This window comes from Elaeis guineensis, chromosome 13, assembly GCF_000442705.2.
Source record: "Elaeis guineensis isolate ETL-2024a chromosome 13, EG11, whole genome shotgun sequence".
Taxonomy (NCBI): domain Eukaryota; kingdom Viridiplantae; phylum Streptophyta; class Magnoliopsida; order Arecales; family Arecaceae; genus Elaeis; species Elaeis guineensis.
The window spans coordinates 72067278-72137846 of NC_026005.2; the positions used below are offsets into that span (position 1 = coordinate 72067278).

At 37.4% G+C, this 70569-nt stretch overlaps 4 protein-coding genes across 5 annotated transcripts; 1 reads left to right on the plus strand and 3 right to left on the minus strand.

Annotated features, from left to right (window-relative positions):
* Positions 1-9495: 9495 nt before the first annotated feature.
* Positions 9496-19875, minus strand: LOC105056089 (nuclear transport factor 2). Of its 2 annotated transcripts, none has more exons than XM_073247430.1 (10): positions 19717-19875; positions 16174-16223; positions 15953-16090; positions 15424-15730; positions 15108-15343; positions 14674-14848; positions 14454-14575; positions 14318-14383; positions 12108-12171; positions 9496-10708 (listed from the first exon to the last, which is right to left on the minus strand). In XM_073247430.1, the coding sequence occupies exons 2-10, from the start codon at positions 16219-16221 to the stop codon at positions 10425-10427; spliced, it is 1440 nt and encodes a 479-aa protein (XP_073103531.1). In that variant the 5' UTR covers positions 16222-16223; positions 19717-19875; the 3' UTR covers positions 9496-10424. The 2 variants fall into 2 exon arrangements, with proteins under 2 accessions (XP_073103531.1, XP_073103532.1); XM_073247431.1 differs by having other exon boundaries at positions 16174-16231; positions 19717-19868.
* An 8237-nt stretch (positions 19876-28112) lies between these two features.
* On the minus strand, positions 28113-29382 carry LOC140853229 (uncharacterized). The gene is made up of 3 exons (XM_073247432.1): positions 28819-29382; positions 28657-28710; positions 28113-28410 (listed from the first exon to the last, which is right to left on the minus strand). Exons 1-3 carry the CDS (start codon positions 28990-28992, stop codon positions 28291-28293), a joined length of 348 nt encoding a protein of 115 aa, XP_073103533.1. The 5' UTR covers positions 28993-29382; the 3' UTR covers positions 28113-28290.
* Positions 29383-38513: 9131 nt separating this feature from the next.
* On the plus strand, positions 38514-40827 carry LOC105056087 (uncharacterized). The gene is made up of 2 exons (XM_010938162.4): positions 38514-38734; positions 39541-40827. Exon 2 carries the CDS (start codon positions 39594-39596, stop codon positions 40563-40565), a length of 972 nt encoding a protein of 323 aa, XP_010936464.2. The 5' UTR covers positions 38514-38734; positions 39541-39593; the 3' UTR covers positions 40566-40827.
* A 25642-nt stretch (positions 40828-66469) lies between these two features.
* On the minus strand, positions 66470-69370 carry LOC105056086 (uncharacterized). Its single transcript, XM_010938161.3, has 3 exons — positions 69162-69370; positions 67168-67246; positions 66470-66725 (listed from the first exon to the last, which is right to left on the minus strand). Exons 1-3 carry the CDS (start codon positions 69311-69313, stop codon positions 66657-66659), a joined length of 300 nt encoding a protein of 99 aa, XP_010936463.1. The 5' UTR covers positions 69314-69370; the 3' UTR covers positions 66470-66656.
* Positions 69371-70569: the final 1199 nt, after the last annotated feature.

Genomic DNA, 70569 nt, shown 5'->3' on the forward strand with positions numbered 1-70569 from the left:
TGGTTGGTGTCCCTCTCTCCCTCTCTCTCACACATACATTTAGAAGTATATGTACAAAACTAAAAGAGTGAATCGGATGCATGGATATATCTATTTTTCTATATGAGAATGTTAATTTCTGACTTCCTTCAAAAAATTTTATTAATTTTAAAATAAAATCTTCAATAATTTGATAGTATAAATTATTAAATATATATCTTAAAAGTCAATTAGACCGACACATTTAATTATTTAAAAGACAGTTTGTAATATTGACTTATTAATAAAATAAAATTTGAATTATTTATCTCTTCATGTTATGAAATGTGTCTATGAATTGTCCAATGAATTAACAAGATAATGACACATATTCTCAAGAGTTGAAAATTTAAGACATATGTCATTGATGGTTAATTCATAAACTGCTTCTGACCATAAGATCATCACGGAGACAGTGGTCGATCTAGATAGGTTGGTGCACGGATCGCTTCTTTATAGATAGATGAGTCTCGAATCTATAGTGTGGGAACACTGAGCGAGAGTGCAGATACTTGTTAGGGAACAAAAGTGCTGAGTATGACCAACACGAGTAGTCACTTGGATATCTACTTTCTCGTCGTGACATACTCGATGCTGCAGTAGTGTGAATAGTTCTTCGATCTGCAGTGTCTTGGCTATTCACAATGAGATTGCTGTAGTTTGACTATACCATAACTTGGTCTCTTAGTCATATGGAGCCTTAAGGTGTATTTGGCTGCAGTAGGTTCATTGTAGGAATAGGGTGTACACCTATATGAGATCTATCGATTCTGGTAGTAAGGGAGAAGTTATATGATGATCATGAAATAGAGTTTGGAAGTTCATAGCCATGACAAATGTGAATGATGGAAAATTTTTTTTATGATGATTCACTAAGAACTCAGATTGATTGAATCTTACATATGACAAGATCAGGTTGACGAGTTATCCATAACCTTACTCTTGTCAGGACTAACAATAGAAGAACCAGATCATACGATAACTGTATCTAGAGGTTTATCTATTCAATTCTGCTAGGTTGCTACTACATACTACTAAGTGTCACTGATAGATCGTAGAACCAATTAATTAAAAATTATTCTGATGATTAATAATTCTCAAATTGACTGAATTGGAAAGGATTCTAATCCATTGAAAGAAGTTTTAATGATATTATTGATGGAGATCATAATATATCCTACTATCAGAGATAATTGAACCTATGAGATCATACGATAAGAGATTTGATCTAGGATTGATCAATTGGACTCACATGGTCCAATTGGATTAATGATTTGAGAAATCCTATCGGGTTTAGAAATACTATGCTAGCACATAGTTAAACCTAAATTCTCTTTAGACTTGAATTCCTATGAGATGGAGATTAGACTAAGTCAATTGCAAGCATTATGGATGGCCAAGGGTTGGTTTTACCTTATAAATGAAGTTGGAAGAAATTGAGCTTGAGCCCAAATGGATTGGATCCATGGGGCACCAACTGTTGGTGCCCCCTTGACCTATCGCGACAAGGAAAAGGAGAGAATGATGGGGCGCATGCTCCATCTAGTTTTGGTGTCAAACAGAGCAAGTGGGAGGCACCCAAGAGTCCTAATAATAGTTAATTTTGGATTCCTTATAAGATAAGGATCTGATTTGATCAAACTCTTAAACCAAGTAGCTCTCTTTTTGGCCTATAAAAAGGCCTGGAGATATAATCTCTAAAACTTAAGCTAAGAGCCTCCACGCCTCCCCTCTCTCTTTAGTTTCCATGCCCTGTCCCTCTCCTCTCTACCTCACACCTCCACGCCCACAGGTAGGGCGTCATTGGTCTCCACGTCCAAGGGTTGGGCGTCTCTTTTTCTCCACGCGCCAAGGGTTGGCGCCTGGTCTAGAGAGAAAGTGTTCTCTCTTCATCTTCTTCCATCTTCCTTCATCTTGCTTACTGGTTTTTGGGTGAAGAAACAAAGAGAGGCCTTCCTAGATTTGTCCCGTGGACATCTGTAGAGGCCGGATATTTGTATGGCTCAAAAAAAAATTGAAGAGATATCCATGATCATCAATTACAGTGAATAACTACTGCACAAGGATGAAGATGAGATCTTCATATTTTTGCTTTAATAAAATTTTATTTGCTGCATATAGATCTTAAGAACATGATAGAGATGATCTCATAAGATGAGATCTAGAAGATAAATGTTAGATAAATATGCTTTCGCTGTCTGTATAAAAATTTTATTATTCTAGCATGCATACTATCCTAATTTTTTATTCACAAATATTTAAAAAATTATCTACTTGCTTAACTACCTATCTGAGACTACATTTAATTAATCTTATCTCATTTACAACTTATCACACTATATCAATTTGATTGCGGATAAATCTCAAAATCTCTTTTCCACTTATTTATTTACATGTGCCCAAATAATAGTATTTGATAATATATAAGACGCTTATAGGTACATGACATGCATATCTATCATTTTTTTAACAGACGCAAGATGTTTTCTATCTTTTTAGATTGTATTTGGTAACTAACAACCTATCCAGATTGTTGGTAATTTAAAGAGATCCTATCCGGTTACCGCATTGAGTATGTCTTTTGGATGGCAATATGGATTGCCTTGACAATTTAGGTTATCTTTTAAGATAATGCAGATTACCTAATAGAAAGATGATTATTCAGGTTATCAAAAATATTTAATAATTTGATAATAAAATATTTAGATAAAATTATCCTCATGAAAAAAAAAAAAAAACCGATTAAATCCCACTTTCCAAACCGCCGGCGACATCGCCGAGGAGGGAGATTAGGACGCAGCCCCACCAGCGCCAGCGACACTGCCGAGGAGGGAGATCAGGGCGGGCTTGGCCTTGAAGGCGTTGCTCCGGAGGAGCTTCACGAGGCGCGGGAGCAGGCGCTGGATGTGGTGGACGAGATGCGGGGCGGCCGCGTCGACGACCGCAGCAAGGCAGAGGGCGGAGGCGATCTGTGCGCAGTGGTCCTGCTTGTGGAGGAGCGCATCAGTGAGGGGGCAGAGGAGGATAATGCCGCTGCCTCATATCATGGTGCGGGAGGTGCGGTGCCGGAGGTGTGGCGGGCGAGGGGCTGCGGAGGTTGGGGTGCGGGGGGAGCATACCATGCAAAAGGTACTTAGAAACACAGACAGAAGTAATTGTCCGAGGCATACCATGCAATTTATAAACAAACCCCTTGCATAAATGTCTGAGCCACCGTATGAGCTATATAGGGATGGGATAATGCAAAGAAATGAGCATACTTTGTCAATCTATCATTCCAACTCTGCTGAATTTCACTCAGCAAATCTGAAGACAGAAAGAAGGTATTGAGTGCATAAACTGAACTAGAGGCACACCTGGACAATGCATCGGCAACCACATTTTCTTTGCCCTTCTTATACTTGATCTCAAAATTAAATTGCAGCAATTTGGCTAACCAAATCTACTATGTTGGTCTGGTTAATCTCTGCTCTACCAAATACTTTAAGGGTTGATGGTCAGTCTCGATAATAAATTTCTTGGGTAACAAATAATATTCCCACTTCTTAATTGCAAATAAGATGGCCAACATTTCTCTATCATAGACTGACATGTGCTGATGCTTGAGGGAAACAGCTTTTCTAATAAATGCCAAAGGATGCCCTTCCTAAATTAAGACTGCTCCAATTCCACCATCAGATGCATCAGTCTCAATGATAAATTGCTTACTGCAATCAGGTAGAGAGAGTACAGGTGCTGAAGTCATAGTCTCTTTCAATGCATCAAAAGCCAATTGAGCCTTCTCAGACCAAACAAAGGACTTCTTTTTCAAGGAGGTCAGTTAGAGGTCTAGCAATTTGACCATAATTCCTAACAAACTTCCTATAATAACTTGTAAGCCCAAGAAATCCCCTCAACTGTTTAACATTCTTTGAAATATGCTACTGTTTAACAGCTTCAATCTTTGTAGGATCAATTTGCACACCTTTTGAAGAAATTAAGTATCCTAGATACTCAATTTTAGAGCATCCAAAGGAACACTTACTTTGCTTAGCCAGAAGTTGGTGCTTCCTCATCTCTTCCAAAACCAACTGTAAATGCTGAATGTGCTCACAAGGACTTCTGCTGTATATCAATATGTCATCGAAAAAAACTAAGATAAATTTCCTTAGAAATGGCCTAAAAACAGCATTCATCAAGGTCTGAAATGTTGATGGAGCATTGGTTAAGCCAAATGGCGTAACTAAAAACTCATAGTGGCCCTCATGGGTCTTGAAAGCAGTCTTATGGATATCTTCATCATCCATTCTTATCTGTCAAAATCAACTTCTCAAATCTATCTTAGAAAACACTACTGCATTTCCCAATTCATCCAGAAGTTCCTCAATAACAGGAATAGAAAATTTGTCCTTCACAGTCAATGCATTAAAAACCTATAGTCTATACACATACGCCAAGTGCCATTTTTCTTTTTGACTAGAACCACAAGACTTGAATATGGATTAGTACTATGTTGAATTACTCCTGCTTCCAACATCTCCTGAACCATCTTCTCAATGGCATCTTTTTGAGGAGCAGCATATTTATATGGCCTTGCATTCAGAGGTTGAGCTCCCTCTTGCAAAGGAATCTTATGATCATAGATCCTTTTAGGAGGTAGGCCTTTTGGTTCTGAAAAAATATCTCCATACTGTTGTAGAAGGTCCTGAAGTTCTGGCCATCCTTCAGTAGAAGTCATATTGACAGAACAAAGGAAAAGTATCTGAGAACCTACTTGTTTCAGGTTCTTTAGATCTGCTAAAGGATAATCAAAAGCTTGAATCCCAAATTTGGATCTTAGAGCCTGTACATAAACCTCCCAACTATTATAAGCTTCTTCCCCCTTGATTCTAATGTAACCCTGATGCCACTGAAGGGCTTTTCCTTCCAAATGCATTGCCGCTAATTTTACCCTATTTGCAACAGGTGTGCAAGTGACTTCAAAGTAATAATCCACTTTAACTATCCAAGCTTCCAATTCTTCCCTATTGAAAATTGGGAAATCCAATTTTGGGATATTGCATCCAAGATTGGCCAGAATCTTTTCCCCATCAATCCCTTACCTGTGAGGTCCCTACTTGATTCCTATTAGATGCATTTTCATTGTGTTGAAGACTGATACTTGTCAGCAAACTCTTGAGTTCTTGGATTGCCTGACTGGTGCTCAATTCCATCTCCTTCCTTAATTCAGTTTGCCTCTGCTCCCATCGATCTTCAAAATCCTTCATCATGGACATCATCTCCCTTCTCCATTCTTGGCTGCCAAGATCGAAGCTCTGATGCTAATGATACAAGCAATTCAGAAAACCAAAGAATTACGGAGAATCAACTCAGAAGTTTCAGTATTATTCCTCGATGAATCTTTCAATTACAGATTATTTATACTCCCATAACAGAAGAATAACTAATTAACTACAGCTTCAGCTCAGTTAGCTCGTCAGCCAATCAATCTTCAATGGTAGTTAAGCTGTTATAACTGTTCTGGAGTTAGTTAAGAAGTCTTCTTCGACTGAAGTCTGAACTCATATCATAATCTTACATGTTTTCATCATAAAATTACAGAATTATGATTGGATCCTTTTCTAGCGATAAGTTAATCTTACTTTTCTGGCTGAGCCTGTTCTTGGTCCAATACATTTGTAGCATCCACATGGGCTAATTAATAAAGTCCTAATTAAGGTCGGACTAATACTTGAGCACGAGTTGGAATAGACATCCATTTCTGTGAATGTGTTAATTGTCAAACGTTAGTCAAAGAGAGTACCAAGCATTAAAAATTACACTGACCGCACTAGAATTTATATGCAAAGACATATATAGATAAGAGCTATTGGTGTCACAATTATTAGGTACTAAAATAGTTGGCAGACTTACTTTTGTTTTTCACTCAAGATCGAGGGAAATTACCATCTTAAAATGTCATCACCATAAACACATGAAAATCCAAAAATAGTTAACCGATGCAAGTCTTAGAAACTTTGGATTAAATTTTGTCAACTCAGTCATGCAAGTAAAGAGGAGGTTTTATAATTATTATTGTCATCATGCAACAAATAAGTAATATACTATTTCTATTATCTAGTTAAATCAAAAATACCATTCGTAATAATTTGCTCTGCATTGTGGATGATTTTCAGTTCTTGATAGGTGCAATATGTGATTCTTACCATTCTTTAGCAACCAGTGCTATGTGGCTTTTGTGAACTACACACCTCTAGCTAGGTGGCAAAAAAAAAAAAAAAATTAGTGCAACTTATAAATTTGTTGCCAAACATGATGCATTGGTTTGTCATGAAGTTGCCAGATCAGTGGTCGTAAGTTCGATAAACTTTTCATGTATAAATTCTGAGCATCTATAAACATTTTCCACTCTTTTCTTGAATGTAGAACAGCATAATATCTTTAGCATATCAAAACCTCAAAACAACACTATTGAGCTTGTAAGCAAGAAAAATACACTTTTGGACGGATAATCCCAAGTTGGTATCAAAACTGGCCAGCGAAATGAAGTGCATGTAGTTGAATATATAAATAGCAACCATTTTACAATGATTTACTTCCAGAGGATCCACTTATGCTTCTTTCAAGTCTTCAAAATTCTCAATAACTTCATTTTAGTCTAACCTGAACTATAGAATACACTCTTCGAAGATAATATAGTCTTAGAAGATCTTCATGTGAGTTTCATGATATGAAGGTCATATAAACAATCCAAAAACAAAATCCCAATAGAAGCTAAACAAAAAGCAAATAATTTCTTAAGAGGGTACAACAGAACATGACTACAATGAAAACAATATCCTTACAACTATTAGTTTCTGTTTCCAAAGTAGGTTTGCTAATTATAAATTAAAAGAATAGATCTCACATATTATTTGTAAATTTATCGAAAATTAGTCTAATTTGGAATTGGAGTGGACTGATCGCTATAGAATAAGATCACATGCTAAATTATGGACAGGTCTTCAACTAATCCAATCAAACTCAGCCAATTCTCAAATTTGCATGATTTTGAATTATGGACAAGATTACTGATACTGGTCGAGAAGGGAAATTTGTAGGTGAAACACACCCGATTTCTGGTAACAATGTCTATCTTTCTCTGGCTATGCTTCAGCATTTTCTTTTGCTTTAACAAACTTCAGCATAAAGTATTTGCTCAAGTTCATATAATTTCCACCGCAACTTCCAAAAAAACCAAGCTGGGGTATCATCAGGAACTTTATTTTGCACACAGGCGGAAGACACAAATAGTGATGCAAGATTGAGCCTTTTTTTTTTTTGTTTATCTGTGATACAGTGGAGGGATCATATCTGTCAGGTACATACGGATGCATCCAATAAAATCAGAAAACAAAATATCCCACGAGGCCCTTGGAGCACAACCAAAGTTAGCCCATAAAAACTATTATGAACACTTTGCCACATAAGAGGCCACCTAATACATGCAATGTTCGCCTCTTAACTAATAGATGTGCCTAGTGTCCAAGGAGACAAAATCTCTCGAGATCCTTTAGATGTCATGTAAAAGTGGATGAGCCCTTGCCAATGCCGTCTAGCCCTATATCTACCTGATAATAGTAGCTAATGCCTTCAACCACCAAAAAGTCAAACCTCAACACTGGTCTCACATAAGTGATGCCTGCTTAGACATCCCTTAATTCTACCCTAAGGATCGAGATATCCTAGATCTGAGTCTTCAGTGGCCATAAACATGGAATCTAGGCTTTGGATCACAAATCTTGCTTTGCTTCTACGGTCTCTATCTTGCACACAAACATGGAATCTTGACTTTGAGAAAGCTTGGGGTAGGAGCTCCCAAGTGATGAAGGTTTACTAGACTACGGTAAGAGTAGAAAAAAAAACCTCAAGTGCCCCAAGCGAGGCAAGTTCTTCGGTCGTAGAGTGGTATGTGATCTGGGCGACCTAATTCAAAGCCCATTCCAGGACAAATCTCACAGACGGCATGCTCCCTTCAAATAGGCAAGTATTTTTTACAAGCTAAATATGGTAGGCAATATAGACTACTCTAATACCCCAAGATCTAGTTGACTCTCTACTTATGCTGTCCTATGCTGCGCTAAGAAAGGTCTGAGTCAGAGTTGACCCTTGGGGGGGGTGCTCCATGAGAGGCTGGCTAGCCTCCACATTTGCATCGCTTGCTCGCATTGAAAGAGCACATACTCAATTGTCTCAACAACCTCCTCACAACTTGGGTAGGTTGAGGGAACGAGCATCCCATGGTCCATCAAAATCTCTTTGGTGGGCAGACAGCCCCACTTCCAGAGGAAAAAAATAACTCTAGGATGAATCCCAAGCTCCACATCTAGGATCGATCTATCCTTCGATCAAGATCCACCTTGTAACACTAGTAGAAGTTTTCAATCCTCACCCTCAAGCTATGAGATGAACCCCACATCCTTACATCCACCCCATGGTGAGAGAGAATCAGCAAGGAGTAGACCCTCTAAGCTAAGTGATCCACGAATAAGCATTCAATCAAGGCCATGTTCCAACCCCTACCATCGGGATGGAATAACTCATTGACCCGCATACTCGCCTCCACCTACTAACGAAGGTCGGCTATCTCCACAGAGAGGTGTCCTCAAACCACACAGCTTCCAAGAGATCCATAGAGCGTCCATCACTAATTACCCATCTGGTGTTGGATAGCACATCTGAAGTACTAGCATAAATCTCCCGCCACATGAATGAGTTGCTTCGGATGGCTTGGACCTGAACATCACATCCGAAGTACTAGCATAAATCTTTCGCCACATGAATGAATTGCCTTAGATGGTCTCGACCTAAACACCGGATATTCAAAGATACTATCTAGCCCTCATCATAGAGCTCCAAAGGCTTTCAGTTCGAGCAAAAATTTGATGCACGTCTGATGATCATGATCTGTCACATAACTGAAAGAGACCAAATGCCCAACCCCCACCGTGAAGTGGCTGGTAAACGACACCCCAACCCACCAAGTGGACCCCTCCCCCCTAGTGCAATTGCCAAATGAAGCTCCTAATTGTCCATTCCAACCTTGAGAGAAGGCTTCAACAAAATAGTGTTAGCCAGGAGATAGACCGATGTGGAGCCAAGATCTAATCTCAGCAAAATAACTCTACCCATCATGGATAAAAACCTAAATTTCCACCCCTCCAATCTCTCCCTAATCCTGAGCTCCACCTTCATACACTCGGGTCTGTGAAGCCTCCAACCAGTAATTGAGCCAAATTCACAGGGAGGACTATGGCAAGCAAGAACTCCAAAAATAAATGGCAGATTAATCACTGAACTTCACAACCAAGCACGGGAGACTGGATGGAACTTGAAACATAAGCCTCTTGGCAAAGGGAAAGAAATTGGAATCAAACCAAGATATATACCCGAAGCGAGCCAAAAGTTAACCCACAAATCACGAGTTCATTTCTGGAAAACGTTGCAAGCACAAGGAGAGGCCTATGACAATGTTATGTCACAAAAGTATCAGCAAAGCAAAATTACAAGCTAACCGAGCAAAAGGGCACACTATTTCTAGTCAATTGTCTTCCTCAACAACACTGGCTAACCGGTCGTCAATAACCTTTCCACAATACTGGTGGAATACTGAACAAATCATCATTACAATAAGATTCATAACCCAAAGATCTTAGTTTACCAAAGAATATGGAATTTAGGCAGAACGAGCTTTCTTTCTCCACTGCAGAGTGCTTCTACACAAGGCAACTCACTCCAGTGCCTGTAAAGATAATACAGGGAATCTACTTGGATGGAGTCACAGCAGCACACGTTCCATGCCACACGATAAATTGAAATTATTCAGAACCTACAGCTAGAAATTACTCACCTAGCAAGCCTGTTGCTTCATTAACAATTCAACCAAATTATCCAAAAATATGTGGGGGGAAGTACAACACAATTAAGGTAAAAAGTGCAATATATACATAAGAGTGGACATGTCAACTTTTGCCTGTTAGGCTTTCACATTTCCCAAGTTAAACTGGTAAAATGAGCAAAATTTTTGAGGTAATTGTGCTCGTAAAATCATCTGAGATTTTCTTTCAAGCCCCACAGGATAAGCTAATTCAGAGTACTAATTTGGCAGCAGCTGGTTTGAGCTTCAGAATCTATACTTCACCCCAAATTCAACCATATATAAGCTTGGCACTTGACCTAAATCCAACTCAGAAAAGAATACAGGATGAACTAATTAAAAAAAAGGAATTGTTACCCACAGTTGTAACATCCAAGTCAAAAATGATTTCCTTGGCATGGTTTGTAATCATATATCACATTCCTCGTTGAAGACCAAACCACTAATCTGTTAAAAAGGAAAAAGGTCATCAGTTCTGATCCTCACCAAGGTTTCCCTTCATTCAAAACTTTCATGCAGGAACTGCAGTTTGCTTCAGCCCATTGGGGCGGCCAACCCTACCATTCCCATTCTGAAAGACCCGCTGCTGATAAACATCGCCAACACGGGCTGCTTGGCCACGACCCCGGCCCGTGTACTCACCTCGGTTCCTAAATTCACTCCTCCTGTAGCCCATGTTGCCCCCAAAACCTCCACGTCCCCTAAAATTGTCATTTCGAAAACTGCCCCTTCCTGATTGGAAGCGCCCTCTCCCACCATTACCATTGCCACCATTGGTAACAACACCATTAACAACTGCAGATAGCAAAAGCATTAGCATCAGTCAAGCTAGTCCGATATGTCTGTGGAATTATATAAACTAGTGGTCTATTGATATGATGCAATAACAAGCTAGACTGGGCTACATTTGAGTGAATCTTCACTCTGATCCGGTCAGATTTAGATTGGATGAGAAGGGATCCACATCAATGAACGAGCCGTTGCACGTGATTTACTATCTCTAAATTGCTTGTATAGCAAAAATCATGTGATTTGCAGATGCTTAGCCTATGCATCAAGTGGTAAAAACAAAAAGGACTGTCTAAATAACATGAAACTATATATATATATATATATATATATGATTACGTGATGCATAGGCTAAGGGTTTCCAAATTACATGATTTTTGGTGCCTAAGCAGTTTAAAGATAGTAGATCACATCCTACAACTTCGATTATCAATGTAGGACTTCTATTGTCAAATATAAACTTGACTATGTCTAAGTGGAGATCTACTTTAGTGTAGCCAAGTCCACCTCATATAATAACAAGCTGATAATATTATGCAACTTTAGTTTGGAGAGCGATTGAACTTGGCTAAAGTTACTGCCTGAGAAATTCAAGAAAAATACAAAATGATGTGCGGCCACAATTGATGTTTAATAACATTACAAATGGGTTGAAAATTAGACATCTGTGAAAACCATTTTTAAGGTCCAAGTGTCATATTGAAGATAACGTGAGAAAAGGTAAATTGATATTCTTGTGGGTGTACGCAACTAAAGACATCAGACTAAACTAAGAATGGAAGCTGCTTGGCATGGTATCAATGATCAGGAAAGAGGAGACAATACCTAAGGACTTTTATACATTGTGTCAAAGTAATTCTTTTTTAGGGGAGAGAAAGGAAAACATGCATGGACTGAGGGAAAGGTCCTTGATGAGCAAAAATCATGAAGGATTCACACAGCCTCTGCGAATTGTAATTTATAAATATGGTTTTATGGGATAGGATGATCAGACTTGTGGAACTTTTTTTTTTTTTTGGTTGTGGGGTGTTGTTTTTTTTTTTGGGGGGTGGGGGGGTGTGAAGGTGGGGGAATATGACAATCTCAAACCATGAACAACAAAATGCCATATCAAATATTTTGAATGGTTAAGAGATAACCAAGCCATAACAGTTACAATTGACAATGCCCCGTGCCCATTTAGACCATTCAAGACAAACCACGAGCAAAACATAAAAAACATACAGCATACAACTTCATGCTTATGAATTTCAATGAATACTCAACAGATTCTAAATTCCCATGATATCATATATTACAATTGAATAATCTTGGAGCCACACCAAGTCACTAAGTTCCCAATATCATAACAAAAATTCCTGCAAAATATACTCCAGTAAATAAGAGGAGCAAGAATGATACTTGCCTCGTGTTGTGGTTCTCTTCTCCTCAACAAAAGCTTGACGCCCTCCAATCATGACTGGGGATGCCTAAAAATTTGAAAAAAGGAAACTGTGATGAGCTATACATATATCTGCAACTTAATATGCACACAAACACACAGTATGTATGTATATATGTGTGTGTGTGTGTGTGTGTGTGTTACATATATGTGTGTGTGTGTGTGTGTGTGTGTAGACACACACACACACACACACACACACACACACAAAAACAAACTTATGATAACAAAAACCTATAACTGGATTTAATGAATAAAAGATGATGATAAGACAGCAAGGATATCAATATTAGATCAGAAAAGATGTTTCAAACATGTTTAGCATTTTGACACATAGGTGAAAATAAAATGATGTACACCATTGAAGAGTAAATGATAACGAGAAAAACAAAAATATTGGTAGCAACACAATTTGATCTGAGAGTAACCTGAATAATCATCTTGAAAGCAACAAACTAGGAGCCTACCTTATTTCCAAAAATAGATTTTTGGTAAAACCTGAAATAGCAGTTTCGGTTTATAGCCATCACTCTTGCAATTAATAATATTCGAAACCATTGTTACATTGTAAGGATATGGAATTAGTGAAAGTACTACCTATTTCAACAAATACATAAAATGCTCAGAAGATATAGAATCTTCATGAAAAAGAAAGAGGAAAAGAATTTTAAAGGCGATGATAAAAAAACTAAAGCAAAACAATCGTCAAGGGCAAGTTGGTGGAATCCACCAAATAAAACAATGTTGAAAGCATCCACATCAGCGATTGGTGAGGACTCATAAGAAATTGTAAATGATACAGAAAAGAATGGTGACATGGCAACAAAAGGGTGAAACAAGTTCTCACTCTTTACATCTTTTTAAATGCAATAAGATTTGTTATCCAAAATGTAACCAGAAGTTAAGAAATAACACTTACACAAACACAATAAATAAATTACAAATAATATTTTAACACATCGAGGATGGAACAACTGGTAGAACTTCATTAGCTATTATTCTTCGATGGCACAATCAATGCAGAACAAATCAGGTTTACTAGATTTCAATGTCAAATAAATCTGGTTACTTCTTACTTTAATGTAGGATAATCACACATGAGAAACGATGGAGGGCAGAGCACTTCATTAATGCACTCCTAATCAGAGATTGTGTTGCATAGTAGAATAGATTAAGTAGAAATCCAGTTGCTTCCTACTTAATGAGACAGTTTCCTGTCAATTATGGATTATAGATGAAAGAATAACAAGACTTTATTTTTGAGCTTCACATTACTCCCTTATAAACTTGAAAGTCAAATAGTCGTCAGTGGTCTGGAGTCAGTTGCAATTGCAAATTATCCTACGCTGTTCTGAAGCAATATTATTGGAATAACAATGATAAATTACAAATGCAAAGAGAGGAAATTGACATTTGAGCTATTAATACCATCAAAAAGAAAGGGTGAAAGATGTTGATGCAGTAGCAATTATGTAGGTTTTGTTTTAAATAAATCAAGATTATATCTGCTTAACCTTACCTTTTCATAAGAAACACAAAGGTTTAACTAGGTAAGAATACTAATCATTTACATAAAGTCAGATCTATTCTGAACCATTGAAACAATAACCACTTGTTGTACAAGCATTGACATTGAAGAATGGCCTATAATATATAAATGATGCCCTAAATTGAAAAAGATGTTGCCGTTAATTTTTTGCTTTAAACAGTTACTTCACTATGCAAAGCAGAAGTGTACAAGCTTACGAATTCCATTTGATGCAACATGAAAATGGAAGCACATCTAAAAAATCCAAGAACTACTGCGATCAAGTCATAAAGTTGTTTCAGTTATGGAACTATTGGGGGGGTTTCTGACATGGAAGCTCCATGAACTAATTTTGGTTGGACCAAGTGACCTAGTAGGGCCTACTAGGGGGCTACATATCCAGCTGTTAAGGCTCAGTTACCAAAAAGAAGTCCTAAAATCAGTCAAAGAAACTTATTTTAAGGCCTATCATGAGCCCATGCAAGAAATCTGTAACCCTCCATAAAGAGATATATCTGAGATGATTTGCACTGAAGTTACCTATTTCTTTTTAAAGTTTAGTACACTTTAAGTAATCTTAATCTCTCATCAAAAACATACTTGAGAATAGTTCAACTTTTGGAACTGAATCAGAAGGTCTACATACCTCGATTGCATCTTGCATGGATTTTAGTGACTCAAACTCAACAAAGCCAAAACAAAAGCGCTCAATCTGTAAGATCAAGGAGGTTGTGAATCAACTGAAACAAAGACGAAGCGAAATCACAACAAGATCTAGCAACCTTATGGCTTCTAACTTGGACACCACCAGGCTTAATAGGTCCGAATTTCTTAAACTCATCCTCAACTTGTTCGGCCGTTGCATTCAAAGGCAAGTTGCGGATATAGATGGAATGACCCTCCACTGCAGAGTGAGAAAAGTCTAGTAATTAGAGAAAAATAAATGTAAGAAGGGAGTAATTTTAGGACAATAAACTTCTCACAGCAAAATGCTGAGCACACCTTCATGAGAGTTCTTCTCAGGGATAGCTTTGCTATTAGGAATTGGAGTTTCAGGAGCATGAACAGGCACTGTGGACGCAGCTGCAGGTTTCTCAGGGCTAGCAGGAGCTGGTTTTGTCTTAGTAGTAGGGACATATACCGGTTTTGGTGATGGGTTTCCCTTCATAACCTTGACCTGCCAGTTTATTAAAATTAGGTAAAAGAAAAATATAAATATAGTACAATAACTTTCAGAAGCATCAAATAAAAATGTTAAAATTTCAAGTTTTGCAAAGGAATAATTGCCTAAAGAGCTTTCCATGATAATGGTAGGAAGCAAAATTTTCAACTATGCACAAGAAAAATGTCAGCAAACACTACCAGTAGTAAAATTACAGATCATTTATTATTTCTGCACATATAAGTTAGTGTTCATGGCAAAGATAAATGCTCACAATTGATGCATAAGACTTCTTAGGTGCATCCTCCTGAGCCATGGAAGCAGTAGTCTCAGAAACCGGTCGTGCATCACTTTGACTCTCATGGACTGGTGGTTCCACAGCAACCTCATCTTCAACTTCTGAACCACCATTCTCTGATGGGTTAAAAACTTCCTCGTCATCGTCAGCAGTCCCCTCTGACTGAGGAGTTGCGAGACCCACTACATGATGCTCCTGAACTGAAGCTGGTTCTGAAAATGTGAGGTGAAATAGTTAGAATAGTCCAAAAAAGGACTTAATTAGAAGAAGTTATACAGAAAATCCCATGTACCTGGTTCAGCGGTTAGTGGGGCTTTAGCGGCATCATTGCTGGTACCATTAGGTAACATCTGATTAATTTCAGCTGGTTGCTTTTCATTCACAAATCTAAACACATCGTTTAGGACAAAATAACCTCCATTTTCCTGTGGGGCAAGAAAGAATGACTGGGCAAATTTCTGCCAAACGTTATCAAGCCCAGTCAAGGATCCAGTAACAACGATGAACACACCATTCTTGTAGGACATCTGAGAATCTACAGTCTCTATCTTAGTAAAGCAGTCTTTGAAGTTCAATGACATGATCTTGTCATTGATAGCCTAAAACAGCATAAAAGAATATCCATCTTAGCTTAATTGCATGATGGAAAACAAATAACACAAGAACAGATAGAAATATGTCACTTGTTATAAACAAAGGAAAACAAAGCAAGGAAGTCTGTAAGTTGAGAGTTTTTTTTTAAAAAAAAAAATCAAAATCACTTTTAGAATCTTAAAATCATCAAAAAAGAAGAGTATGTTTTGCATTGTTTTGAAACATACTTGCAATGTTGTTACGGAAGTCATCATGCCATCAGAATCTGGGCGACTAAGAACGCTTGAATCCTGATAAAACCTATAAACTTGTTCTGGTGTTTGATGAAGAATGTGGTAATACTGGTGAACAAAGGCACTACCAATCTGTAGAAGCAATACAACATATTAGGCACATGGCAGAACAAATAAAAACTATGAGAAACAATAGTGAAGGAATAAATCTGTACCACTTGTGGACTTGGCAGAGGAGCAAGAGTTGCAGTTGGCAATGCCATGCCTGTATGACTTTTGCATTAGTTAGGTTCCATAAGAAACATCAATTAAGACCACCTCACCAACAAACAAGATAGCACACACGTGAAGAAAGAACAATTCACTATGCAGTCAATAAAACTAAATGAATAAAATGCTGCAAGAAGAAACAAGAACAGTTCCTTAAAAACATCAATAAAGAAAAAGGTTCTAGAGAAGTAGAGGATACTCTGATAATAGAACCTCGCTAACAACGAAAACATTTACATGCACATGGAAGTTAATTGTAAGGAAACAACTAAACTATTCTGTAGTCAATAGAATCGAGAGAAGAAAAAGAGAGAGATACCGCATATCAAATGACAGAAAAGGAACTCAAAATTTATGACGCAAACAAACAAAATTTTATGCAATCAATATAATTACGGAAGAAAAAGAGAGAGCCGCTACAGATTAGATGACACATAGGACTCGTTTGGTTCGTGGAAAGAACTTTTCTTCTTGGAAAGTAACTTTCCAAGAAGTTCTTCCTGGAAAGTAACTTTCCAAGAAGTTCTTCCTAGAGAGTTATTTCTTGAAAATGAAATTTTGATATGTTCGGTTGACCATACGAAAATGACTTATTGAAGAGTCGCTTATGTTTGGTTGAACACCTATTTTCTTGAGAAAACTATGTAGAATACTTATTATGCCCTTAATAAATATAAGACCATACATTTTTGCTCCTAAATTTTATATAAATAATAATATTATATTTATATTAATATAAAAATAATATTAATATATTATAACATAGATCGTAATAATTTATTGTATTAATATAATACTAATATATATTATATTATGTTAATACAATATTAATATTTTAATATAATAAATTTATTAATATATTAATAATATAATATTGTATATAATGTTATATTAATATAAATACTATATTAATATTAATAAAAATATTATATTAGTATAAATATTAAAATACAGTAAGCATTATAATATTAATATTAATATTAATATTATATTATATTCATATAAATATTAGGATAATATTAGCATAATATTATATTATCATTATTCGGTATTTCATCCCAACCATCCATGATATTTTACAAAATCTTAGCCGTAGATCTTAAAAGGATATTTTGTGAAAGAAAAAAGCATCACCATTTTTCATCCTATGGAAAGTTCCACAACCAACCTCCTCCATGGGTTTCCACTACTTATGAAATGTGGAAAGTGATTTTCCATGGGAAGAGCTTTCTTCATTCCCTATCCTTTTAAAACTCCAACCAAACAAGAAGCCCCCTCTCTAATTCCCATGAATTGCCTCTTCCTCCCTCTACTTCCCGTGAACCAAATGAGTCTAAAAGGAACCAGAAAAAGGAGTTCCTTTTAGAAAAATTTAAAAAGGATCCTGAAGAAGTACTAGGACACCCTCATTATTAGAATCAAATATTTGGTGCAAAGGCAAATGTATACAGACATGCATATGCAAAGACATAAGCAAACAACTATTTGTTTTCCAGCACACACAGATACATGGACATTAATACAGACATAAGCATATTTGCTTAAATGCTTATATCCATGCATGGACATGCATATATTCTTATACATGCATACATATGTATATACATACATATGCATACATCTATGCATGCACATGCATATGTTCATGTACATGCATAATACATACATATGTACGTATAAATGTATGTATATTTGCTTGTACATATAGATAAAAGAAAGATACTAAAAACAATTCCAGACCACAGATTAAGCAATGAAATGCACATCAGGATGTCAAGATCCAGCTTTAGTTTCAAAGGAAGCTGAATAAAAAGTAAGAGAAAAGTGGGAATCTTAGAAGCATGCAGGTTGAAATTCACTACAAAGTTAAACTCAAAAAGAAGATGCAATTTACAAATATGAACTTCTGCAGTGCTGTAAGATCCCACTAGAAACACTGCAATATTTGGCAGAATATTCATCTATGTTATCACATAAGCAAGATCAAAAATCAAAATGCTTTCCCAACCTTTAGCAATCAAAGACATGAAAGCTATTAGAAAAGGCATAAGTCAATTATAAAATAAAACTGCAACTATCCACATGTTGCAGGACACTCTGTGAGACAGACAGAAAAACCTTCAAACAGAGAGATGCTCCGAGACAACTAGTTGTTTATGTAGCAGGCACCCCTATAAGCTATTCAACAGCTTCAAAAGCATAAGCATAAAAAAACTCCAGCAATATATAATATCTTCAAGCGTCAACGCACCACCACCCTTCCCACTAGAAAAATGAATTCAGAACATAAAACCCTAAAGCCCTGAAAGCAGACCCAAATCCTCTGGATTTAGCAAATAAAATTAGCATCAGCACAACTTACAAAAGAAATTCCTCTATCACATATGATCAGTGCATGAAAAGAAATACAAAGTTCCAGGGACAAAGAATTCAATCTGATAACACAAAACTTATCCGTTATTTTTATCTCATAACACAATAAAAGACGTAAACACAAAGTGGGGCAATGAACAAGAGTAATGTAGCAAAATCCAATTCTCCAGAGACTGATTTGGTTCCTCCGTAGAGCTAACAATGTACAAACTATTAGTGACAAAAAAGAATTAAACCCAGATGATGAATCACATTCTTCAAAATCCAGGGTGCTGAAAAACGCGGAGAATTGCAACCCTAATACAAAAAACTAGCAAGCAGACAACAAGACAGTAAAACACAAAAGCTAAATTTTCTAACTGCCAGGATTAAAGTTAAACCTTCCCGCGAAGAAAAATACACGGAAAATATAAAAATATAACAAGAACAAGTCGACCGAACAAGCAAAAAAAGTAACCGAATGCCTAAAGGAAAGCCTGCTCAAAGGTCATATTTTAATAATATGAGAATCCCTCGCTCAAACGCCATGTAAGAGGAAATTCGCAACCAACCTTACCAACAATTAAACCCAAACCACGAATCACATTCGTCATCACCCAGCAAAAACTAAACCCTCCAATACACCAACAGAACCTCGAGAGGGCACCAAAACGCTAATACACGAGAAGGTCAGCCAAAACTAAACCCTCCAATACACCAAAAGAACCTCGAGAGGGCACCAAAACCCTAATACACGAGAAGGCACACAAGAAAAGCAAGATGAGCCCCAAACCTAAGAATCTCAGCTGCCTAGCTTAAACCTCACTCAAAAGCATACATAACTACATCGTAAATAAACAAATTAAGAGAGATCAATCAAATACAGGCAACCAGAGGAACAAATATCCTGAAGAAAATTAGCACTACTCGAAGGCCGTCTTTCTAGCAACAAGAGTACAAAAAGGACAAGAAAAAAAACGACTTTGAGCTTTCTTGTGGAAGCAGATCGAACAGAAACGAAAAACCCATGCGCAAAAAAGGGGGAAACGAAGATTTCGGGAAGGAGGAGGAGACCTCATCGGAACCGAAGAATGGGAGCAAATGTACGAATCGGAGAGAGAGGAGAGGAAGCTTACTTTCGCCGGGAGGCGGCGGTGGCGCGAGGGGAGGTGGAGCTCCGCTTCGATCGGAGCCCTCAAATCGAGAGATAAGAAGAGACCTCCAAGAGAGAGAGAGAGAGTGAGAAGGGTAGGCGAGTGAGAGTAGAGAGAGCGCCGCAGGGAGAGCTTTTAAAAGGGGAGGCGTGGTTGCGACCCTCGGGGTTTTGGGTTTACCATGAAGTGGGTTTCCGTGCGAGTCTTGCACACAGATTGTCTATATTGTTAACACACATGACACACCTTAAAGAGAAAAATTGTCCATGAGGGAAGCAATTCCCATTAAAAAAAAAAAAAATCTTCTATAATTCAAGTCATAAGAAATCCTTTTTCATTGATGAAATATTTATATATATATATATATATATATATATATATATATATTATTTTTAATTTAAAATCAAACTATTTGGTAAATTCGATATGGTCAAATTTTATAATTATTTGGTATGTATAACTACTTATCTGAATAATGCTCTTCAAAATTTTATATTTCTAAGTTGCAAAAGAATTTTCATTTGGCTTGATGCATATCAATATACTTTTTCATTTCATTATGTTTTTGTACTTTTGGATATGTATATGGATTTTTCTTCAATTAAAATATTAGTGATCTATATTGCATCATGATCTCATCAATTTTATTTATATAAAATATCAAATACTATTGGATATATTATACATCTTAAATAATTTATTGTCATTTCTTTAATCTTTTCCTTGTTTCGCAATTGGGTTTCTGCTTATTAATTTGAACTAATTCAAGTAAATCTTGACCCTACTTTTACTATATTAGTTGATATTTTACTATCTTGGTGATTATATATTTATTAAGATATTAATATTTTTTGAAAAAAAATTATTCTAGCTCAGCTAGAGCAATCTCTGAGTAATTTGGTCTTTGTTGCCAACAGAAACTACCTATAATGTTAGTATTAAAAGCCTCAATATGATTTTACTCGTGACATAACAAAGGGCCAAAACTTGAATAAAAATAAGGTTCCAAATAGCCGTTATGCATAAGAATTTCTATGTAGCTCAATATGTTGCATGTGTTATACCAAATACATAACCGTTAAGCTATGAATCATGCTCCATTCACATGAAGAACCAAAACGAGCCACGTGTGGATGGTTTTTATAGCAAACAACCTTGGGACTTATTAAGGATATATTTGGTGTTATTTTTGCTTTAACAAAGAGAATCCATAAACCAGGTTCAAAAAATTTGCTAAAATAAGTATAGACACCCTAAGGAATCCTATCTAGATTCTATATGACTCTTTTTACATTAGTTCTCTATTACAACTTATTGCTTGGTTCGATTACGTTAATTTTTAGCCCTATCATTCAAGTTGGAAAGGGATAATAGAGCCTTCTCTCTTTCAATATTTGGGAGAAAATATCAAAAAAGAGTATCCTAGATGCTTGAATCCTACAAGAGTAAAAAATCTTATAAGACCCCTACAATCATCATTGGAAATTAGTGATTTACTGTCTTGATTCCAACCCTTCTTCCAGAGTCTAGTTAGAGTAGTATCTTTATGGTAAGAGATAGAGGGTGTTGGAAGAGAAGGAGATGGAGATACAAAAGCAGGAGTTCTTCATCTCCATTGTCTTAGTCAAACAGTCATTATTGCACTGCTATTCTTATAAAACTATTCAAATCTCTGATGGCCCATCTAGCTTGCTTGAGCTTGGACTATTTTGAACGGATTTGATCTAGATTTTTAAGCTTATAGAAATTTAAAATTTGAGCCCGCCTATTAAATAGGCTAGACTCAGATTTACATCGATCCGACTTGAACATGATTTTATATATAATACAATATATAAAATATAATATAAAATTATTTTTTCATTCTCACTCTCCTCTCCAATTCTCTCTCCTTGCCCATGACCCCAATCCCCTTCTCTCCTCCCTGCACCTCCCTCTCCATTTCCTCCCTTCCCCAAACACCTCTGTCTCCTCTTCCTGCCCTCCTCTCCTCCCTCCCTCTCCTCTTCTTCCTCCTGCCTCAATCCCATGATGGCTCCCTTTCCCCATCAACCCCTCCTATCTTAATCCCCTGCCAACCTTCTCCCTCCTCCGTTTCCCCTTCTCCTCCTCTTCTGCCAATCCCACCATGGCCCCCTCTCTCCTTTGACCCCTCCCATCCTAATCCCTTGCCAACCCCCTCCTCATCCTCCAACCTCGAGTTTCCATCACCTGCCGATCTTCTCCCCTCATCCCCCACCTCCCTCTCCTCCTCCTCGTCCTCTCCCAATCCCACCACATCTGTCCTCCCTCATTTGACCCCCTCCTCCAACAAACACATACACACATCCTAATCCCTCATTGACCCCCTCCTCCTCCTTTCACCTTAAGTCCCAATCTTGTGCATCGATCCCTTCCCTCCTCCTCCCCTCCTATCCTTACCTCCCTCTCCTCCTCCTATTCCTCTTCCTCCTTCAACCCCATGATCCCCAAAATACACACACATATATATACAAAAGTAGCAAGCAGCCTAAGAATCTGGTTCAAAAGTCCGAAGTTGATAAATAACGAGCTCGATCTGAAAAGTAAACCCAAAGATCGTATCGGATGATAACTTGGATTGAGTTTAGCTGAAACCTGGCCCAACCTATCCATTGAGTAGATCTACATGTCTATGAGTTCTCGATGCAATGTCATAGTATACGGTGACCATGGTTATGCAGGAGGCAAGGATTCGACATTTAACCAAATACTTAGTATGTAGAGAAGAAGTTGTTGCACTTAGAGCTTATGGCAACTTAATTTCATGGCTGTGGGCCGGTCAAGAATGAATTCGGCAGAATAGAGGTGAGGGCATGACATTTGGAGAAAGAATGTAGAAGAGCATATATATGGTAGAGGGAAGGGCAGGGAGTTGATAGCCTAAGGCTGCATGGGCACAAATAAAGAAAGGCCAAAAGCTTGGAGAAGAAGGAGAGAAGCATTATAGAGATGAGCATAGGGGGAGAGAGCTTGAAGCCATGGTTGAAAATTCATTGAGTTGACTTAAAATCTGATCGAGTCAACTCGGATTAGTAGATTTTCAGGCCTACTTAGCATAAAAGTTACTTTATGTAAAATTGGAGTTCTGTTATCTCAAAAAAAAAAAAAAATATTGGAGTCTTAGATTGGGTTTGACTCACTAACTCGATGAGTAACTCATAACTTGATTTAATTAATTTGACCCAATTTGCCTTAAATAATAGATACATCCATAATTTAACAAGTTGCTTTCAAAGTTCACACTTCACAATATTATTCAACATAATATATATTATATAGAATTGCTATATTATTGAGAAACTAAAGAGATATGGGCTGAAGCTTTTTATTCAATGCTCCATCTAAAAAAAAAAAAATCAATCTCCCATCATCTTGGGAGCTTTTTCTGCTCACCATACCATCCTACCTCTTTGATGGTAACACCAATAATCCGACCACCATAGGACCTCTGCTTATTGCCAGAGCTGCCCAATATTCCATTTCCAACCACTTTGACGCTGACCAACCCAACAATCAGCTATCATATATTGAAGTCCTAAGCCTCTAACTCCTTACTGTCTACCCCAAACTCAACTCAATCAAGGAAAATTGTTATTTTTTTCTTTTTGCATGCTATTCTCCTCTTTCCTATGCTAACATCAAGTTTTCATGGTCTGAAATCTGGTTAGGGTTTAGGTCTTATGGTTTTAATGTTCTCGTAATACATACAATACTAAATGGTATAAAAAAGCTCCTCTACTCTCAGACAGTCTCTTGATATGGGGTGGAGAAGGTTGATCTTGTCTTGATATAGCTCTATACCAGCATTGTGAGTTCTCCTGCAAAGTGAAAAGTAATTTAGGATAAGACGAGTCATACAATCATCCATGTACTTTTATCTTGAGAGTTTAGATTTGCTTATGGTTTCTCGGACCAGATGGTCCTTGTTCTTGCTCTATTAGTTAATGAAATGAGAGGTCAATTTTCTACTATTTTGCATGAGAAATATATTACTACATCTTAATATTTTCCCTTTTTTATATATATGTGTCATATGCATGCTACTAAATATTAGTAGTTTATAGGCTTATGTTATTTTATTATCAAGTCTTCATGTATATGACTCATTGAGAATTTGATTGGGCCTTTGAGTTGACTCAAGTCAACCTACTTTCAAGTCAATTTGTGTTATTAGATTTTTAAGTAAACTTAAAGAAAATGGTGGCATCATGCCTCGAATATTACATCCAGATCGACCATGCACGTGATACGGCCGTATAAACTCTGAAGCGAAGTCCAAGAGATCATGTAAGGTCTACAAGATGACTTCATTATTCGAACTCCAGGTCAAACCCATTCAAAACTATGTATCCCATAACTCTAAAAAGAAAAAGGAGGATTATAAATTTTACAGTCCAATAAAAATCTCTCACACTTACACTAACATGAATATGAAATATCTTTTAGTAAATAGTACTGACAGAAAAATAATAAGATTCATGCATTATCAATTTGATAATTTAATAATATCATCACAATTCTATTAAATACATTACATATCACCAATTAGTAATTATATTTAATAATAATTTAGTAAGATTACTTCTCATTAATTGATTAACACAGTTTTGATCTTGACAATATTATTATTCCTATACTGGACTAGTCTCATCCATCATCAATTTGATAATTGAATAATATCATTACAATTCTGTTAAATACATTACATATCACTAATCAGCAATTCTATTCAACAATAATTTAGTGAGATTACTTATTATTAGTTGGTTAACATAGTTTCGATCTTGATAACATTATCATTCTAATACTGGACTAGGCTCACCCACGCTCCAGTTTATACCAGATCAAACACACATCATATTTTCGTCCATGGCCGGTAACTTCATCTTAGCCCATAACTAACATCACAAGTATCATATTTCACACATATCGATTAGTCCAGATATCTTTTAATTAAATATGATTTATCATCTTAATTTGATTTCAGCACTGTACTAGTTACAGCCATGCTTCAACCTGTGACAAGCCAAACACACATGCTTCCGTCATGGCTAGTAACCATAATATTACATCTCAGCCTACGACTGATTCGCCATGTGTTATACATGGATGATCCAGTATATATATCATATTTTTTATATGACCAACTAGCCCAAATATCGCCCACCCCATTAATTATGTTAAATTATGATTTTTTTTACTCAATATGATATCTATAATTAAGAAAAAATTAATTGCAAAATCATGCAACATCAATTCATCAACGCATAATACAAATATCATTATATACAAAACATGCAACAATTATGTAGGTACACACACACACACACACACACACACACACACACACACACATATATATATATATATATATATATATATATATATATAATATATATATATATATATATATATATAATTTCTATAGTTATATAAATGATGGTGTTGAAGAACCCTTATCTCTATTCATGATTAACTCAAATACTACAAACACCAATCTTCCCCTGGGTCAACGAACTTGAAGGTAGTATTTTACTCAACATCATCTTATCTAGACAATTGTCACCTACAAAGCCAGATTTCATTGTCAGAATAATTATAAATGTCCAGAATCCTTGATGAAAAAATTATTAAAGATCAAGATAGATGGTTGCATAATGCTAGTCTAGAATCTCTAATCACATAACACCAGTCTGAGACCCCTCCACAAACTCACAAAACATCTTTGAACCCATAATTGATCCACTAAACACATAGAGAGAGAAAGAGACGAGCGAGAAAAGGGAAGATGGTCAAGAATAATTTTTCCTTCCCCCCTCTCTCTCTCTTTCATTTTCTTCTTGTCCATGAAAAATAAGGGAAAGGGATGGACTCTAGGCTAGCCACTACCATGGTGGTGAACCTCGGTAGTAGTAATAGCTGCAATGATCGGATGATGAGCCATAGCTGGCAACTGATGGCGGTATGGGAGAAAAATAGGAAAGAAAGAAAAACAGGAGAAGGGTTCTAGGCCAATCAACTCCACGGTGGCAGCCCTCGATGGTAATGACCCTCGTAGCTCCTGCCTTTAGCAGCTTAAGCGTCCATGTTCAGCAATGACGGCTGGTTCAATAGAAAAAGAAATGAAAGGAAAAATAGGAGAGAGAAAATACCAAAATAGGATAGTCAATTTTTCAACCAAATCCGATGATTTTCGGCACGAATCAAGATGATGAAGTCATCAACCACAATCAAAAGACTCGAAGAAGGCCATGGATGAGAGATTAGGATGGATTACCTCGCTTCCGATACTGAATCCGTGGCAGCTCGCCAAACACAATCAACAAAAAATCAAAAAGAAATGCAAAGGCTCCATCGATGATTGATAGTGGATTAGGGCCGATGCCTAGAGCAAAGAGAGAGAGCCCTTTATGGCTGAGATATAAAGTTTTAATGAATCCTAGAATCCCCCTTCTTGTCAGACTCGAGGAGAAAGATGACTCCCATCGAAAGTTTTTTTCCATAATCTCATGTGCCGAGGGCACGTTGGTGGCTCAAATGGTTGATCCAATCCCAAATGACCATGGACCAAAATGGATGCAGGTCAGGTCTTCGTAAGTGGCAAGTGAGGTTGAGGCAAGGAGGTGGGTGTGCATGCCATGAAGGTGGAGAGGTTGTAGGTGCTGAAGGAGGATGACTATGGATCAACGATGTGGCTATTGAAGAGGAGCCACTTCCGCATTAGTGTCATCCTCCCGGTTACCTTGTTTTAGTTTTTATTTTTTAATTTTTTGATGAGAGAAAAGACTTTGTTTCCAGGTGTTAGAAACTTAGAATAGAGGCTGGTGAGGTCTAATAATGTTACCTGGACCAATTAAAATCATTAAAATAGATGGTAATAGAAAAATGGGCATAGAAGATAAACACTTTAAATAACCAGGGTTAGTGTTTCACTAACTATGGTTAGGATTGAAAGCCACATGTTTGTGCTAGACCCCTTGTATGTCTCAAACGAACGGTTCTTGGCTCTTGAAGATTGTTCATATAAGATTTTTTGTTATTTTAAGATTGCTTTTTCTATTCATGCTAAACAAACATAGAGGCTTTTCTACACCATGCATCTTTTGTTTTCATCCAGATCGGCCTCAAAGAATATTTTGAAAAAATAAACCTACCAACAAATGTCAAACACAGCCAAATTGTGAAAAAATAAAAAAAAATTGGAACATTCTAGAGGATTTTTGGTCAAACGGTGGCATCATTGGCATGTCCACTCGAGCAATATTGGATGTCTATATGATGATTAAGACTTTGTGTGGCATCTCCACCATCTTTTTGGAGCATATTGCTCATCTACAATTTTAGTTCTTATTGGTTTCTTCTAATCTAAACCACTACTCTCTCTCTCTCTCTCTCTAGTGAGCGGGGATACAGTTGATGGGGAAGAAAGAATAAGTGAATTATTTTGACTTCAAACTGCGATCTAAACATCCCTTTTCTTTTTTTATTAAGAAAATATGAGTACAATCCATATTATGTTTTGGGATATTTTTGTAGGATTCTATTATTTTTAACTTTTTAGTCAAGATATTCTCTACCAAGAAAAGGTAAAATCTAAGAAAAATCCACATGAAACTCCATTTCAAACGAGTCCTAATCAAAGCCTGAGCAATGCAAGACATCATCTTAAATTTTGGTGCTTTCTTTATGGTTCACCGACTTATTTAAGTGGGCCCTAATTCATCAATTTGAATAATCTATCTATAAGGAAGCTGCGGATCTAAAATTTATATGATAGTAGGATACAATTATATATATATATATATATATATATATATATATATATATATATATATATATATATATTAATATATTAGAGAGAGAGAGAGAGAGAGGGGCTCAGGTTGATCCGATTCGGCTTTGAATCTGATCAGGTTTCCATTGTTCAGTTCGTACAGATCTCCATGAAGGAAAAATAAAAACTTAATGACATCTACATGGAGATATCTGTGTGGAGTTTCACACATATATTTACTTATTATGCATGCACGCGTCTGTGTATACGCATACATATATGTGTGCATAAGCGTGTCTATATGCATATGTATACATTACATTCAAAGAAAAAGAAGCACACATAAATTTCAGACTACAGTTTGAGCAGAGATGATCATTATGCATGTCAAATTCACCTAGTTTTAAAGCATGCTGAACAAGAAAAAGATAAATCAAGCAACCTACAAAAATATGCAGGATGACACAAAATGCAACCTAAATTTGAAGGGGGAAAAAAAAAAAAAAAACTCTGCAGCATAGGAAGGTCTTAGTGAAATCAATGCAATATCTGGACAAAGACTTGTAATGTAAATGGAAGAAGATCAAGAATTTTTTTTTTTTTTCCAAGCTTTATCAATCAAAAACATGAAACTGATAATTACAAAAAAGGCATGTCAATTATTAAATTAAGCTGCACCTCTATTTCAGGATGAAATATTTTGTAAACACTCGGAGAGACATGCTCCAAAAGTTTCAAGCAGAAAGATGACCTGGAGAGAGCTAGCTATTTGATTCACCCAGCAGAAACCCCACAAGCACGAGCCAATATAGAACATATTCATGATTAATTAAACCTTTCCACCACCCTTTGCAATAGCAGAAGAGAGAGATGAGACCATCCTGAAAATAGATACAGATCTTATTTCATGAAAAAAGAAAAAAAAGAAAAATAGATGCAGATCTTTGGATGGTAATAGAGATTCAGAGTCAGCATAACTAGTGGAAATAAAAAACAAAAAAAACCCTCTGCCTCTGCCTCAGATGACATGCATCAAAAGAAATACTCCAAACTTTCAAACAAAATGTGCAGCACAAATAAGAATAATGTAGCAAATCCAAAATCTTGCAAAAGCAAAACTACAATACCTGATTTGGTTCCTCCATATATATATATATAGGCAAACTTATACAAGCTCCCAGCTAGAAAAAAGAGAAATATATTTAAGTGTACAGGTACGACAAACTCTAAATAACTAAAACAATAATAACCAATCAAACCTGCAATTAAAACGAAACCATGAATTTTACCCGAGTATCCTGTTCTCCTCGGCGTGACTGCTTCTCCGACGTATCCCTCTCTCTCACCACCCAGTTCGCACCCTCGCCGCCCTCTACTCCCACGCCACCCTCCGCAACCGCCTCCTCGCCCGCCACCTCCGTCGTCCGCGACGCCCCTTGGCGTGCTGATCTCCTCACCGCCATCCGCTCCCCTGCCGCTGCCTCCGTCTTCGTCTCCCACCTCGGCTTACCATCACCCGGCTTTCCTCCGTCTTCGCGGTCATCTTTATTCTAGCCAACAGTGATTTTTGTTTTTTTTTTTTTAAATAAAAGAATTGTTTCAAAAAAAAAAAAAAGAAAAATAAAAGAACCAGCGTATACATCAAATCAATTCCAAATAATTATGATTAATGCAATCACAGTCATCCATCAAAACAATCCTTTCTCTTAAATAAAACATGCACGTTGTTTAACACTAATTGAAATAGGCTGATGGCCAAAGCAAGGTGAGGGTGCAACATCCTGCAATTGGAGAAATTATTAGAAATGAATCTACCTCGTCCTAATAATTTCACCCTTTGATTTTGTTCATGGATTTGGATAATATAGGATGGTTTGCAGGATTGGCATGGAGTCATTTGATGATAGCTAGTCTATGATACACGCAGGATTGTTGCATATGTGAATGGTGCGCGATATCTGGAGCATTGCCACCTTCTTACTTGTTACTTTTTAGGTAGATTAGATAAGATAAGTTTCTGTCGAGAGAACCCATCAGCACCTACTTGCTTGTTAGGTAAAGGGTTGCCTTTATTTGGACCAATGGGCTCCTCAGGAACCTTTATCCCATGCAATACCACACCCCCTAGTCCCTAGTCATGCATGCATCTCTCTCTCTCTCTCTCTCTCTCTCACACACAAATGGAATGGACAGTAACGAAGGGCAATAAATGGTAGGGGCGGTAAACGAAGGTATTCAATGCACTAAGGAAAAGCTGTAAGCAATCTGCAAAAGGAATAATGCAATCTTTATGTACCTTTTCGCTACGAGATGCTGTTTTCACTTATTGATCTCTTTACACCTTCCTCCCCCTTGCGGATCTTTCAAAACCAAGTCAGGAGGGAATAAAGGATGGTCGGGGAAAAAGGGGATCGTGCCCATATTGAGCAATAGGATGGGTATATTTTTTTTTATTTACTAAAGAGTTGATAGTCTAGCCACAAACATATAATGGGCATACTAAAGTTATTAAATCTGGTCCGACCAGCATATATTGAGCAATAGGATGGGTATATTTTTTTTTATTTACTAAAGAGTTAATAGTCTAGCCACAAACATATAATGGGCATACCAAAGTTATTAAATCTGGTTCGATCTGGTCAGTCGGACTAAAAATCCGATGATCCGACCATGGGACTGGACCGGTTACCTAATTGAACCGGCTGTGTTTAAAATCCAGTGAAATTCGGACGAACTGGCCGGTTGGATCGCGAACTCTTTAACCCGACAAAATCCAGTTGAGGCGAAAATCCGTTTAAATTACTGTTCATCCTTCATCTTTCGATCGCCCCTAGGGCTTTGACTTCTCGATGCCGGCTTTCCGAGTTCCAACCCCATCGGCGTCTTCTCCTTCCTCGGTGACCAAGTCGGCAGCGACGACGGTGAAGGACGAGGATCAAGCAAATGGCAGTAGCCGAGACTGAGGATGAGCCAACGAGGATGACTGGAGCCTCCGGTGAGTAACAGCGGTGCTTATCCTTTTTTTTTCAAATCTCCGATGAATAGGCTCAAGATCGGCCCCTCCGCCTCCTTCTCCTCCATCCGCGACCTCCTCCCTCCGCTTCCTCCTTCTCCGCTTGACCCAATCCCCCCTCTGCCTCTTCTACCGTTCGGGACCTCCCTCCGCCTCCTCCTCCTCCTCCTCCGCTCGGCCCCCTCCCCCCTCTGCCTCCTTCTCCTCCGTCATCCGGGACATCTTCCCTCCTCCTCCTCCTCCTTTGCTCGACCCCCTCTGCCTCTCTCTCCTCGTCCGAGACCTCCCTCTGCCTCCTCCTCCTCCGCTCGACCCCCTCTCCCCATCGCCTCCTCCTCTGCCATCCGGAACATCTTCCTTCTGCCTCCTCCTCCGCTGCCATCCGAGACATCTTCCTTCTGCCTCCTCCTCCTCCGCTTGACCCCCTTTGCCTCCTTCTCCCATCCGGAACATCCTCTTTTTGCCTCCTCCTCCGCTCAGCTCCCTCCCCCTTCCGCCTCCTCCTCCTCCTCCGAATGGGATCGCCTCCTCCCCCTCCACTTAGCCCCCTATTCCCTTCGCCTCCTCCTCCATCTAGGCGTTAGTGGGATTGGGAGTTGAAAGCCGTGGACGGCATAGGGAAAAAATTTTTTTTAATGGCTACTACAGTGCTGTGTCATAGTGAAGCAGTGGACTGCTGCTCGTGATCCATGAGTTCGTGACCGTGAGTCCCACTCTATGGGATCATGGAAAATTTTTTTTTTTGATAGGAGTGGGAGAAATTGTTGATGATTTAATGCTATTATTTATCTTCAACTTATAAATTATAAATTATAGCTCAATTTAATTTTTTTTTATAGATTATCAAAATGACCTCTATTGAGGAGAGTATGCCATCTATGGGTGATACAAGTAATACTTCATCTTCTGGAGTTAGAAGTAAAAGTGATTTTGCATGGAATTATTATAGAAAAGCTTCAAAACTTAGTGGTAATACCAAAAGGATGAAGTTGGCATGTTTGTATTGTGGAAAGTATTTGCTGCTGGTGGGATCAATCGCTTCAAATAACATCTTGTAGGAGTAAAAGGAGAAGTAAAATCATGCCGCAAGGTGCCAACAGATATTCGCCATCAAATGATACAAAATATTTAAGCTATTAGTGAGAAGAAGAAAAAAGCAAAGACAATGGATGAAGATTACAATCCCTTTAGTGCAAGGCATAAGGAACATGAGGAACAAGTATATTATAGACAATTGGATGAAGATGATGACATACAAAAATTCCTCGCTCATCAAACAATTTTACAGGTAATGCAAAAAGTAAAAATATAGAAAGTGAAAAAAATAATTAGAAATATTTAAAATTATTTCATGTCAAGAACAACTCCTAGTGCTCAACCAACTATAAAAAGTTTATTGCAAAATAAAGAAGCAGTTGAAAAATGTGATCTTACAGTAGCGAAATGGGTGATAGATGCATGTGTGCTATTTAATACTGCCAACTCTAAGTATTATCAGTGCATGATAGATGCCATAGCTAATATGGGATCTAGTTACAAAGCTCCAAACTTTTATTCTGTTCGTGATTATTTATTAACCAAGAATGTTGATGAGATGAAAAGCTATGTTGAAAGCTTTCGTGCCACATAGAAGAAAACATGATGCACAATCATGGCTAATGGATGGACAGATCAGTGTAAGAGAATTTTGATTAATTTTTTAGTTTATTATCCTAGAGGGATCGTATTTTTGAAGAGCATGGATGCTTCAGATACCTCAAAGACAACTGATATGTTATACAAGTTGTTCAAAGAAATTATCATATCCATTGGTTCTGAAAATATGATTTATGTAGTGACTGATAATACTGCAAATTATGTTGTTACTGGTAAGAAGTTGGAACAAGATTTTCCTACTCTTTTTTGGTCACCTTGTGCTGTTCATTATCTTAATCTCATTATGTAAGACATTGGTAAGTTAGTTTTAGTTAAGAACACAGTAGCCCATGCTACAGGTATCACAAAATACATTTATAATCATTATTATCCTTTATATTTGATGAGAAAATTTACTAGTGGAAAGAAGATAATTGTCCGGCACCCACATATTTTGCTATCAATTTTATTGCTTTACAAAGTATTTTGGGCCAAAAAAACTGTATTAAGAGCAATGGTGATTTCTAGAGAGTGGACAACTTCAGCTTATGCTAAGGATTGTAAAGGAAAAAAGCTTATCGATGATGTGCTTAACTCTCTTTTTTGGAATGAATGTGCAACCATTGTTAAACTAACAGAGCCTTTATTCGAATTTTGAAGATTGTTGACAGTGATGATAGACCTTCAATGGGCTACTTATATCATGCTATGCATTAAGCTAGAGATGAAGTGATCAAAAGATTTAGAAAGAAAAAGGCTGTAGTTGAACCTTATTTGAGGATAATTGATTCTCGATGGGATTTACAATTACATTAAAATCTTCATGCAGCTGGATTTTAGTTGAATCTTTATTTTCAATATGACTCAGAACTTATGGATAAACATCCTTGTAGTATTTCTGGACTCTTAGATGTCATAAAGATGTATTCATTTGGTAATCCAACCATGCAGGGTAACTTAACTAATGAGATGAGGTTATTTAGAAATGCAGAAGCTGACTTTGGATGCTCATCGGCTATAAATGATCGAAGTCGCTTGGCTCCAAATAAGCTTGTTCTTTAGTTATGTCCTTATGCTTTTATTGATATAAAGTTTTTTCAATTACATTCTATTTTAACAAATACACTATTTTGTATCTAGATGAATAGTGGGTCACATATGAAGTTGTGCATCTAATTTGCAAAAGTTAGCTATTTATGTTTTAAGCCAAACTTGTATGCATCCGGGTACGAGAGAAATTAGAGCATCTTTGAACATATTCATTCTAAAAAGAGAAATAGATTAGAGCACCAAAGGCTTAATGATCTAGTATTTGTGCACTACAATTTGAGACTACAACAAAAGTAATTTTATTATGAATGACATCCAAATTTTTTTATTTATTTCTTGTTATTTAATTTTAAACTAACAAATATTAAATATAGGTTTTATTTCAAGGGTCGCAACTATGATCCTATTGACTTTGAATTGTTTGGTGATAATGATGCATGAGTATTAGTTGATGAGCCATCAGAGTTAACTAATGAGAAATTGAAAACTTTTCATCGTAAATTGGCATCATGTTCTATTCAAAAAAATAATAATAATGATGAGCAAATTATTTTATTATGTAATTTATGAATAAAATATCATTACAATTTCATGAGATATGATTTTTTTTTTAACTTTTTGTTAAATTTGTGACTTTGTAGATGTATTGAACTTAGAAGATTTGGATGGTGATGATGGTGAAAATGATGAAAATGATGTCAATAGGAAAGAAGATGGAGGAGATGAAAATATTGCAAGTCAAGAAGATGTTTTTGCAAATATTGACATAAATTTCAGTCCATTAGCTTGAATTTTATGTTGTGTACTTGTTTATCACTTTTAACTTTTTTTTTTAAGATATTGAAGTGAGATATCATATATTATTGTGTACTTGTTTATTAAAATTTTTCATCTTGCTAGCAGATGTGGATGGTTATGTTTTAAAGTTGGATTATATATTTGAGCTTGTATCAAATTTTGGTGTTTCTGGATATAAGGTTAGCAGTTGGTTGGGTTCATATATCTTTACCAGCTTCGTTTGTGTGGTTGAATAATGCATGCTTGTTAATTGCTAAAATTTATAAATTCATGGCTTATTATCTGATGAAGCTTTTTATGATTTATGTTATTGTGGATATAATGTATGAGGTACCATGGATTATGCGATGGAAATATTAAATAAGTTTAAACTATTAGTTAAGTAGTTATTATGAATTTATAACTTCATGCCATTAAATTTTTATATTCATGAATATTTTAATCTAATTATTTATATTTATAGGATTATAATTGTGTTTCATCTGTATTTTGATACTTGCAGCATTGGAATATATATTATCAGGATTATTATTGTATTTTTGGATATAAACAGATTATTAAATTTTATATTTTATGCTTTATGCTTTGACTCACCGATTCAACTATTGATCTGACGGTTGGATCGTTGATCTACTGACTTGGTGTATTGTCCAGATCAAAGTCTGGGCCGGGTTTAATAACTTTGGGGCATACTCAAAGAGAGAGAGATGAGTGTGGTCAAGCACATAAAAGAGGTGCAAGGTCTCAGTGGAAATTATGTTAGCAGTGTTGACCAACCACCTACCGCGCGGCCGCGCTCACGGCCAAGACCATGGGTTTTAATTCAGACTAATGGACACAAGTAACGTGGCTTCAGTTCAAACCTTGCTATACTGTTGAAAATTATTGTCATTCAAGAAATCTTGATTAAATTAATTATGATGTGGAGGCATATATGAGGTCCCGACCACACCCTCTTAATTATGATGTGAACACCTCTTGGTTTTTTTTGTTCAACTCTTGTTGCATACAAGGGTCTAATTTCTGATTTGATGTACAGGAGGATTTTTGTAGGATGAGCTTATCAAATTCGCAGTGGTATGCATGAAATAAAATAAAGCTCACTGGTAAAATTAGGCTTAAAACCTGAGTCAAAATTCAGGCACAGAGAACAAGTAGATAGGATAACTTTTTCTCTTTTTAAGATACAAGGGTTGAGAGAAACTTCAGAAATGAAGATTTGAAATTGAATATGGTTCTGCAGGCTGTGCTGAAAGAGTTATAAGTCCAGCCAAAAGATGCCACTTACAATGGAGATAATTGTTAAACTCTTCCTTTCAAAAATAAGAGAACAAGTGAACCTCTACAACCGTGGTTGCAGGAAATTCTTACATGCAGGTTACGCAATACATTTTTATTGGTTGTGGAATTTAGGTGCATCTAACATGCTGAATTTGGGTGGGTGTTTTTAATAGGAAAAGAATTTAATTTATATTTTTATTTGTCTATCACATACACAAATTGTGGGAACCTCCGACAACTAGGGTTACAGGGGATCCACTGCCAAGCAACTCAAAAAATTGAGTATATAGGAGTAAATACTATTACATAGGAGTTATTTTTGTTTTTGGTATAGGCCAAAAGAGAGTTAGAGGAAGGCGACTTCGGGCAACTACCTTCTTTGGGTATGACCATAGAGTTCCAATTTTCACTGAAGAATGTTCGATTCGGGATCGAATTTGGATGAATGGACAGTCTTCTCCCCATCATATGGGCGAATCCAATGGATGAGTACATCACCCTAGCACCATTGAGAGTTAGAAGATCAGATGCCACTTTCAGACTTCATATCCAGACCATCAGGATATACTCCCTTTCGATTATTATTACATAGGAGTTGCTATTTGAGCAATATACGTTGTTGTTTTGGCAGCCTTTATTGGATTGGCTGCAATCTCTGAAGGCTCAATACGGACACAACTGTAAGCTTTCTTCAGATTAAATACACCAGGGTGGACCAGCTCAGCCTGTTAGCTGATGGCTGACAAATGAACTGCTTTTGGGACCATCTCTTTTAGCCCAAGGCCTGTTCACTTTGGCGTTTCCACCTCCCTCCCTCTCTCTCTCTCTCTCTCTCTCTCTCTCTCTCTCTCTCTCTAGCTTCTGTGTGAAACCCTAAAAATCCTATAAACATCCTATTCACAGATACAGCACAGCGTACCCTTAAAAAATTGGCATATGACAACTGTTAAATTATGAAAGCAACACATCCCTGAGGACTTCAGAAGATGCCCATTTCTTATATGGCAACGAGGACAAAAACGTGCCTGTTTCTGGGGTTTGGTTGATGAAAGGGAGCCTGCAAAAGGGAAGAGATGGAATCCTCTTAATGAAAGAAAATAAATCTCATCTTACTTTACTGCAGCTTTAAAATTTTTTACAAGAAGTATAATGCTGATGGTTTGGAGCCTGTGATCTCAAGAATATTTAGATTTTCAAAGCCGGACATTCTATTCCTCTTGGAGAAAGGGGGTTTGGGGTGCGGGGATATCTCATTTTTCTCGGCTTCTTCAAACAAGGAAAAGAAGACTAACAACTATACCAGAGATCATGTAGTTTTGCAACTAAGATTTCACTCGGAATCCTTCTCGTTTTCTTTTAATTCTTTGTCAATATGTTTCTTTAACAATTTGAGGGACCCTACTAGTGTTTGTTTTCTCTCCATTATCAGAAAAGAGTATATAGAGCATGAGTTTGTTTTAAGAGTGTGATGGGCTTCCTGCGAGATATCTTGTTTTATGATCTGCTTCCCTTCTTGCAGGGTTTATGGGTTTGGAGGTCATGATCGTTTCTGGTGTCGCAAGATCCAAGAGAGGACTCAGAAGAGGAAGAGATTTTTCTCTTTGGCCTTTCTCCATATCAAGTAAAATGTAGTCCTTGTAAAATCATCTTATATTGGCCTGTCACCTCATGATCAAAACCTAAAGGAACTAATTCCTACACACTTTTGTTACCATATTATGGGATACAGACAGATGTGAAGAGTTTTGGCATCTGTAGAATGCCTATTCTATGGATAAAAGCATGGAATAATATCTCTCTCTCTCTCACTCTCTGAAAAACTACACAAGGAACAGTTTTAACAAGCCAATTGAAGGAGATGGAAACACTCTAGAGCAGAAGGATCATGGCAGATTGAGATGAGCACTTCAGCTTCTTGTTGTAGTAGATGAATCCTCTACCCTTTTCTTGAAGAATTAATTATCTCATATTGCTTTCAGGTGCATAACATTTTACAGAAACAAGAAGAATTTTGGCATGCTTTTCTTTCTCCTTGTGTAATGATAGCATGTAAAATAGCAAGGTAGGCAAGCCTATTTGGACCTCTTTCATTGTTAAGGACCGATAGGGGGAAATGTTTTAAGCATCTCAGTGTTGAAGATGCTTTGCTACATTGGCATGATGTTGAGTGAGACCCGTTATGGTGCATCTAGGAGCCATAATCATGAAGATCTAGGCACCACCACAAATATGCCTTCATCTGTTTACGACCTTCCAATATCTGCATTAGATTCAGTTTGCTCCCTGCAAAGTTGCCTGCCAAAGAAGGATTGCAATTTGTGTGGTCCTCCTAGCATTTGGTTTGGTGGATGCCTTAATGAGGTTGTGTTGGTCCCTAAGCTAATATTGTAGGCTCGTAGCTTCTTAGGGTTTCAGGTATACATGCATCTGAGGAAGGTCCGACCTTTAGTCTTAAATAAGCTATACCATGTGATATCTAGATATAGATCCATCCTCATCTTGTGGTGCACTTTCATTTATTTGATATTGATCATCAAATTCTTGTCTAATATTGAACATTTGACTTTACTTCACATCCAGTTTCTCCTCTTGAAAATTATGATGCATCGGAATGATAAGATATATATAGTGCTGATATTGCTAACAGTTAGAAAATCAGGCTATACCTTCTCAATGCAACCACATATTTGCTTGCTTACCTTCCATATTTCTTTACATTGAGCTGCCATACACTGTTTTTGACTTTTATCTTATGTCTTATGGATACATCATTATGGCTAAATAGAGTGCAATAACATTCATCTGAATGTTTAGCTCCAGGTTGGTTACCACAAGGCAAAGGTGATTTGATTGCAACAAATCAATTACAATGGTCCCAAGAGTTGAATAAAGCAAATTTTCTTGGATTTTATGCTCGTGATTCTCAACTAACCACCGCAGCATATCCCTTCCATGATCTTCAATACCCTAAGAGGTACGAAGATTCTCAACGACATGATACATTTATTAGTATGCTTATGACAATACCGAAAATATTTGAACCAAAAAATATCTAGGTTAGGTAAGACCAACTTACCCTTGTCAATAAGGCAGTGATTGAGAGATGTATGTGATCAGAAAAAGATAAAAACCATGACTTTTCGGTCAATTTCATAGGCATGATGAATGTGCACCACAAGTTTGCAAATGCACGGTGCCTTTTTCTTTTTTTAGGCCTTTTGCAAATCCATCATCTTCCCCATCCCAAAATGCGCAGCTTGCTCGAACTGGTTATGAATTCAATACCAGGTCAGTTCGAATTTGAACCCTACAGGCAACTGGACCAGCTTTACTTTGAGCAAATTTGGAGGTGCACAGCCCCACTCTGAAGCTTCGTTCCTGCTGAACCCCTGAGGAATCTATCTTTCTCAAGATTTTTGCACTTACAGGTAAGCCGATCGCAAATTTCTTCATGGCTATAGTGAACAAAGGAGGGTGAGCCTTCCCCTAATTGTCTATCAAGAAAATATAGTTTTTCCTTTTAATAGGTAAAATCAAGAAACATATATGCCATTGCTTGCTTGCACTTTCAGTAAAGTTATCTTCATCTCATGAAATAGAACTTATTTCATGGATGATAGAGTTAAATATGTAGGAATTCTGAATATCAGATTACTTCAAGCTTTTTACCCTGAGAACATAGATCTCACAGATATAATATAAATTAAGAATCATTGGATGTCAGTCGAGAAGTGCAGATTCTGATCCTGTTACTTCTTCATTTTCTTTTTTGAATTTTGATATACCCTAAGATTAATTACAAACTAAAGATCGTAGTGTTTCTTCCAAGTTTCTTCTCAATTTTCCATACTAACGTAAAATTTTTTTTGATCAAGAACTTTTGGATTTAGCTTGGATGAAGCCCCTCTCTCCCCACCTCCTTTCTGTGTATATCTATGTGTGCATTTATGTTGCAGATGTACAATTTCTTTTTCCTCGGTACTATTTTAACCCGTGCATCTACAGACTGTGAATCATCAAATATCAACAGATAGAAAGAAGAGTAATTTCTTTAAGATAGAGTAATCACCAACATATTACTCACATAGATGATAAAGAATTGAACATAGATCGAACAACTTTTGGGGACTGGAACAAACATTTGTCGATCTTTCACGAAACAAAAGGACTACATGCATGAAATACATGTGTTGTTGACTGATTCCAGAATGATAGAAGTGCGTACTTTATGCAGGGAATTCTCGGTTTCAATTTGAGTATTTTCTTAAAAGTGTTGAAATTAGTAAGATGATCAGAGATTCAAGAGAAGAAGAGCTTTTTACTAAACAAGGAGGAGGTACCAATGTGGATGGGTTCCCAGTAAGTTCAAGACTATGGTCAGGACTAAAAAATCCAAGAATTGTACGGGTCTCACGCACATTTGGAGGAAAGGATAGACATAGCAAAGTTAGGACTATAAGAGGATTGAGGGATAGGCGAGTAAGGCTGTCAGTGCCGACTGCTATTCAATTGTATGACCTTCAGGATAAGCTAGGGGTTAATCAGCCTAGCAAAGTTGTGGATTGGTTACTAAATGCTGCTCAACACGAGATCGATAAGCTTCCCCCGCTCCAAATGCCACCAGGAAATTTCATTCAATTCCCTCAGTCCATGGCAGTCTCTCACAAATTGGCTCCACCTCAAGCTCCCTCTTTCGATCCCACCAGAGATGGTACTGAGTTTATTCATGATGATAGAGCTTTCCAATTAGCCTCTTCTTCTAGTGTGGCAAATGGAGATATGCTTGACCATAATACTGTTCAGAATGCAATGAATATGGTGCAAAAATCCACATTTTGGAACTCAGATGTTCTCATGAAGAATAAAGAAAAAGAAGCCATGAAGGAAACCAGCATTGAGAAAGGCAGTATGATCAAAGGAAATGATACAGGAAGTGGTTTGCAGAATAATGACATGTCATACCCCTCCTATCATCACTGGGATCCATCTAATGCACATATCTCCTATCTAGGAAGCCATTTCTCTCAAGCAGATGGGTTCCATAATTATCAGCCTGCATCGATGTTTGCATCATATATGAATCCCCCAACTGAGTTCAATGCAAAGCAATACAAGCACCTTCATATGGACAACTCAGCTTCACAGCTTCTCCCCTCAAATTCTCTTAGAACTTCATTGCAGTCAGGCGGTCCGAGCTTGGAACTTCTCCAACCCAACTTAGCTTTTAAACATCGCCATCCTCAAGGCCATCAAGATTGAGACCAAACAGTGGCAATTCTGGCCGCGGCCACATACATTAACCACCTTCGTAAATTTTCCAGAGGTTGTTGTGAGTTTAGTGTGATTTGAAGTGAAGTATATCGTTTCTTGAGTGTTGGAAGTCGCATGAAATTTTATGTTATTTTTGGATATATGGGAGTGAGAAATTTAGTGCACAGTATTTAGTTTTCTTGTTAATTGGCACTAAATTTACTATAAAGTTGATGTTATTTGCATTTATGAAAGTTAGTTTTTCTTGCCAGGATGGTGTTTTCACACAAAAGGAGAACAACACACCTCTAGTCTGGAGCTCGCGTTATAATATAAGAGATCAAAAGTATGGTCATGACATATTTGCTTGATTTTTTTCCTGGCCCTAAACAATGATGCATCACTTTGTCATTATCATAACATAGTTATATATATATATATATATATATATATATATATATATATATATATATATATATAATCAAATGTGATATAGGACTGACTTGGAAGTTGGCCTTTTAGGATTATATAGTGAAAGGAATAAGTTTCCACAAGGTGCTTGAGATTATGAACATATTTCTCTCTAGTTCTTGGTTTGCTTGTGCCTATGAGTAGTACTATCTATTGAACTACTGATCAATCACTCTCCTCTCCGCCACTACCACCACCATAAAAATAGAGGGGAAAAAATCTTTTTCTTCCATATGATTTTGACATTCATAACTATCATAACTCTAGCAGCTTTTTCAGGAAAAGGATTTTTTTTTTTTTAAAGTCTTGGTAAAGCAAAGAAAAGAAAGAAAACATTGTTTTGACCTCGCTTTTTCAATCTCCGACACTTAATTAACTAAAGCAACGGCTATAACGGTTTCATCTTATTTAAATTATATATGATTTTATGTGTGTTTATGGAAAAGCATGACAGGTAGGTGCTAGGTTTCCTCCAAAAACAAAGGAAAAGAGAAGAAAGAAGGTCACAGGTGATTGATCTGACCCACGGTTTTGGAGCTCTAAAAGGATCGAGATGTCCTGAAAGGAATGTGCTCGAATGATGGCTCATGTTTTAGATAATGGATACTCTCTTGTTTGCTTTGACAAGACAAAGGAGATTGTGCTAATTATCACAACTGCGTAAGACCCAACGAAATACAAGGTAAAAAATGCAGTTGGTGGGAGAGCCAATAAGTGTGGCATGGAAAGTGGCATTTTGCCTTTAGACGGTATCTAGGTAATGGTCCCGGTGCATTTTTTGCATCACATAAGGCTGCATATTGGGTTCTTGATTGCCATCACATTATCTGATCACAGAGATAGATGCATGGCTATTTTCCATCCAACAATGATGTCCCATGTTTGATATGCAACGCGACACACGGTGTTTGACAGCCATCCATCTTCATGATCAGATAACATAGTGATGATCAAGAACTGTACAGCCTCTATGGTATGCAAAAGACCTACTGCAAAGAATTGGAATTTGTGTTGTGGTTTTTCTTGGGGGAGGGCGTGAGGTGCACAGGCTAATAGGGATATATATGGTAGTGTCTCAGTCCTCTTTTTGCCAATGGACCATACTATTTAGGAGATGGTCCCCATTCTCTATTGCCACTTCTGACCCCTCTCTACACCCTCATAATATCTTCATCCATTCTCCGTACTTAGGAACAATACTTTGTAGCTATGAGAATAATACTTTGTAGCTCCGTACTTGAGAATAATACCTTGTAGCTCTAAGAAATACATGTCTTCCTAGGCACCATCTATGGTCTTTTCCTTTGGCCACTCATTTCATTGAACTTAAAACAACACTGGTCAACCTCGAAAACTAGTCAGCAATGATACGTGTAATCCTTTTTATTAAGTTCATTGTTTGAACGACTAATGCTACTGAATAAAGTAAACTTAAAGAAGATAGCATCAAGCTAGCTTGTTAGAAAAGTCTCTGAAAGATAGGTGGATTTGGAATAGATTGCGGAAGGGATACCTCTTGTACTATTGAAGGAATAAATCCATTCCACGAAGTATGCATGATCTTTTTGACGTTTGGTTGGATGGATAAGTGAAGGATATAAGAAACATTTAATATGCACTGAATTTCACGATTGTTTGGGTTTTATACCAGAGAACAAATTATCCATTTTTTTATTTATGTTTATAGAATGGTTTCGGCCAATCCCAAATGTGCTGAGTCCATTGAAGAGCGATCTGTAAAATAAGTCCACTGATCGAATTTTTTGTGACGGGATCCTTCGATGTCTAAGTCAGCGAAGAATAGTGAACAATAGATTTCAAGTAGAATTCGGCAGAATTTTTAGTCCAGAAAAAATTTCTTACCATTGCTGTTTCCTTACCTCCCCTTTATATGCAGTTCCGATGTAATCGTCGAACACGTGGAGTCTATTTTTTATGGCACGAAGGGATAGTTAATCCTTACTATCAATCATAATCATGGAGTTAGTGGACAGTTTATGCCCACTAATGATCGTGGCATGTAGTTATTACCCACGATTGTGGTATCGTGAACGTTGACTCCGATGTACCGATTGCAGTCGATAATTTTGATATACCGACTATATGTCAGTGTTTCTGATATACTGATTGGCCATCAGCTGTACAGTCGATTGAATCGTTGAGATTGATTGCCGTTTGAGGTACATTCGGAGTTATCGATAGGCAGTCGATACACGGATAGACAGTCGGCCATCCATATTCAACGACACCGATAGAATGTCAGGTGACGAACCCTGTAGAGACCATAGTCAAATCGATAACTCCTTTGGTGGTTCTGTTTTGACAGTCCGTCATTAGTTGTCGATACATAGTCGGGGCCCGATCCTAAATCGGGGGGAGCAAATTCAATTGTTCTAACAGTTGCCCCCCACTCCTAAGTCAAGGTGACTTGATGCTTTGGACAATGGGGGTCAACGTATCTTCTGCCATCCTGATTTTGTGGTCGTTTCGACTGCAGGTATTAATGATCTTCTTGAAAATAAAAATCTTCAGTCATTTTATCGCTTCGATAATCGTATGATTCATTGAGATATCGAATCGAGAAGATGGTTATTTAATGTTGCAGTCGGTCAGACAGCTGGATGATTTGATTTTAACCAATTGGGTGCCACCATGTGTCTGATGATTGTTGGCTCCTGACTATTCATGCAGATCATACCGACGTGTTCTGATTAGGCAATAGGTGCATCAAAAAGTCTGAATGATGTTCGGTCCTGGCATTGCCATATGTCAGGATCTGAGAAGATCTTGATTTGAATGAACTCATCCTGACCGTCGGTGTGCTCTATATAAAGATTGTCTTCCTCCTCCATTTAGATTTTCTACTGCAATTCCGAGAGTTTTCCTATGGTGTCAACTGTCGAGAGCTCTGGAGAATCATTTTCTTCTTCCTTGTCTTCATGGTCTCCAAGGCTTCCTTTAGCTTTTAGGTTGGCCTTTTCTCCTTCCCCTCGTTTCTTTGTCTATTTTCTCTGCTTTCTTTGTCGATTTTTTTCTACCATTATCAATGACTAGTAACAGTAGGAAGGATAAGGGTAAGGCTAGGAAAGATGAGAGTAGACCTAATCTAGAACCTTCTCGGGGTAATCGATCGGTTAGTTCGATTGACGACCCCCTTCTTAGTCCGACTATGGAAGTTTCTTTCATGATCGAATCCGAAGTCCTTCGGCTCTGGTAATGATATCGTATTTCAAAGCAGTTTCAGCTTTATGCGCCTGATCCGATGGCCGAGTGATTTTCCCTCCTACTGACCAAATAGCAATTTATGCAGAGTACCTTCGGGCTGGACTTCATTTTTCGATTTCGAACTTTGTTCGAAATATTTTTGATTATTATAGGATTTGTCCTGTCTAGCTTGCTCCGAATTCCATTCGATTAATTATCAGTTTTGCTCTGTTGTGTCATATGATCCCGACTGATCCTAGAATGTCCCTTTTCCAAGCTTTCTTTGTTCTTCGTCCATACCCTAAAGCCGAGGATTGGTGGTTCTTCGGTTCGAGAAAGAGTCTGTCTTTTATTATCGAGCTTCCTTCTTCCATCTATGAATGGAAGAACTAGTTCTTTTTTATTTCTTCTTCTTCGATCTGGGACTTTCCTTCTACTTGGGACAATCTGAGGGTGAACACAAATGAGAATAGCAAAGTCGATGTCGGCAATTGAGAAGACTTCTTGCATTTGAAGGACATGGAAGTCCCAGTGCAATGGGAGCTATTGACAGAGCAGAGCCTGTATGACGTCGGACTGAGTTCGATGCATGCCGTAGGTATAGCATAGTGCATGTCGCCCTTTTATTTTTCATTCCATCTCAAATTTGTAGCTAAGTAATGGTTGTTTTCTATCTGTAGATATGAGACCATTGGCGGATGAAATCCGATGGAATGCCATCAAGAAGAGACCCACTGCCAGTGTCGGTCCCTCTTGGAGTTCGAAGAAGACTCAGCCCGACATACTTTCGATGATCATCTCTGAAGCTCGCATCGAAACAGTCATCACACTATTAGCTTCGACGGTGCTTCTATCATCTAAAGTTCCTCTTCCAGTTGAGGAATCAAGTGATTATGACAATGTCATGATCGTTGATCCAGTACCGACTATCATAACACCGATGATATCTCGGGCACCTCCCACATCCGAATGGATGTCGGCACCAACAGATCAACCATCTGCCCAAAATTGAGGGAAGGCACCACAAGTTCTGGCTGGTGGTGAGGCTCCAGAAGACTTTACGGAGCACTTCGACGTTCGGGTACCTGCTGGTGAGTCGGCCTTGGGGAATCCAAAGTTGGCCAAGTAGCTTTTGAAAGCTGCACTTCTCTCGACGGACTGGGAGAATAGAAAGAGTCGGACTATACCTGACATCTTTTCATCCTTTTACCCAATCATTCTCAGCATAAGTCGGTATTCCAATGTTCTTTTACTTTTGTCTTAGCCGCTTTGTAATTTTAACTGTTGTCATTTTCAGTTGGTGCATGATATGTCGATAGTGGAGAATAGATTCGATGGACCGATGGAACTCGATCGAATATGGACCGATCAGGTTGCAACTGCAGAAGCCAACAAGGAAGTCACCGATGAGCTCCTTGCACTACAACAAAACAGGTTATTAGTGATGAAAAATTTTAATCGTTAATCATCTATTTTCGACGCTAATAGTTATCAGCGATGAAATTTTTATCGTTAATATTTAGTCATAAATAATCATATCATTAATAATATTTTATAATAAAAAAATATTTCATCGCTAATAAAGGATATTTACGATGAATAATTTTCATCATTAAAAATTTTTTGATGAAAAATTTTAATCGTAAAAAAATATTTATGATGAATTATAACATCACTAATAAATAAAAAATTAATAACGATAAATTTTTTTTATTGCTATTAATTTAATTAAAATTTTTGAAATAAAATTTTAAAATTTTTTAGCAATAAAATTTTAAAAAATTTTAGCGACAAAAAATGTGCGTCGCAAATAATTTTTTTTGCAACGAAAGTTTTTCATCGCTATTAATTTAATAATAAATTTTTTTAAAAATCAAATTTAAATAGTATTAGTGATAAAAAATTTACATCATAAATACGATAATTTTAGATAAAAATTTTTATCGCTAATAATTATTAGCAATGAATAATTTTCCATCACTATTAATTATATATAAAATTTTAATAGTTTTATATTTTTAAAAAAAATTAAATTATCATACTAAAATATTTTTTACGACCAATATTTCATCAAAACTAATTTTATCACTAATAATTTAAACATATTTTTTTTAAAAAATAATTTATGAATATATATTTTAAATTTATATTTATAATATTTTTTATAAATTAAAAATAAAAATAAAAATAAAAAATTTACATAATAAATTGATAAATTAATTTTATTATATTAAATTAAAATTATAAGAGATTTAAAATAAAAATAAAAAAATACATAAAGAAACCGTCAAGTGTTGGCATCTGGAGAACGAGCTGGGAAAGAAGAGTACCCGAAAGAATCCGGGTCGGTCTGCTGCTACCTCATCAGCTGTATCATCTACTTCATCTGCGCCATTCGCTCCATCATCTGGATCTGGAGTTGCTGATACTCGTCGACGCATGCAGTCAACTCCTGAGCTCGCTGCTCAGTCTGCTATCGATCCACGGTAGCCTGTTGTCGATCCTCGACAGTTTACCTCTGCACCTTCATCAGCCGAGCCTCGCACGCAGAATAGATGTCGGTCCTAGATGAGCGTGAGGATGAGAGAGTAGTGATCCCATACCCTAGACCTCTAACATAACAGGATCTCGTACTAAGCATCCGATCACAGATCTCATCATCTGTGGGTGCGATCGAGCCTTAAGAGATAGACTGAGATATTATGTCTGTCATACGATCTTGAAAATTAAAGTTATAGCTATTTTAATTTTATAATAAAAATCAGACTGCGAATGAAAAATAATTAAAAAAAATTATAAAGAGCTCCTGGCTCTCCGTCTCTACTCTCCTGACCGTCGCTGGTGGGTCCGTTGGTAGATATCGATCCTACCAGGAAGCTTGTCACTCTCAGCATCTCTCTGCAATTTGAAAATTAATTAAAAAAAATTTAAATAACTACAGAATTATATGCTAATTAAAAATTACTTATCATGTGCTCTATGTGACGAGCGAATGATCTTGAACTCCCATAATGCGGTACGATCTGTCTCACCCGATTCACGATAATTGGACATATCTTCTTTGTACAGTTACCAGTCAAATTAGTAGATAACAAATTTAATTGAACAAAAAATGATTCAATCATTAAACTCTAAAAAAAAGAAGTTTGGATGTATAACCTGATATACCGGATCCTTGTAATACTGACATATGATAGTCCAATCATCCATAGTGATGCTGCCGCGCTACCTCCCCATGATTCTGCACCACATGGTACCAATGCTGATGCATGTGATGACGATAATTTTTGAAATGCAACGATAAATAAGTGTCTACGACTCGCATCACACGATCCTCCTCAAAATCAATAATGTCGAATACACCCTATCAATAACAAATATTAGAAGAATACTATGCAAATTAAATATTCATAATATAATTTATTTTACCTATAAGTGGGTATATAAAATCTCTCTCTAAGCTGGTAGAATGTGATGTCAATCGAAGAGCGTCACGGGAGCATAGCGACGGCATATGATGTCCAGCTCAGTCTGTCATGGCTCGCACCATCCCCTAATGGGCCTGGTGTAGCTGGCTGGTATCTCGATACGGAGACACTGTCCTGGGTGCTTGCGTCTCCAACGCTCTAAAGCAAGATTCTTCAATGGACCTCACCCTTGCCTCACTACCGATGAAGACGGACCTAAAATAATAATAAATAAATCATTAGTATGATAGTTATCCAAATAAAAAAATTAAATTTTATTATGTAAAAAATATAATAATATCACTCAGATCCGTCTCACTCAGACCCGCCTCACTGGGACTCGCTTCGTTGGGACCTGCCAGTGCAGGATCCTCTGACAATGGAGCCGGTGCAGCAACGGAGATTGATGAAGGCACCTCAACCTCCGGGGTAGACTGTGAACGCGAATGTCGTCGTCTGTTTTTTGGTGCCATATCTACAATAATTGACATATAAATAAATATAATATTGAATAATAATAATAATAAATAAATTATATTCTAATGAATATAATTATATGCATACCGTTATTGCAAGAGAAAATTGAATGAAGAATATAGATATACTCATCAATATTCGTATCTTTCTCGATTTGTAGATCCTCCTCTGAATCACAATAATCGATATATATATCATCTTCTATCTCATCATCATTTATCAACTGATCGTCGCCTTCTGACTCATCAAGATTAAATACAAAATTAGCTTCAATTTCGTTGGACGACAGATCAGCCCTATTCAAAAGTATCGTTACAAGTTCTTCATCAACAAAAAGCTCAGCCAATATTTGTACTTCTTGCTGAAAAGTTTTGTCTTCATGTAAATTTGAATTTTCATCCATCTCTAATTGGGTTGGTATGTCATATACGCCTCTAGGTGTTATTTTTTGTACAACATGTCAACTACCTCGATACTTTAGATCCTTCAGATATATTACTTATTTCGCTTGAGTTGCTAATATATATGGCTCATTCTGGTATCATGTTTGTGCAAAATTTACACTGATAAAGTGTGAATCGATATAAATACCGATCTTTTTATTACTAATATCCCACCATTCGCATTGAAATAAGAATATAGAATTACTGGACCCATACTTTAGTTCTATGATATCTACCAGTACACCATAATATTCAATCTCTTCTTCTCCTTCATATACTATTGTAGCAATCTCACTATTCTGGATCCGTCGTTGCATCTCAAGCTTTTTTGTGTGAAATCTCATTTCTCCAATGATACAGGATGTATAGTGATTAATCCTTCGATCGGAATCACATGCTAAATCGTATAACTTATCGGTCGCACTCACTTTTTTATTGAAATACTTATGTTTCATCTACACCATAATATAAAAAATTATGTTGGTTCAAATAATATTATTTATAATTAAATAAATAACATATCACTTGTTGGTGCAAAAATCTGCTTGCGCCGGAGAAGCTGGAGTTAGGGAAGCCGCGGTCGCCGCCGGGACCTGCAAAGGAAGTCTAAACCAGAGGTGGGGTTGCTCCGGCAAGACCCTCCGACGCTCAAGTCAGTTCTCTGCCTTAACAAGAATGGAGTGCTCGAACGGAGAATTTAGCAGAGTTTTGAGATAAGAAATGAGCTTATAGAATAACGTATCTGGGTCACCCTTTTTATAGGCAGAGGAGGTAACGGATTGATGGCGACGTTTGTAACCGCCTGGTAGTGGGCCGCCCATAGTCAGGAGGAATCTACTACGAAGAGTAGTGGAGTAGACCCGTGGCCATCACTGGGGCGTGCCACGTGGAATCTGCCGCGGGAAGTGGGGCGCGGATGCTGTCGCATCTTGCCAGCGGATGGGAGAATCGTGCGATATCCGTTGCAGGAGATGGAGCAGGATCGCGGCCGTTTATCGTGGCCTGTCAGGTAGTAATGGAGCCGCGTGGGCGTGGGATCCGTCGTAGGGAGTGGAGCAGTGTTGCGACCGTTACTGCAGCCTGTTAAGGAGTGATGGAGCTGCGCGGAGTCCGCCGCAGGAAGTGGAGCAGGGTCGTGGCCGTGATTGTGGCCTGGGAGTGCAGATCTGCTGGCTGAAGCTCGGCAGCGGTCGGAGTCCGGCCCCCGTAGGAGTCTGGGTGGAGTCCTCCTTGCGATTGGGGTCGTGGGTGGAGCCCGGCTCCCGTGGGAGTCCGGATGAATCCCCTGCAATCAAAATCAGATACAGAGTCCGGCTCCCGTAGGAGTCTGGACAAAGCTTACCAGCAGCTGACGTTGTGGACGGAGCCCGGCTCTCGTAGGGGTCCGGGCGGAGTCCGCTTGCGGTTGACGTTGTCGGCGGAGTCCGGCTCCCGTAGGAGTCCGGACGAAGGCTGCTTGCAGCTGTTGGAGTTGAGGACTAAGCCCGGCTCCCGTAGGAGTCCGGGCGGAGTCCGCTTGCGGTTGACGTTGTCGGCGGAGTCCGGCTCCCGTAGGAGTCCGGGCGGAGGCTGCTTGCAGCTGTCGGGGTTGAGGACTAAGCCCGGCTCCCGTAGGAGTCCGGACGGAGTTTCCCTGCAATTAAAGTCAAAGGAGAGGTCCGGCTCCCGTAGGAGTCCGGATGGGGGCTTACCATCGATTGGAGTTGCGGATGGAGCCCGGCTCCCGTAGGAGTCCGGGCGGAGTCCGCTTGCGGTTGACGTTGTCGGCGGAGTCCGGCTCCCGTAGGAGTCCGGACGAAGGCTGCTTGCAGCTGTTAGAGTTGAGGACTAAGCTCGGCTCCCGTAGGAGTCCGGGCGGAGTTTCCCTGCAATTAAAGTCAAAGGAGAGGTCCGGCTCCCGTAGGAGTCCGGACGGGGGCTTACCATCGATTGGAGTTGCGGATGGAGCCCGGCTCCCGTAGGAGTCCGGGCGGAGTCCGCTTGCGGTTGACGTTGTCGGCGGAGTCCGACTCCCGTAGGAGTCCGGACGAAGGCTGCTTGCAGCTGTTGGAGTTGAGGACTAAGCCCGGCTCCCGTAGGAGTCCGGGCGGAGTCCGCTTGCGGTTGACGTTGTCGGCGGAGTCCGGCTCCCGTAGGAGTCCGGACGGAGTTGTCATGTAGTCGATCCTGCTGAGGACTTCGGCTGTGGATATTTTATACCCAACATCACTAATGCACTTTATAAGATCACCAAATTATTTTGTAAATTTTCTCCTATGTCGATCATCAGCATCCGTATTATTCTCTCTACATAGTATACTCTTGTGCTCACTGCAAGAAGTTATGATTTTTAATTTTATATTGACATGAAAATTTTTTTTAAAACATGAAATAGTATGCTAAGATGGTATTTACTCAATGAAATCTTTAATTTCTTCATAATTATTTAGAACGTAAAAATGTGCCTTGAATAGTTCATTCACATCCATAAATTCATATCTCTTTGCACCAATAGGTCAAACCGTTTGTTTAAATATAGACAACGTCAATTCATTATCACCGCATTCATGGTCTACATTACGATCTGTACGATTGAATCTTGTTTCGATATCGTCAAGATACATCGAGCAGAATGTGACACACTCCGTAGCTACATATGCTTCCACTATAGACCTTTCAGGCATTGCTTTGTTGCGCATATACTTTTTTAAGGTATATAAGAATCTACAAATAAAAATAAATTTAAATTTTAAAAATATATTTACATCTTATAATTGATATGACAAAGAGCGTATAATTTTTTTATCTTTCAATAGGATACATCTATCGATAATATACCGGTCCAGCCAAAAGAGCTTCTTTTGACAGATGAATAATCAGATGCACCATAACATCAAAAAATGATGGTGGAAAATTTTTTCTAACTTATAAAGAATGAGTACGATATCCTTCTCAGATTTCTCAAGTAAGTTAATCTTCAATTTTCAACAACATAGTTCTCGGAAGAACATTCCCAACTCAATCAATGCAGTTTGAACATCACCACCCAAATAGCCACACATGAACACAGGAAGCAAACGTTGCATCATCACATAGGAGTCATGATTTTTTATGTCAGAGATATTGCAGTCATTATTTTCAACACATCGCGATACGTTTGAAGTGTATGCATAAGGAAACTTTACAGTTTTGAACCATCCACAGAAATTCTTCTTTTTCTCATCAAACAGCGAATAACATGCAGGTTGCATAAAAAGTCTCTCACCTCGATGAACTAAATGTAACTCTGACCATATTCCCATTTCCTATAAATCAAGGCAAGTTTTTGTACCATCTTTTATTTTTTCTGAGATGTTCAATACAGTACTGATGATATTATCATAAATATTCTTTTTAATGTGTATTACATCCAGATTATGACGAAGTAGTAGCCGCTTTCAATATAATAGTTTGAAAAAGATGCTTCGCTTTGTCCAATTCGACTCAGCTTCAGTACGCTTCTGCTTGCGAGTATTCGATATTTTTTTAAATTGAATATTTTCAATGACTTCAAGTTGTTCTAAAATTTTTACTCCACTTAACTCCTTAGGTGGCGGACGTCAGTTGGATTTACCATCAAAATATTATTTATAACGGATCCTCCAAGAATGATTATCAGAGAAAAACCATCGATGACTTATAAAACATATTTTCTGTCCGTACTTTAAATGTAAGGAGGATGCATCCCTATTACATATTGGACATATAAGATATCCTTTGGTACTCCATCCAGATAAGTTTTCATATATAGAAAATTCATTTATGGTCCACAGAATCAAAGCATGCAACTTAAAATTACTTCGACTCACAAAATCATATGTCTGTATCCCATTTTCCCATAGCTCCTTCAGATCATCGATTAAAGATTGTAGATATACATCAATTTCATTACCTAGTACTTTCAGATCCGGAATCAACAGTGACAAAAAAATAAATGGTTCTTTCATGCACTTCCAAGGTGACACATTATATACAACTAGCATCACAGGCCACATGTTGTAAGAGGTACCAGATTGCCAAAGGGATTAAATCCATCTATCGCTAGACTAAGCCGAATATTGCGTGGATCACTTACAAAGTGCGGATGCTTTGTATCGAAGTCTTTCCACACTAGAGAGTCGGTCGGATGGCTAAGTATGTTCTCCTCTGAAATCTGCTGCTTATAATGCCATCTCATTTCTTTAGCTATCTTTGTGGACATGTACAACCTTTGAAGTCTTGGAATCAATGAAAAATATCTAAAATTTTTTGAGATATCTTCTTTGCTTTCCTGTTATCGATTTTGTATCTAGACTTACCGTATTTCGGACATTTAGTTGCCTGTTCGTTATCCTTATAAAATAATATACAGTCATTTTTGCAGTCATGTATAGGAATATAGTCGAGTTCTAATTTTCGCATATATATTTTTGCTTCAGAATATGATTTCGAAAGTCTCTCTCCATCAAAAAGAGCTGCTTTAATCAATATCAAAATTTGATAAAATGACTTCTGACTCCATCGGTTCACGGTTTTAATATAAAGTAATTTTATCAAAAACTCTAACTTAAAAAATTTTATATAATTTGGATAGAGTGACTCTCATGCATCCCTTACAAGCTTTGCAAACTATTCAAAAATCTCTTCTACCTCAAGCAGGATATTATGTTCATGATCAAAATTACTTTTAGATGTAGTAGTACTCAGCATACATTTGAAAAAGCATCCTGATGTAAATCATCTAATAATTCTTCTATACCACTATGTTCAACAGGTCCAATAGCATCACTATCATCTTCAATATCGTCATCGTCGCGCACCACTTTATTCGGATCACCCTTCCCATGCCATATCCAACAAGTATACTTCTTATCCATACCATAATGCAGCAGATATTCCTTAAGTGTTATGTGACGATATACCATATTGACACATCTCTTGCATGGATACTTTATCCGACTAGTACTGTCAGCCTTATGCCGTGCAAATTCAATAAAATCTTGAACTTCTTTTCGATATTCAGACAAAAAAATACCTCTAGCATTCATCCAATTTTTATTGATATCCATCTAACAATAAACACAAAATTATTAACAACCAAAATAAAGTTTAGTAGTATTTTGGATCTCGATCTGAATTTCGGATTGAATCGCAATCCGAATTCCAGCCAAAATCTGATGCAGATCCAGACACAGATCACTTTATACAAAACAACACATATTAAAAAATACAGACTGAACAGTAATATAAAAAATATCCTTCTATCAATTTAATGAAGTAAAAATACAAGATCCTATCCATTTCAAATCATTACTAACAGATGTGGTCCTATCTCTTTTAAAAAAGTAATAATCTTATTATTATTATTAGTAGATATTTTGTCTCATTTTTATAAAAATTTCGACAGCATCTCCTCATGATTTTCCAAGTATACGATGTGAATATGGTGCCTATGCATCCTATCCACTATATAATCAGAGAATAATGAACAGATAACTACTGCATATCACGTAATGAAATAAAATATCAACTATTAACAATAATAAGATTATTACTTTTTTAAAAAGTCTGAATACGGAATATCCAAGAGTCGATCTCGATGAAGATCGACTTTTAAACGAAAATCTACAGCTCAATACAATTTAACTACTATCTCTGAATATATATTCGAAGATGAATTTCTAATTTATCAAAAAAGAATAACTCCACATTCAAATTTTTTCATCAAAAATTTCAATAGAGTTTTTTTTAAAATAAAAATAATTTTTATATTTAATTATAATAAATAAAAATATATAAAATAGTATATAAAATAATTAAATTATAATAAGTAACAGCAATCTGCATTATGTTAGTGAAACAAAAAATAATTAATCAAACAATTAAATATTTCAGCAGTAACACTAAAAAATTTATGCAATAAATATGATTAATCAAATAATTAATTAATTTTTATCTTGATCGTCAGCAGCCCTATCCCCGGCCCCATCTCCTTCGACCGCTGGTAGGCCCCCTCCCCGGTCCCATCTACGCCAGCCGTCGGCCGCCCTCTCCCCGACCCCATCTCCACCGGCCGACACCCTTTCCGACCCCATCTCCTCCAGTTGCCCCCTCCAAGGCCCTGTCTCCACCGACCGACACCCTCCCCGACCCCATCTCCCCCAACCGCCACAGCCCTGTCTCCGGCCCCATCTCCTTCGACCACCGGTAGGCCCCCTCCCCGGCTCTGTCTCCGCCGGCCGACACTCTCCCCGACTCCATCTCCCTCGGCCGCCAGTGGCCCTGTCCCCAGCCCCGTCTCCTTCGACTGCCGGCAGGCCCCCTCCCCGGCCCCGTCTCCTTCAGCCGCCGGCCGCCCCCTCCCCGACCCCATCTTCTCTTTCTCTTTTTTTCTTTTTTTTTTTCTTTCTTTTCTTTTTTCTCCTTTTTTTCTTTCTTTTTTTTCCTTTTTTTTTCTTTTTTTCTTTTCCCCCCTCCTTTCTCTCTTCCCTTCCTGCCTCCCTGTCGCCCCCTCTTCGGCTCCATCTCCCCCGGCTGCCGACCTGGTCTTAGTCGCAGCCGGCCAATCCCCGCCAGCCCATCTCCGGCCCCATCCCCATCGGCCCCCTGGTGTCTTGAGAAAACATCAAAAAAAAAAAGAAAAATAAATCCATCTCATCAGGCCCGGTCTCAGTCGCTGCCAGCCAATTCCCGTCGGCCCATCTCCGGCCCCATCCCCATCGACCCTCCAGTGGCCTGAAAAAATACCAAAAATAAAAAATAAAAAATAAAAAGAAATACTTACCTTCGGTCCCAGACCCCATCCCCGTCGGCCCGATCTCAGTCGCCGCTGGTCGATCCCCGTCGGTCCATCTCCGACTCCATCCCCACATGCCCCTCGATGGCCCAAGAAAACACAAAAAAAAATAGAAATCCTTACCTCCAGTGACGGACGGGAAACGACGGGACTGCGGACGGTGACGGACAGTGACGGCGGACGGATGCGGACAGGCAGCGGATGCGGCGATTGGACATGGCGATGGGGAAAGGGGGGAGAGCAGAGAGGGGGAGGGGGGAAATTGATTTCGCATGAAATGAGGGGGGAAGGGAAGAAGATGGGTTTCGCGCGATGGGATTGAACCATCAGTGATGTAAATTTTCGTTGCTAATAATTAATTTTCGTCACTAATAATTCAAAAAAAAATTCTTCGATAAAAAAAATTTTATACCAAAAAAATTATTTATGACGAAACAAAATATTTCATCGTTAATAACATTATTAACGATAGAAAAAAAATTTGTCACTAATAATTTTCGTAAAAAGAATCTTATTTTCTCGCTAAAAAAGTTTTTTCACAAAAAAAATTATTTACGATGAAAAAATTTTCATCGTTAATTACATCATTAGCGATGAAAAAATATTTTCGTCGTTAATAATTCTTAATAAAAAAAATTATCTCAATTTTTCAAAAAATTTACGATGAAAATGAAATATTTCATCATTAATTATCTTATTAGTAATAAAAAATAATTTTCATCGCTAATTATTTTTTATGAAAAAATTTGAATAGACATTATTTTATTATATATATATATTCTAAAATTTTCATTCAGCAACTTGATGGGCTTTAAGGCTTCAACATTACTTTTGGAAATTGAGAACACCATCGTTCATTAAAAGCCAACAGGTGTAGAACCCGATCAAGAGAGGAGAAAAGCAAGGGTTGGGAGGTCGAAGAATGGAGATCGGAGCCAATGAAGATTGGGCTACAATGTTGTTCATCCAGCCCAAAACAAATGCAATGGCCTAGAAGGATGGCCCAAAGGACACAAACCCAGCCCGATATAAGTAGGTCTAGATTTGGTATAAGATTATGCCATAAGCGGACCAACTCAACTAACATGTTAAATAATTAGTCATATCAAACAGATTTGAGAATCCACATATTTGAGATAAGTAGGTCTAGATAGAGTAGGGTATGAAATATTGGAAAGATGTGACAATCCACAGATTTTAGATAGTCAGGTGACTTATTCAAACAGGATTCATAATTAATCATGGGCCCTAATCTATTAGACTTGTTTATTAAGTATATTATGCATTTTAGGTTATATAGTCTGTTCGATAAATCAATCGGGTTAAATTTTGAATCTTTGACTTATCCAATAAATTAAGCTATATTCCAATTTGCTTTTTCTAAGCACCCATATCTACAGCCTATCCTAATCTGATCCCGACTTGATCCGATCCTATTCATTGCAACTCTCCGCTAGGCTAACAAAATTTGCTAATGCTAGAAAAGTCACCAATAACTCTTCCACTACTTTCAAAGTTCTCTTGTTGCTTATATTCTAGAATGGTAGAAGATCATTGGAGACAAGTTGTACTGCCCCTATATCTCAATATTAGATATCATCATACTCCATGAAGATGATATACAAAATGATGAACCCCATATTCTAAAATCTTACAAGGGAGGAAAGGAGCAGATTCAAAAATTTAGAACCAACAATTAATGCAAAATTGAGCAATGAGACAAATTCAAAGAAATTTAAAGATGAAAAGTATTATCGTAAATAATTTTTATATTTTTTAAATTTTTTTAAAAATATTGATGATAAAAATATTTTCGTCTCAAATAATTGACTATTTACGATGGAAATTTTTTTTTATCGCTAATAATTTAAAAATTTTAAATTTTTAAATTTTTTTATTTTTTAAAATATTACTGACGAAAATTTTCATCATAAATAGAGGAGTATTTACGATGAAAAGTAAATTTGCAACATAAATACTGATTATTTATGATGTAATATTTTTATCGTAACTAATCTGTTATTTTTAAATTTTTTTAATTTTTTTAAATATTAGTGATGAAAATGTTTCATTGTAAACATTGAGTATTTGTAAAGAAAAGTTCATATTCATCACAAATACTAAATTATTTATGATGAAAAAATTTTTATCACTAATAGTCTGTAGTTTTTAATTTTTTTATTTTTTCACATATTAGCGATGAAAAATATTCATCGTATATCATCATGTATTTTATGATGGAAAATAGATATTCTATCGTAAATACTGGATTATTTATGATATAATATTTTCATCATAAATAATCTATAATTTTTTAATTTTTTTTAAATATTAATGATGAAAGTTTTTATCATCAATAATTATTATTTATGATAAAAAATTTATTTTCATCATTAATACTCAATTATTTATGATGAAACTTTTACATCATAAATAATTCATAATTTTTAAATTTTTTAAATTTTTTATTTTTTCAAATATTAGCGATGAAAAATATTCATCATAAGTAAGCGAGTATTTATGATGGATAATAAATTTTCATGACAATACTCATTATTTATGATGAAAAGTTTTCATCGTAAATAATATGTAATTTTTAAATTTTTTAAATTTTTTATTTTTTTCAAATATTAGTGATGAAATTTTTTATCATAAATAACAGATATTTACGACAGAAACTTAGTTTTCATCACAAAAACTTATATTATTTACGATGAAAACTTTTTCATCGCTAATATTTAAAAATTTAAAATTAAAATAAATATTTTATTATTTATGATGAAAATAATCATCACAAATAATTTATATTAATGATGAAATTTTTTGTTTCGTCGCTAATATAGTTTATTTACGATAAAAAAGTAAAATCATCATAAATAATTTATTATTAGCAATGAAAAATTATTTTCATCATAAATAGTCTGAAATTTTTTTCTGTCGTAAATAAATTCATCGTAAAAACTCTATTTTCTTATAGTGTTAAAGCGGTGAAAGATCAAGAGGAGTACAAAGAGAAAATTTCCCAATTGAAGGCCGAATTAGCATCGGCTCAATAGACCATCACCTCTTATGATACCCAGATCCAACAGAAGAAGCATACAATCAGTCGGCTTTAGGGGGAGCATAATGATTATTTTCATGAGTTTGAGGGTGAACGGGAGAGGCATTGGGCCACCGAAACAAGGTTGACACTGATCGATGTTGAGTCGGCGTCCGCAAAGGAGGCATCGAAGGCTGCTCAGGAGGCTCTGAGTCGAACTTAGGAGGCCCTTAGTCAGGCCATCGAGGGCCATAAAAAGTTTGAAGATTTCAAGAACGAAATCCTCGAAGGCAGTGATGAAGCTTACTAGATCGGATATGAGGATGACAGAGATACCGTCAGAAAGCTTTACCTAGACCTGGATCTGAGTACCATCACCGTCCCGGCTCTAGAGGAAAGGACAACTGAAGCACCGACTTCCAAAGAAACTACTCCGACTGAAGAGGCCGCACTTGTGTCGATCGAAGTAGAGCCGGCAATCATTGGAGTTCTTGAAGCCGAAGCAGTGGCTGACGAGGCCAAGCGTCAGTTGGTGTAGTTAGGTTTTCTTTTTTCTTTGTTGTCGGACTTTAGTCCAATTTTTGTAGTTCTCAGTTAACATTGAAATTTTCTTTCTTTTTTTATCAGATCTTAGTCTGATTTTGTAGCCTCCAATCTTCAATTGGCAATGAAAGAAATTTTTCCAAAGTGTTGAACTTCTTGAGTGTGATCATTATTCATAGTAGGTAACTATTGCTAATGTAGACGAATAGCAATCGATAATTGATATCATAGAATTTCCCTTTAGTCAGATGTTAATCAACTATTTGGGCATAATTTTTTCTAAGTATTTGATATGTGGGGGCTAACCGAATATTCTCCTGTTAGGATTGTAGCCCCTAACCAACTTTCTAAAAGGAATGTTCCAATTAGAAGGGCAAAGTTTTTATCCTTAACTAACCAGTTCAGAGCCACATGCCTATACATGCTGCGGGTGGGCCTAAGGGGCTTCGTACCCGAGCTGACCCACTTCAAGCTAGATCAAACTCGAGCATCAAGCTACGCGGTCAGTCTCATTTAATCCGTTCCTACCTCGGGTTAGCCAACCCCCCCATAAGGAGTAGACTAACTAGAACTGCCACGTGGCGTGACCAGCACTGTCCATCTAGACGACCTGGGTCCTCTGGCCAAGATAGTCCTTTAGGCCCCACAAGATGTGCACTAGAAATCCACGTCAACAATCTCCTCCAGCAACATCCGAAGGGCGGATGAGATTCAAACCTGCAACCTCGCTCTGATACCAATTGTCAGGATCATAGCCCCTAACCAACTTTTTAAAAAGAACGTCTTTGTTAGAAGGATGGAGTTTTTACCCTTAACTAACCAGTTCAGAGTCCCGCATCTATACATGTTGTGGATAGGTCTAAGGGGCTTTGCACTCGAGCTAATCCACTTCAAGCCAAATTAAACTCGAGCATCAAGCTGGACGGTTAGTACCATTTAATCCATTCATACCCCAGATTAGTCGACCCCCCTATAAGGAGTAGACTAATCGGGACTGCCACGTGGCATGACTAGCACTACCCATCTAGGCGACTTGGGTCCTCTGGCCAAGTTAGTCCTCTAGGCCCCACAGGATGTGCATTGGAAATCCACGTCAACACCTTTGACCTATCAGAATCGAGTTGGCATATCTTTCAGTCGATCGAAGTCGAATCGGCATATTATTCTGCTCAACCGTAATCAAGTCGGTATATTATTTCGTCCGATCGTAATCAGATTGGCATATTATTCCGTCCGACCATAACCAGATTGGCATATTGTTTCATCTGACCATAGTCGGATGTAGCTAGTATATAGAGCAGTCTGGTCGGAGTTGGTGTATAGAATTGATCGATGGGTCGTCGGTCAGACATCATGTTTATGGATGGTCGAATATTCAATGAAAGTTGAAAATTGATCGAAAGGCATTCTTCAAACTGAAAGACATCATTTCGTAGTAGTAGATATCATTGTCGGTTGTGAAGGCTATGTTCTCTTCATCTTCGAACGTAATTTGGATCTGGTTGTATTTCAAAAAAGCATTCATAAAGCTCAAGAGTCTAGGACCCGATGTTGCATCGACCAATTGATCAATTTTTGATAGAGAAAAACTGTCCATCGGATATGCTTTATTTAAATTAGTATAGTCGATACAGATTCATCATTTTTCATTAGCTTTTTTCACTATCACAACATTTGCTAGCTAATTCGAATAGTTGGCTTTCCTGATGAAACCTGCCACAAGGAACTTGTCTACCTTTTCGTTGATGACCTTTTGCCTTTCAAGAGCAAAATTTTTTTTGTCTCATCAGTCTAATTTTTGGATCAATGTTTAACCGATGAGTCATCACTTTTGAAGGAATCCCAGATGTATTGGCTGCCGACTAGACAAATACATCGGTGTTACTTCTTAGTAGATCCATCAATTGATTTTGCTTCGACTTGGATAGTAATGATCTGATTTGAATAATTTTAGTCAGATCATCTTCTCTTAATGGGATTGAAACCAGTTGTTTAACTGGCTCACCATTTTCTTCATTATCCCTCTGGTCTAGTTTATCAGCCCACAGAGGGTCTTTGGATTTGCTGCCATCAATAGAGACCACGAAGAGGTTAGCTGTTAATCCCCTCGCATCTCCTCGATTCCATTTTTTATTGAAAATCAGACAAAGAGATGGTATGTCGAAATAATCGCTCTCAACGCATTAAGTCCCAATCGTCCGAGTATGGCATTATAAGCCGAAGAAACTCGGACAACCGTAAACATTAAGAGGATGGTGCTTTATCGTGGTTCGATTCCAACGGTTGAGGGAGAGTAATTTCTCTCTATATATTGATTGCATCTCCTGTGAAACCGATCAGAGAAGTAAAAATCTTTTTGAGTCGGTCAGTAGATAGTCGCATTTGAGAGAAAGCAGAGTAGAATAAGACATCTGTAGAACTTTCATTATGTATAAGAATTTTTTTATATCATAGTTAGCTATCATTACCGAGATGATGACAACATCATCATGAGGAGTCTATACTCCTCGAGCATCATCATCTGAAAAAAAAATTACATTGTCTTGTTATTATTTTTTGGATAATTCTTCTTCAGAATTTGCCTCCCAGTCTCTTGGTCACCCTGAGATCATGTTGATTACTCCCTCCATTAGTCGATTGTTGTTAGCTTCCTCAGATGGAAGCAGAGATTGTTGGTCAGTGGGAGGTTGAGTCAGGCGGTCGCATCGATATTTTTTGAGATAATCCCGTCAGATTAGATCTTCTATCTCGTCTTTTAGTTGAATACATTGTTCGGTATCGTGATCGTGATCGCAATGGAACCGACAGTATTTCTTCTTATCGTGGCTCCTCGAGGGTGCTTTTATTGGTGGGGGATGACGAAGGTAGTCTTCTCTCTTGATCTCCATTAAGATCTGCATATGAGAAGTAAAAAAAAGAGTGTAGGAGTCATATTTGTAACTAAAATTATTTGATTTTGGACTCCAGTGGGGTGAAGTTTCTTTATTGGTTGATATCTGACTTGGTTCAGTCGAAGCTTCGTTCTTCTGTTTCTTTTTCTGATCTTTCTTCTCAGATTCACGTCGGTCAGAAGCACTTTCTTCTGCGCAAGCATATTTATATGCGCATTCTAAATGCTCGAAATAAGTTCGAGGGAGCATCTTGTCTAATGACCAAGTAAATTTGGAGCTTCTAAATCTCCTCTTCATGGCTGAGATGGCCATGTCCTCATTGAGGTCTTGAACCTCAAGTGTGGCAGCATTAAAATGCACCATAAAATCTCTAAGTTTTTCTTCCTCTTGTTGTTTGAGGGAGAAAGGCTGTCGATGTTCACGACATCTTTTTGCTGGTGCTGAAGTGGATCACGAATAAATATTCCAACTGCTTGAAGGAATGTATACTTCCCGACTGGAGCATAGAATACCAGGCCTAAGCAACTTTCTGATGGTAGCTGAAAAATCAAGACATAAGAGAGCATCAGTTGCCTCCTGAATTATCATAAGAGCTTTATAGCTCTCCAGATACTCGACAGGGTTGATGAAGCCATCATAAGGCTCCAATTGTGGCATCTTAAATCGAGTCGGGATCGGCTCGTCCAAGATGCGTTGGAAGAAAGGTGGAGTAGTGTGGATGCTGAAGTTGCTGGAAGACCCTCAGCCATCCACTTGGAGCTGAGTAAGTCGACAATCAATATCTCTAAGCTTGCGCTCATAGTTGTTGAGTCGCCATTACTGTGAGAATGCAGGGGTAGAATCTCCCGAAGAACTCGAGGATGAAGAACTTGAAGGCGAGCGCGGCCTCTTCCTTTTCTTATTATTGTAGCGGCGAGAAGTAGAAGGAGACCATCGCAGTTGGCGGGCGACACGGTGAGTGTGCCGAGATAGTGGTAGCTCGACATAATGGGAATGTCGAGTAGATCGTCGTTCCGGGGAGGTAGAAGAAAATCATCGTGGGGCGCAGCGACTGTGCCTGGATAGTATTGTACGCAGTGCCAACTCCTCTGTCACTGATTGTTGTTGCTATTGTTGTTGTGTTTGCTATTGCTGGAGACTATGCACAGTCTCCGTCAATGTCTTTACCTGCTGTACTAAGACAGCAAATTATTGAGCATCCACGGTGATGATCAGATGCGAGGAATTGGGCTCTACCGATGGAGGGGGAATATCTTTCCAACGGAAAGATTGTTGAGCGAAGTCGGTGAAAATATTTTGGACTCTCATTTTTGTCATGATGATTAGATTCTTTCTTCCCCTACCTGGTGCGCCAATCTATTGCAGCCAATCCCTGAGTATGCCTGAGTCCGTTGAAGAGCGACCTGCAAAACAAGTCCATTGATCGAATTTTTGTCCTACAGGATCCTTCGATGCCTAAGTCAGCGGGGAATGGTGAATAGTAGATTTAAAGTAGAATTTGATAAAGTTTTTATCTTAAAAAAGTCTCTAACTATTGCTGTTCCCTTACCTCTCCTTTATAGGCAGTTCGGATGTAACCGTTGAACACGTAGAGTCCCATTTTTTATGGCATGAAGGGATAGTTAACCCTTACTATCGGACCATAATCATAGAGTTAGTAGGCAGTTTATGCCCACTAACGGTCGTGGTATATAGTTATTACCCACGATTGTAGTATCGTGATCATTGATTCTGATATACCAATTGGCAGTCAGTAATTTAGATATACCAATTATATGTCGATATTTTTGATATACTGACTGGCCATCAGCTGTATAGTCGATCGAGTCGTTGAGACTGGTTGCCGTCTGAGGTACATTCGGAGTTATCGATAGGCAGTCGGTATACGGATAGACAGTTGGCCATCCATGTTCAACGATGCCGATAGAATGTTGGATGACGAACCCTGTAAAGGCCATAGTCGAATCGGTAACTCTTTTGATGGTTCCATTTTGACGGTCCATCATTAGTTGCCGACATGTAGTCGGGGCCCGACTCTAAATTAGAAGGAGCAGATCCAGTTGTCCCAACAGAATGAATAAGAGAAAAATAGTAATCGATTGGAAGAGGCGCAAGTCTATTCCGCTACAATTGGTGGAATCAATTAACTACGTAGTGCCCGCTCATACCTAGATATGATATAAGTCCCTCTTCCATGGTCTGTTTTCAGTATTTAGCAATAATATCCCTTCAAATCCCTCACTTATTCCGTAACCAAACACTTCCTACAGTTATGCTTGGTTCGCAGAAAGTAGAAAATCAATTAAGTTATTTTATTTTTTGATTTTTTTTTTGATACAAGTGAATTTTTTTTTTGTTGATACAAACGGATAATTACATCATTCTAATGTGAGTATAATCCATAAAGTCAGAAAATAAAAACCTACAGTACTCTTTCTCTTTCAAGTTTATCATGTTCTCGTATGAACAAATCTGTAATGTTATCACGTTGGATAGCTTGAAATAAATGTTTAATAGCTAATTCTAGAATTCAAGATGAATAAAAGCTATCTAAAATGTTCCATAAAATTATTCAACCCCTCTAACTAAATAGATTGCGCAGGTTAGCTTGAGACTAAAACGTGATGGTTGGTAGTCGGTAGTGGCCTCCTTGCAGTGCTGGACTGCTTGGGTGGTTGTTAGTGTCCGTGATGGAAGAAGGTACAGCACGTGCCGTAGCACGTATAACAGCGAGACGCCTTCTTATCATCTGGACTTACTCCATGTTTTTCTCTGTATGCAGCATCTTGTGATTGGTATCATTCACGCGCAATATGATGCGATCAGTAATCTCATCATAGATCAAAACTTGTAAGCTATTGAGGTAACGAGCTACACGAGTTCTTTTGTCGTTATAAAGGTATGTCTAAATGGAGATCTTAAAAAACTCCTCTAGTAGTTAGTGATGCTTATTTCACCATATAAGACTTGATAAAAAGAGTGAGAATGATATATTGGAAGGAAGTAGCGGCATAGATGCTTCTCCTCTATTTTTGGCCAATTAGAGATCTTCATTTCTTCAATGCTCAAATGAGAGTGCCGGATATTCTTACACCACATAAATGCCTACAATCTTCACCATCTTATCGTTGTGGACATCCATAGCTTCAAAGAATCTTTTGATGGTGGTGATATAATTGAGAAAGTCCTCTAAAGTTAGCCTTCCATGAAAATTTAAGAAGCTCATGTTTGATACTGAAGAGTCTATCATGATCTTCCAAGACCCTCCCATCAAGTGGACGGGAGGGGAGGGGGGTGGAGCCGCAAATCAGGCTATTGACGTAGAGCATGATGGTAGAAAGAGTTAATGAGGTGCTTAGAAGATGTATCCGACGGCACACTAGCCTCTCGATCTGATCCTCTAAGATGGCAATCACAACCAACTGCATGGTAATACTTCATCCTTAGTTGCATTATTTGTTCTTGCAACTATTGGATCTCCACATCTCTGGTATCAATCTTCAGTACTCAGGTGTGATAGATACTTCAATGAACCATAACTTCAATGTCCATATAGAACATCACATACGAACTAGATCCACTCAACTACCACAATAGTGCACATTGTGACCTTTATTATTGAGGAAGAAGATCTATCCAATGATGGACAAATAAGATAGAGGGAAGAAGAAATAATAATAATAAACTCTCACAATTTAAAAAAGATAGAGAAGAGAAGTAGAAATTTCATTCAATTTAAGATGGCTTTTCTCAATGGTTAGGCACCTCTATTTATAATCATCTAGAGCCCTTGAACCTATCCATGAATATATCCACATTTATTTTTTACTAAAAAGGTAAGAGAATATTATAAATAAGGAAAATTATAGTAGAAGAAATTCATATAATCTACTAGGATTTGATTTAGTACAAACTTGAAAAGTGGTTGGAAATCATCTTCTTGTTATTGGATAAGATATTAGATTGATCTTGATATAGAGCCTCTCCAAATCTATCTAAATTTGGTGATATTAACCTTATTTGCTCATATCTCCAAGATTTTATTATATTAATTTGTATTCGAAACCGACTTAGGTCCAGGCACAGTTTCGAACCTTTTTAGCCAGTCTTAGACATGAAGACAATTAAATCCATCCATGCTAGGTCTACGATGTGCATCATATACTCAACCGAAAACCATGACAAGCAACAGATTGCCTCTTAATAGAATACAGCTAGTCAAAATTGATAAGTAAACCACTCAATATTGCAAACATAAACTTCTACCACCAAAAATAAAATGACAACTCTAGAATGTTTTCCTAAAAAAACCTTCTCCAAATACAAAACAAAATCTCCAAATTCACAGTTCCACCTTCAACATTAACAAAGCACCCCAAAATGCTGTGCCATGATGAACAGGATGACCACAGAAAAGTCTAGCATACAGGTCTAGAGATAGGTGTTTTCACCTTCTTGGGGTTGCTGCTGTGCATATATTATATCTAAATTAGACGCCATATTCTAAATTGAGATCTGTACCTGTGCACATGCTATAATATCAAATCATCAAGCCATTCAGGTAATGCACTTTCCACATAACAGTAGATGAAAGGACCACAGATTATTAAAAAGTAACAGCATGAACAGCTAAATACATTGATAACAAGAATTCACAGTACCCCTAGAAAGTTTAACACTCTTAATATATGTCTCCATGAGCCCAACCCTAGCTAGTCACACGTTCAAGACAAGGAATGCAACTGAAAAAAGAATGCTAGAAGAGATGTATCTATGGGAAGTAAACAGGCCAGTTGTAGTAGTATGAGTCACGCACTGGTTTGCTCATGTACTGGTTCCACTGGAGAAAAAAAAAAGGGGAAAAAAATGTTAATAATAGGCAAATAAAATGAAATGCAGAAACTTGACACTATGGGCAATTGTCAAATTCTACAGCAGATATAGCACTGCAAACTGGAATTGCAGATGAAGATTGAAGAGAGTCATCGACAAATTTCAGTATATAATTTGTTTACCAAAAATATCATAATCACTTGCATATGAATTCATTATGTACTGTCAAATCATGCAGAAACATAAATCAGAGTGCTCAACCACTTCCAGCCCATGCCACATGTATGGCAGACATCTGGTTGTATTCCCAACTCTAATTCCAGCATGGTTCCCCAAATATTGCTCGGCATCTCCAAAAATATTAGACAAGGAAAAAAGGCAGAAAAGAAAAGGAAGAAACTAGCTCCATATGATAGGTAATACTGGTAGCAAGAGTTTAAAGATCTCACCTTGAACTGGTACGGCTGGTTCTTCTCCATTGCTTTCTTCCAGTGGTAGTGTTCAAACATCATAGCCTTGTCATGCCAGCTGCAAAAAGAAAATTCCAGAGTATGCAAGTAAATAAGCTATAATATGTAAACAAATAGCATATCTGTGCACTGCAAAACAGATGAAGCAAAAATCCATGACATGTGGATGAGCTATTAACTAAACAAAGAAACATGTTTAATATGAAGCAGCAGTGTTTACAGAAGTAGGTAAAAATGAAAGATAAAAAAAGAAAATGCACTGGTAAATCTTCCATGACAAGTGCTACAGTGCAGCCTTAATGGTGTCAAGGGACGATGACCATGGCTTAGAAATTTTAAAAGGATACAGTAGTAGGGTGGAACAAACCACAAGAAAAGAAAAAAGACATCCAATGTCACATGAACACAGGAAAGCTAAGCCTGATTGGAGGTGGACATCCAAGCACAAAACAAGAGCACTAACTCTTATTGGATATAGTGGAATACAAGAACAAAATCTGTTTTCATGGAATATAACAAATTGTGAATAATCAAATTCACAAAAAAATTAATGAATAGGTAAATTTCATACTGTTAAATATTAATCAGTTCCCAGCTCCAGCATACGTGTTCAGACTTATTTTCTTTCCTCTTCCACTGACCTAGTCTCAAGTCATCCTCCTCATAAGAAAATGTTGAATTGCAGTTGAGAATTTTGATGAGTCTACTTATATGGCATATACTAGCACAATCTCTCACCCTGACCGAGCAAAACAGCACCTTGACAATGACAAGTCCTATAATCAGAACCTTGGTCTACAGCTTGATAAAGTTTTGTTCTCCTTGAAAAACTAGTGAATAGGCATTAGTTTATGAGTTCCTAATGAGCAATAGATTTGGACAGGAAAGTCTTAAAATGATCAACTCTGCTTTTGTCATCAATTATACAATTTTAACTATGAGGCTCTAGATTCTCTAATTTTTGTGAACTTCAAGACTTCTGCATCAAAGAGTTTTAATCCTTTTTAGCTTTTATCTCATTCTACTGTTTAATTCTTTTTCCTGACATGGAAGGGTGCTAGAAAAAAAAAAATCTAACAAGATATACATATGTTTTTACTATTAATTTTCCTATGCATGGCTTCTTAATATTCTCTTTTGCTCCCTTACTACTACAAAATTTGAAACAAATCACATGGCCATACCACAAGTACAACCCATGCTAAAAGCTATCTGTTTCACTTATGTTTCTTACATTAACTAAAACTATCTCATGCCTCATTTAGAAGATAGAAGAGTGAAACTAATATCAATGTCCAAAACCTGCTTCTTTTTCTCATTCTTCTCTCTTACCTCTCTGCAAGGTAACACAAACAAGGTCTGGTATTAGGTCCAAACCAAACCCAACAGGAGATGGGTGTCCAAATGAATGAATCAACCAGCTGTATAAATAAGGATCTACCAAATTCAATAGGATGTAATGAAGCCGTCAGCAAACTGTTGTGATGTACAGGACTGGTTGGGATTGAATAGGAACCTCTCCATGCATTTAGACCAAAATTCAAAGATAATCCATCCAGTAATGCCTTTTACATAATAACTAATACTTATATACATCTCATTTATATCCAATCATCAAAAAGAAAAAAAAAAAAGTAACACAGTCATATTTATTATGACTTTAAGCTACAAAACAATTACACAAAATCCATTCTGCAAGATTAAAATTCGGATCTAATGGGTCAAACATGTAAAACCATAGACCAATTGGCTTTCCAGTTTAACTTAGAAGATAACCCTAAAATACACATTTAAAGTAACAATCAAAACCAACTCAGAGGCAAGGTAAAATTGATAGCCCTAGAATCAGATGAATACATGTCCATTAAATAAGGCTTGTTAGTAGTAGTACCGAACTATTTTGGTATCGATGAAACACATACCCTAACCCAAAACCTAACACACATAAAGAGAGAGAAATGGAGATAGCTCACTTGAACTGGTTGGAGAGATTCCACATGTAGGGATCGAACCACGTGAGGGCAGAGAAGGCGAAGGATCCTATCCAGATGTTCGCGAACCGATCAGGATCGCCGTGGGGGACTCCCGGATCGCCACGATAAGCATTTCCGAAGTACTTTTCCATCGAACAAGCCCTCTCTCTCTCTCTCTCTCTCTCTCTCTCTCGTTTGCCGCTTACCGCTCGCCCTTCGCCGGCTCCGTATCTTATCTCCACTCTGACCGTCCGATCTGTGGATCTAACGATGCGGGAGGTGGCAGATTATGTAAGCTAATTGCGGGATTGAAGATGCCGTATTCGGTTCAGATTGTTATGAAGTCGGCAGAGCGGAGCGACTTTATTTGGACTAGGGTTTCTCATACTTTAGTTCTAAAATCTAAATTTACTGAAAAATCTATTTCACTGGGGCAGAGTCTTATAAGATTTTTGAGTCACTAAATCATTATTTTTTATCCCTACTTAAAATAGTATACTTCTTTTTCAATTAAAAGAGAGGAAAGGCTGTAGAGATTTTGAGTTGGTATTTGAGCTGCATTTGGAGAGTTTTTTTTGTTTACAATAAGAAAAAATCTTTCATATTGTCATGCTTTACCATAGAAATAGGTATTTATAGGCCTCTAGATTAGAAAGGGAAAAATATCCTCTAGGATTATACTAAACATAGAAATCCTCATAAGGTAAGTTGAAGAAGCAAATTATAAAGTAAAACTTATCTATATAAGGAAAAGTTGCAAGGCAGATAAATTAAATTTTTCTGGTTTGTGGCAAATTGATTTTTCTTATAACAGAAACTTAATGTGGCAAATTATTTTCGTAAATCCCTCCAAGAATGATAACCAATCTCCAGGACCTTTTAAAGATTTCCATCACAATTTTCAAATATCCTCAACAGTTATTTTGTCATGTAAAATCCTTTTTATTTTGCAGAAGAGTACTTCAACTTTTCTGATCTCACCTTGATGTTTGTGATGAAGTTGTAAAATGCTAGCTTTCATAGAATCTAGCAGAGAATAAGTTTGATTGCTGGGTAGTGTATTTTAATAATTATTATCATGGTTCTTCATAATTTGGTTGGTTAATGCATCGAGCCTATATGTCGTACCTAAATTTGCGAAGGATTATGTTCAAGGAAAAATTGTTAGGTGGGCTAGATCTATCATGGACCTAGGATGAAATTAATCTTTTTCTCTCTTTTTACTTCTTTTTATATATAATAGCAACATGTGTTTTAATGAACTCATCCTAGGTCTATGATGGATCTGGTCCATCTAATAATTTTCCTATGTTCAGATCCTTTGTATTGCTCTCATTGTCTACAACTAAATTGTAGAGTCGTATAAGCATGTGTTAAAAGCTACTCATTAAATATTTGTGATACCCAC

Excerpts from the sequence above, each read along its gene's own strand:
- LOC105056089 (XM_073247430.1), bottom strand. The coding sequence starts at position 16,221 with ATGGCATTGCCAACTGCAACTCTTGCTCCTCTGCCAAGTCCACAAGTG. Across the intron at positions 14,384-14,453 it reads TCCAAGTTAGAAGCCATAAG|ATTGAGCGCTTTTGTTTTGG; the intron begins GTTGCTAGATCT and ends TTGATCTTACAG. Across the intron at positions 10,709-12,107 it reads GAAGAGAACCACAACACGAG|TTGTTAATGGTGTTGTTACC; the intron begins GCAAGTATCATT and ends TGCTATCTGCAG.
- LOC140853229 (XM_073247432.1), bottom strand. The coding sequence starts at position 28,992 with ATGGCGGTGAGGAGATCAGCACGCCAAGGGGCGTCGCGGACGACGGAG. Across the intron at positions 28,711-28,818 it reads GAGGAGAACAGGATACTCGG|CTGGGAGCTTGTATAAGTTT; the intron begins GTAAAATTCATG and ends TCTTTTTTCTAG. Across the intron at positions 28,411-28,656 it reads ATATGGAGGAACCAAATCAG|GATGGTCTCATCTCTCTCTT; the intron begins GTATTGTAGTTT and ends ATCTATTTTCAG.
- LOC105056087 (XM_010938162.4), top strand. The coding sequence starts at position 39,594 with ATGATCAGAGATTCAAGAGAAGAAGAGCTTTTTACTAAACAAGGAGGA.
- LOC105056086 (XM_010938161.3), bottom strand. The coding sequence starts at position 69,313 with ATGGAAAAGTACTTCGGAAATGCTTATCGTGGCGATCCGGGAGTCCCC. Across the intron at positions 67,247-69,161 it reads AATCTCTCCAACCAGTTCAA|CTGGCATGACAAGGCTATGA; the intron begins GTGAGCTATCTC and ends TTCTTTTTGCAG. Across the intron at positions 66,726-67,167 it reads ACCAGCCGTACCAGTTCAAG|TGGAACCAGTACATGAGCAA; the intron begins GTGAGATCTTTA and ends TTTTTTCTCCAG.